General features: G+C 40.7%; 3 protein-coding genes across 15 annotated transcripts in view; 1 reads left to right on the top strand and 2 right to left on the bottom strand.

Moving 5' to 3' along the window:
* The window catches only part of PCM1 (pericentriolar material 1), an 84657-nt gene extending 71345 nt beyond the window's left edge, over positions 1 to 13312 (top strand). For all 13 annotated transcript variants that reach the window (XM_034772868.1, XM_034772878.1, XM_034772876.1 and 10 more), the window contains 7 exons: positions 2768 to 2906; positions 4240 to 4397; positions 7690 to 7765; positions 9707 to 9963; positions 10192 to 10284; positions 10409 to 10532; positions 13002 to 13312. In XM_034772868.1, coding sequence (XP_034628759.1) covers positions 2768 to 2906; positions 4240 to 4397; positions 7690 to 7765; positions 9707 to 9963; positions 10192 to 10284; positions 10409 to 10532; positions 13002 to 13027 — 873 coding nt within the window. In that variant the 3' untranslated portion in view covers positions 13028 to 13312. The remainder of the gene's footprint in view (positions 1 to 2767; positions 2907 to 4239; positions 4398 to 7689; positions 7766 to 9706; positions 9964 to 10191; positions 10285 to 10408; positions 10533 to 13001) is intronic.
* Positions 13313 to 19102: 5790 nt separating this feature from the next.
* Positions 19103 to 25873, bottom strand: LOC117877547 (general transcription factor IIE subunit 1-like). Its single transcript, XM_034770653.1, has 4 exons — positions 25324 to 25873; positions 23672 to 23873; positions 21388 to 21617; positions 19103 to 19886 (listed from the first exon to the last, which is right to left on the bottom strand). The coding sequence occupies exons 1-4, from the start codon at positions 25769 to 25771 to the stop codon at positions 19498 to 19500; spliced, it is 1269 nt and encodes a 422-aa protein (XP_034626544.1). The 5' UTR covers positions 25772 to 25873; the 3' UTR covers positions 19103 to 19497.
* A 12499-nt stretch (positions 25874 to 38372) lies between these two features.
* Positions 38373 to 69916, bottom strand: ASAH1 (N-acylsphingosine amidohydrolase 1). Its single transcript, XM_034771310.1, has 14 exons — positions 69762 to 69916; positions 61606 to 61652; positions 61309 to 61399; positions 59956 to 60042; positions 57920 to 57998; positions 56666 to 56740; positions 55236 to 55281; positions 52302 to 52446; positions 51377 to 51431; positions 51035 to 51116; positions 44357 to 44488; positions 43908 to 44031; positions 43203 to 43259; positions 38373 to 41534 (listed from the first exon to the last, which is right to left on the bottom strand). The coding sequence occupies exons 1-14, from the start codon at positions 69831 to 69833 to the stop codon at positions 41445 to 41447; spliced, it is 1182 nt and encodes a 393-aa protein (XP_034627201.1). The 5' UTR covers positions 69834 to 69916; the 3' UTR covers positions 38373 to 41444.
* Positions 69917 to 71694: the final 1778 nt, after the last annotated feature.

Here is a 71694-nt window from a genome sequence, read left to right as displayed (position 1 = left end):
ATGTAGACGAAAGTGAACTTCCTTAATCAGTAGATTCCCTTCTGCATGTATTTAATAATGGCAGTATACTTCAGTGACCAAGATCTACTCATTTTCATTCTGTTAGCACAGCAGAGCCAGCACAGCTTGCAGACACTGAGTTTGATTCTGTTTCTTATACATTAAATTATTGTCGCAGAGCCAGATTCTGCCCTCAGTTATCTTTGTGCATCCTCATTAAAGATATTCACAGTTGTGAAATCTCTTTGAACACAAACGTTACATTAGGTTTAACTAAAAGCATAATGAGACCTGCAGGATCTCTGTTAATGGTGTTGCAGGTGTGAAAGAGCAAGATTGACTTTGAGACCCCAGTAATAGTTTGCAGGGCTGGCAATTTAAAACGAACAAAAATAGCAGCTTATAAACTTAGCAGAATTGATGTAGAAATAGACAAAATAAACATGGAATTCCTCAATATCTTTTTTTAGTATCTCTCTTCAGAGTAGAACCACATCATTATTCCTTTTCAGTACTTGTTCTCAAAAACTGCCTCTGTACAGCCTCATTGTGATATGTATGCCCTCAGTGCTGTGAATGCAGAATCATCTTGAAAAGCAGAGCAAAGTGGCCACTTTGCAGATCCAAACAAAGAGGTTATAAAGAGGACTTGTGGCTCCAGCCACTTTCAGCTCCTTCTTGATGATGGCTAGCTGTGAGCATAGGAACCTTTTTCTGCACCCTTCATGATTAGCATAGTTTTTGTGTGGATTATTTGACTAATCACCATTGTATGATGTTCAACTCCTACTTCTTTTGACTCCAAGTGAACACCCAGCTCTGTTAGCTACCTTCTTTCCTTCTCTCTTACTCAGGGTTGTCGTCTTGGTAGGCTCTATGGCAGATCTCTGCAAACAAGCAAGATTGAACTGTGCTTGGTGTGTCACTCATTTGATGTTGATAAAGAGTCACATACCTGGTCTATCTGTGCCTTCCACATGAATATTCTTTGAGGTTGCTTTGTGTGCACAGGGTTTACTACTTGCAGGTGGGAGGATAGTGAACAATGCTGCACTATCTTACTGTAGGAGCCTGAAGACTAGACCCTTGGAATCCTTTGGTTCCTGGTCTAAGTATCCCCCTCCTTTGGCATGAAAGAAGTCTTCGAAACTTCTAAATGTCCTGGTGTCTATTCTGAGGTCTCCTTGAGATCTGAAGTCGCCTGGTTCCCACCAAGCCTCCATAAAGTAGTCTAAGGCCACTGAGTGTGTGTTGGATTTGATTTGTCTTTTCAAAAACATCTGGGCATACAGGCCGAGTTTATGCTTTTATAGCCATTCTTTTTCCCAGTTCTTTTTCTGTCTTTAAGAAAGAAAAGGCACACTCCTGAGGACTGGTCTAAGCAATTGTGAATGTGTTTTCTATGAGAAAAAACAAGGGTATTATTGTTCTGAGCAGGGAGGACCCTGTGGGTGAGAGACTCAGATCCAAAGACAACTTATATGAAGTTGCCTTTATACATTAGTGTCTAGGGTCAGATTCTTCCGGCCTTTCATGATATTTCCGTGGCTTTCAAAGTGGATTTGATTTTTACATACAATCTTATTATTGTGTGGGAGGGGCTATCAAAGAAAAAAATATGGCAGTGGTATCAGCCAGAGAGCTGAACATATTTCAAAATAATTAGGTGGCCACAATCAGTACTTTAGAGGCCCTGTTTGTGCTGCTCCCTTTGCACTATTCAGATGGAGCAAAGGGAGTGAAAACCACCTGCTGGGAATTCTCCCAGCAGCAGAGGTCCTCCAAAAAACCTAGAGCCTTATATAACTAGCTCCTGAGCCTCTCTGCTCAGCCCCTGGGGTAGGGAAGGCAGAGTAGCTTTATCATGCCGCACACTGGCTATTCCCAGTTGGCATATGGTCTCTAGGGAGTAGTCCTGCTCTCCTTGGTTTCCATAGACCAGATGGAAAACAAGCAATGGAGCAACCAGAACTACTTTCTCATACTTCCCCTGAGATGCAGTAGGCATCAGTGCGGGAGCTGCTGATCAGCTATAGCAAGGAAGGGACCAAAAGCAATTTGGAGTGTTCCTAACTATCACTAGAGCTGGTCCTGTAGCTGCAAGGTATGCAGTGAGTGGCATTTGAGGAGGTAGTGTCCCTAAAGCTTCCCCGTAGTAAAAAGGTTGATTCGACACTACTCAGATAATATGTTTAAGTCATTATCATATATTTCCTTCACACAATTGTGCTTGGGGGCCCCATCCGAGCCATAGTTACATACGTGGGTCTCTCTTGACCTGGTGTCTTGTAGTGACATTTTATTTTGAGAGCAGTTTTCAGTCCTTGTTCAATGACATTCTGTCATCCTCATTGGTTATTGGTGGTTATATTAATTTCCCAAGCATGAAGATCTAAAGGAGACTATTCTGTAAGGAGAAAAAGACCAGTGAGGTGTCCTGTCAGTGTATTGCTTTTGGAGATTCAAACTGTACTCCCACTTCCTCACTCTTTCAAAACTTTCTGTGAATTCTTAAAATTAGTAGAAAGAATGGAGGGCAATTGGAGGTGTGGGTCCTTCTCATAATCTCTCTCAGAATGTTTGGATTGTTGAAGGAGGTACTTACTCTGTTCCATTGGGTGCTTTTTCTCCTGATACTTCTAAATGTTTAGTATAGCAGAGGCAATGCACTTAATTGTTACAATGAGTAAAAACTGTTACAATAATCTTCTTGTCCAGAATAAGGGAAAAATCTATTCAATAGAGGTTTAATTTTACTTATGACTAGGACAAGGATGAGACTGAAACAGTTAAACACACACAAGAGTCAGAAATATACAATGATGGTGAAGTTCCTCAAAGTATGAGATCTGATGCTTCTGATCAGGAGGAAGATGAGGAGAGTGAAGGTTGTCCAGTGTCTATAAGTAAGTGGTTTTTTTTAATTGTTTTGATAGGTTGTTATTCAGGTTTTTACTGTAACTTCATGGAACTAATTTTATGATAATTTTTAATGATATACTCTTTGTGTGTGCTATAGATGCATAAGGTTAATAGGTCTTATCTCAGTTTTCTATTAACTCATATAGTTTCTCTTCTCTGTGCACCATTGTTTCCAGTACTACATTTTCTAGTATCTTGTCCAGTCTAGGTTTAAATGCCAAAAGCAGTGGAGCTTCCACTGCTTAGAAGATTTATTCCATGAATTTGTGTCTTATAGGAATTCCCATCCCATCAAATCCATGGGCCATATAGTCTAGTAACCTGTGTCTCAGTGGCCAGCCAGCTTCAGAGGATGGGTCAAGAAACTCCAAATTAGGCAAATGTGGGATAAATCCCCTTCCTCATCTCCAGTGAAGGCCTTGTCATGCATGATCCCTCCTAGTTAGATTGTCTTAAACATAGAAGCATGTGGTTTACACCCCTTCTGATTTTTTTCTTACCATTAAGAACTATCTTTGTTATCCACATACATGTCCAATCACTTTTTGAATCTTGCTATGCTCTTAGTTTCTGTGATATCCTCTGACAATCGTTTGAAGAAAGTATTTCCTTTAAATTTCAGTGAATATTCATATGTTGAGATCCAGGGAAACGGAAAGTTTATAATCTACCTTCTCTGTACCATTTGTTGTTTTATATATATTTATCATTTCCCTCTTTTTCCTCTCCTTTCTATGGCAGATAATTCCAGTCTTTTCAGTCTCTCGTCATATGAATCTTTTCAAGCCCTAATGGCTTTCATTCTCCTTTTATTATTCTGATTCTGTAGTTTAGCTCCAATTGCTATCCGTACATTTTTCCTGGGTATCTCACCTAAATGTTTTCTCTTCTCATTGCATTATTCCTAATTATGTCCCCTTGTTCCACCCTTGAATATCTCTGCTTCCATCATGGTTGCACTCTTCAAGTAGACTTACATTAAATAAAAGTACTTAGTTACATTACAGCACAGCAGTGGTGTTTGGTGGTACTTCCAGTGAGGTTTCTGTAGAGTATTTTCATTCCAGGAAAAGGTCTCACAAGAGAATTACAGGTCATAACCATTCTCACAGACAGTATAATTTATCATGTTTATATTGAGGTTCTAGGTATCTAATGTTGCCTTATCTCCTATTCCAGAATATAAAGAGAACTTAGTTAAACAAAGTCTGAATTTTATTTTTTTGAAATACTGAGGACAAGAGTGTTAATGAAGAACCAGTATAACTTATATCAGTGACTAAGCTATTTTGAAACTCTTGCATTGACTGACTTCAGGTTTGTCTAAAGCGGAAACACAAGCTCTAACTAATTATGGAAGTGGGGAAGATGAGAATGAAGATGAAGAAATAGAAGAGTTTGAAGAAGGACCTGTGGATGTCCAGACTTCACTGCAAGCCAGCAATGAAACTACAGCTGAAAATGAACAAAGACAGGTATTTTCAGAGTTCTACAAACCTTAGCTAACCTAGTTGATACTCAAAAAAATATTTTAATGAAGGGAAGTTATCCACGCATTGTATTCTTGAACTGCCAGTCCTTTCTTCTATTACTTACTAGGGTTGCTTTAAAGAAATATTATACATGGATACCCTTTTTCCTGTCATACATTCTTCTTGAGTTCTTGTTGGTAAGGATATTTGCATGATCAGTTTTTGATCCTATGCTATTTAATGTTTTTATCCATGATCTAGAAGGAAACAAAAATCATTACTGATAAAGTTTGCAGATGGGACAAAGATTGGGGGAGTGCTAAATAAAGGAAGAGGGAAGATCACTGATTGCTTGCTTGCTTCCCAAGTAATCTATGTGTTTTAATATGGCCAAAATATAAAGTCATGCATTTGGGAGCAAAGAATGTAGGCCATACTTAAAGAATGGGAGACTCTTTCCACCATAACTCCCAGGTCTTTTTCAGAATCACTGCTTCCCAGGTTAATCAGCTGAACATGAGCACCCAGTGTGACCCTGTGGTCAATAGGGGCTAATGCAATCCTTGGATATGTAACTCGGGCAATCTTGAGTACGAGTAGGGAGGCTATATTACTTCTATATTGGGCATTAGTGCAACCTCACTGGAATACTGTGTCCAATTCTGCTGTGCACAGTTCAGTAAGGTAGTTGATAAAATAAAGATGATTCAGAGATGAGCTGTGACAGTGATAAATGAATTGGAAAACATGCCTTTTAGTGATAGACTCAAGGAGCTCAGTCTGTTTAATTTAATGAAGATAAGGCCAAGGGGTGACTTGATCACAGTCTATAAGTACCTATATGGGGAACAGAAATTTGATAAGAGGACTCTTCAATATAGGAGACCAAGGTATAATAAGATCCAATGATTAGTAGTTGAAGATGGACAAATTCAGACTGGAAATAAGATGTAATTTTTTAATAGTGAGGATAACTAACCATTAGAACATCTTATCAAGGGTTATGGTGGATTCTCCATTAATATTGGATGTTTTTCAAAAAGATATATACTCTTGTTCAAACAGAAATTAATTATGGCCTGTGTTATATGCGGGAGGTCAGGCTAGATGATCGGTTGTATCTTCTGGCTTTACAATTAAGACTAGAATTTGGCGTGCCAATATTCAATATATTTTACAGCAGGTGTGCGTAAAAACCACAATATATCCATGACTGGGAGAGGGCAGGCAGCCTGTGGGGAGGAGGGAGGGTTTAGAGAGAGAGTGCAATGGTTCCTGTCCCATAGGACAGGGCCAGGTTCCCCACTTCAGGTGTTGTGACCTGGCCTGTGTGGTTGCACCGATACTCGGGTTTGGTGGATTCGCTCCTCCATAAGTGGAGACAGAGAGGTGGTCGCGCCGAACATGAGTTGCATGGTGACCCCACTCAGTTTGGGTGCATCTCATGCTTTATTTAAATTCACGGTTTCCAGCTTTAATATTTCGGCTGTTCATTTCCCACCTTCAGTGAATAATGTTAGTTCAGTTTAGAATGCCTACTTGCTCAGTAGCCATTTGTGATGCCCAACTATTGTTACTTTGTTAGGCTTTATCAAGTCATTACTTCTTTCTTTCTCCCCCACCCTCCACCACCAAATTGGAAAGAGAGAAAATTTGAGAAGAGAGTTGACTTTGACTAGGATGATTTTTCAGAGAAGTTTGCAGGTTTCATACATTGTGAGCATTTAAAATTTCAAATTCATCTAGTCCCATCACTATCTTCATAGATTATGAAGATCAGAAGTAGAACCGATACAGTCATCTAGTCTGACCTCCATAATACAGGCCATCAAAATTTACACAGTGATTCCTGGCATCTGGCCCAACAACTTATGGTTGAATTAAAGAATATATTGTAGAGATATCCAGTCTGGATTTCAAGACACCAAGTGAGAGAAAATGTACCACATCCTTCACTGTTAAAATATATATATCTTTTTAAATTTCCAGTTTGAATTTTGCTGGGTTAAAGTTCATGATTTCTTTATAACAGATATTTGGCTAGGGTAGTCTTCAGGTACAGTCTGGTTTTGTGCATCAGTTTAAAACCTTGCTCTCACATTGGCATTTTAAAAAGCAGCTTTGGTATGAGAGTGGTTTCCTTTCACAGGTCACGTGAACTGTCCCTACATATCCCAGTTACAATCTCTAGGTATTAAATATCCTCTATAAAAGCTGCTGTTCCAACACTTGTATTTTTATAACATCACCCCCCATGGTGATCTCTTTTCATTCTGTTTTTGAAACCAGATTTGACTCTTGAAATCTGCATTTAAAAAAAAAACACTCTTGCCCCCTTTCAAAGTGCAAGATAACTGTTTGTAGATATGGACATGAATGTAACTTCAGTTTATACTGCAGGATTTGACAGAAAAACCTATTCTCATTGTAATATGATAGCTTACAGTAAAAGAAGTTTGGTCATATCCTCAATTTTCTAAAAGAAAACGGCAACTGTTTCCATCTTTTCTGTGGTAGCATTTATGACAAGGACATAGACATATTAAGACAGGTATCAAAGACTTCTTGAAAGTCTAGATACATTGTCAGGTGATGGTTCTTTCTTCGTTCTTGTTGATAGGCCCTCTAAACTTGTAGTAGATAACTAAAACTTAGTTTGCCTTTGCAGAAGCCATTCCATCATCCCATGTACCAATACTTGCTTTATAATTCTATTCTAAATTTTTTCAATACAGTTTAACTGTACTGAAGTAAATTTAGTAGGCTGTAATTTCAAGGATCACTTCTAGAGCTTTTTTTTAAAGATAGGTACAACTACTGTCTTCTCTCCAGCCTTCTAGAATGGTAGCAGATTTCAAAATAAAATTTCAGTATTTTATTAGCTGTTGAACCACTTCATTGTTCATACTCCTTCAAGAGTTTCTAATGATTTGGTTCTAGAGACTTGTTCCTTAATTTGCCAATGAGTGAAGGGTTGGAAGGACTGACCTATGAAGACCTTTATAAAACATGTTCATTTTGCTAAAATGTCTAAGAGGTAGGCAAGTATAACTGCCTAAAAGTACTGAATGATATAAATGCTGATAGAGGAGATTTTCAGTTTGATGTATGGATTTATGAGGAGGACATCTTAACAGTGAGATCTTTTAATCTATGGAAGAGCAACTACCAAGTAAACAGTAGAACTTGCTGAGTATTTAAACTAATATAGACAAAATGTTGGTGGTTATACTGTAAGCTACTAAACTCTCCCTAATAGAAGTTATCTTGTGTAAACATGATTTTTCCCATATAGATTCCAACAGATGAATCTGATAAACCAAATGAATATGAGATTTTATCAACTAAGCAGAAATCTCTTAGTGCTAAAGGTAAGATCTGAGTAAAACTTTAAATTATGTACATAACAAAAATAAAAAAATCATACTATCACTTTCATGTAAATTTGCCTTCTACAAGAAGGAAGAAGTTGACATCTTGTAAGAATGTATTCCTTTTTTTTAATTAGATTGTTTTACTTATCTTGCATGTGCTGAGATCTAATTGTATTAAACGAGAAAAAACAAGCATTTTAAAAGAGAAACCTCAATATAATTGAGTGTATATGATAGGGTTGCATTTTGACATTTGTCCATGTATAACTTTATGGACTGTTTCGATATCATGGTTCACACACAAATTTAATTGAATATTCTTGTATCAAGAAAAAAAAACATGCTATTGAATAATAGCTGATGAGGATAATGCTTTAGTAAACTGGAACGTAAAGCTTGAATTTCATAATCAACAGATAATTGCTGCTGTCTACTTCTCACTCCCTGCCATTTTCATCCTTCATTGTCAATAAATATAAGGCTTTAAAAATATTTGATCGTTCCTGTGTGAGAAATCTTATATTAGATGGGGACTAAATCAAATCCATATCTACTGGAGAAGTGATGGGAAAATGTGTCAAACCTCTTATAACTGTTTCAAAAATAAACTGCCCTTCTGTTCTTGGCTACTTATTGGCAAAAGATGGCCAGTCTACCGCATGTCACGATGGTTGCGTCCTATCTCACCTAAGATTTATTTTCTATTACAGACAATTAGCAGTAGTCTGTGTTTTCTGCACTGACACATGCTCCTCTCATAGATTGACAGCTCTGTATCTCTGTAAATTCTGTAGTGCTTCAGCAGTCATGCAAAACATTAAGAAATCCTGCACATTGTACTGTTTAAAATTTTTATATAAGAAGAGCATACACAGACTAAAAAAAAAAAAAAAAAGGCAGACAGTTATGTGCACCTCACATTGTACATTTGCCCTTTAAGTTCCCATCAGTCATAATAATAATTGTGTTTTAACTTCAACATTCATGTCAGATCCTTTCTACATGCACCAGTCTGTTCTAAAGTTGTACCCGCTACCGGGAATAGTGTCACAAGTCTCTCTCAATATCTTCAGTGTAGGGAAGAAAACTAACTTAATCACAATATGCTGATTCATCATAAAAAATACTAACCTTGCCTTCAAAAGATTGTATTTTACATTTTGTTTTGATATAAAGTTTGTGGATAATTTAAAAAGCTAATTTAAACATCAGAATTTTAAATTAACAAGCTTAACAAATCTGTGGTTTAACAACTGCAGATTGATTAACTTTCCAAAACACTGCTAAGGATTACTCTGTTTTAGTACCAAACAACGTAAAATGAGTGTATTTTTGCACTTTAGCAATTTACCAGTAAATAAGTGCGCTAATTTCTAAACTTAAAATATTTCTGATTTTGATGTCACTGTTTATACATAGACAACATTTTAAAATGACCTACTGGAATAAATGAGGTTCTTGTAAATTATGGCTTTATAGTATCCCTTTTATACATTCTTTGAAATAACTTTTTTTTGGGGGGGAGGGAGCCTGAAATATTGAACAACTTACTATGAACCTGATCTATAAACTAGGCAGATTTGTCAAGTTTTTTACCATGATTGATCTCTGTATTTACAAAATGACGCTTGACTTTAAGGTTAGCCTATAAACTTCAGGAAGATATTTAATATGTGGTATCTGTAATTTGATATATTGGCTTTTAATTAGGTTCATTTTAGTTTGCAATGAGAGTTTACAAGGCTGTTGCCCTCTCAAATATTTCAGAATTAATTTCTGTTCCGTTCATGTCAAAGACAAATTGACTAATGTCTGCTGGAAACTTGCTTTGGTTGTTCATTTGAAGGTTTTGTGTTTTTTTTTTTTTTAAATAAAATATTAAGAAGCCATTTACTTTGTCAAAATCTGTGTCTGGTTTAAAATGCTTTGTGTTTTTAGATGAACAAGATGTGCCTGCTATTTTGCCTCATTATCGCAATATGCTGGAGAATAAGCAACTTCTAACAGTCAGTGCACCTGAGTCTGTTACTGTTACCGAGGTGTCAGCAACAGAAGAGCCAAGCCCTTCATTACTAGTAAATGAAATTCAGATATCCGAAACAATGTGCATAGAAACCAAATCCTTGACAGGAAGCCCAGAAAGCTCCATGGCTGGCAGCCCTGATACAGAGTCACCTGTGTTAGTGAATGAATATGTACGTATAGCTTGAGTTTCCATATTGTCTGTCTTGAATATAAAATTTGTCATTTCAAAGTTAAGCCTTCTTTCCAGACTCAATCAGTTTGTAGGTTAAATTGAGCATACAGGCACTTCTTTTATTTTTAGTTATATTTTAAGAGAGTTATCAGATATCTGTATTTAGAACAGAATCATGCACCTCTCTATTTTCTTCTTAAAATGTCATAAATTCTGTCATCAACAGGAAGCTGGGTCCGGAAACATAAGTCAAAAGTCTGATGAAGATGACTTTGTGAAAGTTGAAGACTTGCCCCTTAAACTCACAATATATTCAGAGGTATTTTGCTTGGAGGTTTTCTGTACTTAGAAGTGGCCATCACAGAAATGAGTCTTGTTTTTTAAATTAGGGAGGGAAGAAATAATATGACTCTGGAAACTAATTTGTTTTATCCACTCCCAAGGCAGATCTAATGAAGAAAATGGTGGCGGAGGCCCAGACTAACACTTTGTCTGATGCAATACTAGATGGTGATGGAATGCAAGGTGAAGAATTAGCTGGAGACTCTCAAACACTGAAAGAACCTGGTGAGAGATTCTTTAAATTCCTAACTCATGAATCTCCTCTTGGGAGAGTTAAGCTTTATTAGGGTCTAAAACCTTCAGGATTATTGCTGAGTAAAGCAAGAAAACTCAATCTTCCGATTGTCAGTGTATCAGTTTTCATTATGACATACTGGAAAATTTGTATTGACATAAATGTTCTTTTTTCTGCTGCTGCTTCCAGTAATTTTTATCCATCAAGATATTCTTGACTGTGACTAAAGAAGCAATCCTTTTTCTAATTGAAGTTAAGGGTAAGGAAGGATCTGATATTGTAAGTTATACATCAGCTACTCCTGGGAGAATTCTGCACCAAAAAATTAAATTCTACATATTTTATTTATCAAAATACTGCAATATAATCATGCTGGTTTCAATTATTTTGGTCATTTATTTAAACTACAATACAATGTTTGGAGAATGGGAGTGAGGAGCATTTGAGGAAATCCACCAAAACATTGCCTAATAGTAATGTAGCTAGGTTTGACCTTTTCTTTCTAGTTATTAGTCAACAATTATATGCAGCCATATGCTCAGTGTTACATCAGAGGCAACTGAAGAGCCAGTGAGGGCTGGGGAATCAGACTCACAATTTATATTGGCTACTGACCGTCTCCCGAAAGTTCAGTAGCAAATAGTTCATGGAGTACATTTTGATAAGAAATTTTTTCAGTCCAAACATTTAGACCAGTTCTAATCATTTAAATATTTATAAGGCCATGCTGTCCTTTACACCACTCTGGCCATATAAAGGAGCCCTAAAACTTTTACACCTGTTTTATGCTCCTGGGGAATTCACAAAGACACACCTACCTCCTCAGACCACCTTGAAGCCCTTCTCCTCCATGCCAAGCATGCTGCAATAGTGAGCGAGAGGGACAGGGGGTGTGTGTCTCTGTCTCTGTCTCTCTCTCTCTCTCTCTCTCTCTCTCTCTCACACACACACACACACACACACACACACACTCTCTCTCTCTCTCTCTCTCTNCTCTCTCTCTCTCTCTCTCACACACACACACACACACACACACACACACACACACACACACACACACACACACACACACACACACTCTCTCTCTCTCTCTCTCTCTTGATTTACATTTCTCTTGGCTGCTCCAGGTCCCCAAACCAACCTGTCTGTGCTGCTGGGGAACGCCATGTAACTGCTCTTGTGGCTTTCCTTTGCTCTCCTATCAGAAATCACTTTTCTGCAGGGAAGCAAAGAAATCTGTGGAGGACATGAATTCTGCACCTGCATAGTGATGCAGAATTCCCCCAGGAGTAGCCTAATAGTGTTAAATACACTTTTGTTATGTGATTCAAAACTCCTTAATTCATAGGTTACTGGGTCAGATCTGTGCATAAAGTCTTAAAATCTGCATTGACTGCTGCAGTGAGGTGAGATGCAGGTGCTAAACTTTAGTTACACTTTGAATAGGGGAAAGAACAGGTGAAGGATGACAGGGGAAAAAACCAAGTGTAGTAGATTTAAAAAAAAAAAAAGTCACCTAAGTCTGATGTAACCAGAAATCTCTTGATGGCATTTTTAGACCTGTAATTCAGATGCCTAAGAGAGGAATACTTAAAGAGCAAGGAAAGGAGATAGGATTCAATCTCTTTTGTTCTAGATATGAAGATGCAAGTCACAAAAACAAAAGTGGTATTTTAAAAGCCTGGGTATACCTTGCTGATTATGGGTCTTAATTATTTACAAACTGATATTTTCTGGTTTACTTTCTGATAGAAATTGGAATGTAATATGAAATATTTTGAAGTGTAAAAAATTACACTACAATAGACTGTTAAGCTAACTGACATACAAATTCATTCTTTTAATTCTGTCCTGAATGTAAAGAGACTTTTAAAACTAACTTTAAGGGAAAAAATAGAAATTAAAATTTGTCTTAAATCCAGTACTAAAACCTTTAATCTGTTGTAAACAAACTAAGGATATTGATTCAAGGGTGCTAGTACAATGGCAACAGTCACTGCCTGAAACAGTGACTGGTATTTCAACAGTTATAAAAGCTTGGTATTGGAACAAGACATGGTAATTTTCCTCCTAAATGTTAGATTCACATTTAGTGGCACTAAGGGCTGGTCTCCACACAAGTTGTACTTAATTGATTGGTTTCTAAACCAATCTAGTTAAATTGATGAATCTCGCTTCTGTGGACACTTAGTGTGAGTTGAGTACCCTCTTTCAATTTTGCTTAAGTTGGTAACTGCATTAGGGTGCTTTTTATCTGAAATCAGAGTGCCCACATGATGGGTTGCACCTATTCAACTAACACAATGTGCAAACTGTGTATAGACCAACAATGAGGAGGGACTTGTTTTATCAAGATGTTCTCAGCAATACAGTACTTTTAAACATATACCTGGTAAGATGTATATCTGAGATTCAGTAATTGTTCCTGGACATTAATGAGTAAAATTTTTATTTTGCAGAAACTGCTGGAGCTCAAAGTGCATGAAAAATATTCCAGAAACTACTACTTAGCCCCTCTCTACATATACCATTGCATATAGAAAATTGGCACAAACTTCACTGAATTTGAATCTGTATAAAAATGTAAATTAGTTTGACACACTACTGCCTTTAGGATAGATATGCTAACTTCTGCCCAGGACAGTTTAAACAGCTGTAACTGAATCCTCTACTGCACTGTTCTTTTTCTGTCTTAATCTTTTTTATTCATTGTGATTTGTTTAGTAATTTTAAAATGTAGTTTTAAATAAAGGTTGGACTTGTCTGTAAAGTCTTTGAGCCATTATTTTACAGTTTCTGGAAAAGTTCTGATGATGCTGTGTGAAGGCATCCAGCTCTCCTGCACAACATGAAGTGCTTTGTATTGAATGCTTATTTGTAGAGAGTACAGTATGCCATTCAAAGGGATGCTATCAGTTTTCCTGGCCTAGGAAAACTAGTCCTATCAATCTATGTGGTGGGGGAGTGTAGCTTTCAAAAACAAAAAAAAAATTCCCCTTCACCTGCTATGTAGGTGTAGCTGTCCTGTTAATTGCCCAAGCAGATGATCGATGTCTGTAAGGAAAACAGGAGTGTTTGTCATCTTGGACTATGTTGCTAGTATGACGTAGGGCTGTGAGTCCCAGCTCACATATCAACCTAGTGTGAGTGTGTATAAGAGCTAGCAAGAGTATAAGTAGTATAGCTGTGGTGGCAGGGACACCAGTATGACTTAGCTGTACTGAATACACGATCCCTGGATCCTGTGGGTATGTGCTAAGCTGTACTGCTGCTGTCTGTGCTACTGCAGCTCCACTGCTAATTATACTCAAGCTAGCTCTCCTTGAGCTAGTGAGTGAGTATCTGTAGAGGAGCTGGGCATCATACCCCTAGCTTGTAGAGTAGATGTAGCCTTAGAGTAATATGAATGCTTACATTTAACTTAAATATGTCTGGTTGTGGGAGGCAGAATTCAGAGAAGTTAAGTGAACTCTCAAAAATTAAGTAAATTAACTTTTTGGAGAGGAAGATAGAAATCATTACTATTTCCTACATGTGACGGATGCTGGATTTTAAAAAAAACTGACAATTTAAATGAGGGTGGGCCCAACATTGCTATAAACACTACAAACAATTTAAATTGCTCTGAAAATGTGTTTACCTACAATTGTCTGATACAGTAATTTGAGAAGTTTCTTTGATCTGCATTGTTCCCAAGGATGATCTCAAAGACTTGCCTATTGTCCCCTCCTCTCCCAAGGTAATACGATCCCCTATAAATCAGAAGTTCGAAACTATTAATGCAGTTCCTCAAACAAAACAAAAACCCACACACACCACAGGGCTCTAAGTTCAAGACATGTAGCCTGTTCCTTGCCTCTGTACCCCAATATTAATTGTGTAGTTGCTTCTTCCACATCCACCTGCTAGCCATTTAAAAACTAAATCTTTCCTTGTTCCAGCTCTGTCCAGTTCACTCACTTTTGAACTTTGGCATTTCTAGACTGTTTGAATTTTGTAACCTTAATGTAAACTGAATACACTTAACACTTCAGATATTAGCATACAGTCAAGATTTTAGAAACTAACACCATTACACATTCAGTAAGCAAGACTAACGTTTCTTAACTAACACTTATTTACAAAATGCCAATTTGAAACCTAGAGTTAACACTTGACAGTACAAATCAATATTTGAACTAAACAGATTTCCCTAGCTATCAACATAGCAATCTTTCAATTGCTAACTTCTTAGTGCAGGTATATTGAGCACTGTTATTTTTATTTAACCAAATCCTTAAAGTGAATATGCATGTTTAAGGTATCAGCTCATTTAAAATTAATAGCAGTACATTAGGCAAACATAAAAATAGCTTGTATTTTATCACCATCAGGGCCTTTTGGTACCAACTATGAACTGTAACTTTTGAAATACCTGACTTAAATGTTTATCACCCTTTATCCTAATTCTGTCTTATTTTGGCTGTTTCCCTACCTGGTGCAGAAAGCATCCCTGACTTTGGGGCTCCAGTAATTGCATCTGTTGAGTAATTCCTTTCCTTATTGCTTGCTGATCATTAGACAGTGGAAGTCATTCTCTCCAATTGGGGGAACAAGTTGTTCAGCAACTGCAATGCTACTTGAGTCCAGAACAGAGGAGTAATACAGACCCACTAATAACTGCTCAACTTCTGTACAATTTGGGGAGGGAGACAGGGAGAGACATGAACAGAGGGGGCAAAACTCTCTAATCTCTACATAGATTAAACTGATAAGGATTGTTTGCTTTTTGCTATAAGCCAAAAAGACACCCCTAAGCTATGTGGTACTCTTGAAGCCTGCAGATATTTGAACATATGGTTCAAACAAGGGTTTGGGAATCCGCCAGATGGTTTTGCCATTTTAGCCATTGAACTAAAGATTGGTTGCAGTATTTATTGGTCAGAACAATCTTCCTTGCTGCAGTTACAGCAGCTAGAGTAGGAGAAATCACTACTGTTTCATAGTGATAAGTGCTTTAAGATGTTCTTTAGAATTTCAAAGTTCCTTGAACAAGGCATTCTCTGAATTTGCACACGTCAGCAGTGAACCACCAAGGGGAAGATGAATAGAAAGAGCTACATCCGCTGTTTCTTAAGCTGACTTAAGTCTGTCTGCTTTGGTAGACAGAAGTTTTTCCTAAAGTACTACAGTCAGTGCTTGGGGTGTACATGTGAGTAGGCACTTGGCACAAGGCCTCAGGCATCTTGTATGTCTGGACTTCTAACTTCAGCTGTTTAATAAAGAACTGAACAGACAAACTAGCTCTCAGAAAGAATGTCTCCAGGACTCACTTTCACATCAGTTACACTAAGGGCTCCTAACATTTCATTCTCCAAGGAAATGGATTTGAGGCCAAATGTTGTAGTATGTTCTCTGTGGGCTGATCCAGATATCACTTCTATATCTTTGCAGTCCCCCATTTTGATAAGTGTTCAGAACACTTGAAATGGCAAAAAGACCCCTGCCTTAGAGCTATTGCCTTTTGTAAGAGGTATCTTAGCTAGCAGATGTAACTATGGAGGAATAGAGCTGCTTCTGTGTTCTCCACCAAGCTAAAATAGTTCTCATGACAATGCCTCACTTCCTTTCCAACTGTAGTTCTAGTCCATAGATCCTGTGAACTCATCCTCCCTCCTCTGCCTAATCATCCTATTATTAAAGTTGCATAACTTAGATTACATTTACATAATACCAGAAGGGAGTATAGTACTTTCAACAGGATTTCAGGAGAAAGTGGATTTAAGCCAGTGTTCTGGTGGCTTTATCATCAAAAATGATAAAAGGGCAAAAAGGTACTCAAGAACTTTATATACCTATAAAAGGTAACTATTGCTTAGAGGAAATCAAATACTACATCAAAAAGGAATTGGCCAGGAATCCTTTAGGGACCAAAGGCATATTACAATACCTGCCACTACTGCTTGAAGCATAAACTAGTTCCAAAACAGAAGTAACATGGTAAATCTGTGTACACTTACTTTCAGAGAACAATGTAAGCTCTACCTCAGATTCACCATTGCAGCCTGAAGCTTCATGAATACAAAAAGCACAACATTGATTAAAAAACTAGAATTCTATTAAATGGGTTTAACTTAACTGATATGTCTTGAATTGTAGACTTCCACTTTTTTAAAGATGCCTTTTTATCCCTCACTGCTTCTTTTACATGGTGGTTAAGCCACAGTGGCTCTTTTTTAGTTTTTACTGTGTTTCTTAATTTGGGTTATACATTTAAGTTAGGCCTCTATTATGGTGTCTTTAAAAAGCACCCATGCAGCTTGCAGGGATTTCACTCTAGTCACTGTACCTTTTAACTTCTGTTAACTAACCCCCTCATTTTTGCATAGTTCCCCTTTTTGAAATTAAATGCCACAGTGTTGGGTTGTTGAAATGTTCTTCCCACCACAGGGATGTTCAATGTTATATTATGGTCACTACTTCCAAGCGGTCCTGTTATAATAGTTATCTCTTGGATCAGCTCCTGCGCTCCCCTCAGGACTAAATCGAGAGTTGCCTCTCCCCCTTGTGGGTTCCCGGACCAGCTGCTCCGAGAAGCAGTCATTTAAAGTATCAAGAAATTGTGTCTGCATTTCGTCCTGAGGTGACATGTTCCCAGTCAATATGGGGATAACTGAAATCCCCCACTATTATTGAGTTCTTAATTTTGATAGCATTTCATCATCACTATCACTGTCCTGGTCAGGTGGTAGATTAGGGATCTATTATTAGAGCATGAAATTTCTATCCATAGAGATTCTATGGAACATGTAGATTCACTTAAGATTTTTACTTCATTTGATTCTACATTTTCTTTCACATAGTTCCCCTCCCTCCCCCCACCCCAATTACCTGTTCTGTTCTTCCGATATATTTTGTACCATTGATTATCCTCACTCCACCAGGTTTCTGTGATGCTTATTATATCAATATCCTCCTTTATCACGAGGCACTCTAGTTCATCCATCTTATTATTTAGACTTTAGCTTTTGTGTACAAGCACTTTAAAAACTTGTCACTGTTTATTTGTCTGCCCTTTTCTGATGTGTCTAATTCTTTGGGAATGTTTCTCATCTGATCTGGCCCTCACATTATCCTCTTCCATCCTCTGCTCCTGACTATAACCTAGAGAACCTAAGAAGTCTCTGTCCGATCCACGTGCTCCTCTGCAACAGGTGGCTTCTCCATCAACCCCCCCACCCCCATCTCCTAGTTTAAAAACTGCATGTAAAATGTAAACACATACATCTAGGAACCAACAACAGACCATAGAAACCGACTAGATGGGGGACTCTACTCTGGGAAACTGACTCTGAAAAAGAGTTGGGGGGCATGGTGGATAATCAACTGACCATGAGCTCCCAGTGTGACACTGATCAAAAGAACAAACTCTATCCTGGGATGCATAAAGAGGGGAATCTTCAGTAGAAGTTATTTTTTCTCTGTATCTGGCACTGGTGCAACCTCTGCTGGAATAGTATGTCCTGTTCTGGTGCTCACAATTCAAAAAAAAGATGTTGATAAATTGAAAAGGGTTCAGAGAAGAAACTGCTAAAGGATTAGAAAACATGCCTTATTGTGGTAGATTCAAAGAGCTCACTATTGAGCTTAAAGAGAAGGCTAATGGGTGACTTGATTACAGTCTATAAATATTTACAGGGGAATAACTATTTAATAATGGGCTCTTCAGTCTAGCAGACAAAGGCTAACATGCTGCAGGGGTTGGAAGTTGAAGCTAGAGCACTCCAGACTGGAACTAAGAAGTTGTTAATAGGAGTAATTAATCATTGGAACAGTTTACCAGGGGTCATGGTGGAGTCTCCATCCCTGGCAATTTTTAAATCCGGTTGGATTTTTTTTCTAACATATGCTCTAGGAATTATTGTGGGTAAATTCTCTGGCCTGTGTTGTACAGGAGGTCAGACTAGATGATTGCAATAGTCCCTTCTGGCCTCGGACTCTATGAATGAGGTAATTTCCTATGGAGGAACCCACCTCTTCTCTGGGACTTTGCTCACACTTTACCCTGAGGTTTTTTTTTTTTTTTTTTTTTTTTTTTAAATTCTGATCCATCCCAAAAGGGATCAGTTACAGAGCACTTAGTAATCTTTTTTCAGCTGTGTGGTTTTTTTTGGGGGGGAGGGGCGGAGAGAATAGACAGTTTTTGCTAATCCAGATAATTCTCTTTAAATTAGCCATCAAACTGTTATGACTGTTATTGCTTTGATTTCAAGTATTAGTATTAACTCTAGAGAGAGAAATCTGGGTGCAGGGATTTGTTGCAGGGACATTCCTTTCTGATTGCTCTGCCTGTAATACTCCACCACAGTAAGAGCATCCACTCCAGAAGAATCGTTGGACACGTTGGAGTGAAGGTTACAGTAGCGATGAGTTTTAACGCACTTATCGAGAAACGGAAATTAATCTAACAACACCTTGGCAGGAAGATGGATTACATGGCCTGTTAAATCCTTTTAGGTTCTGACTGTCACTTGGTTTTAGGCATTTATTTTAGCACTCAGACAATTGTGTCCTGTTGAGATTTATTTATTGATCAGACAGGATGATTCCTGCTTCTAAAGTAATTAAAGCATTACATTTTGTTTTTTTGTTACAATACTTAACATATTAAACAAAATTTAGGACTGTTTCACAAACAGGAACTATATGGAAACAATTTAAATTCTCTAGCTTGAAACCAACCAAGGTTATTTGCAACATCTTCACTTTGTTGCTTTGGAGAAGCAACACAAGTACAAATTAAATAGCAAGCTCTCCCAGGAGCAGATTTAGACTATACCACCACCTTCACAAAAAATATCCTGAACTTTACATTTGTTTCACCCAGCAACAACTGTAGGTTAAGCTACAACAGGAACTTCATACAGCACTTCTAAAACTTACATGTGCAGTACAATTGCTTTTTAATTCATTCATTCACTCAAAGACAGACTGGAACATTTCTTGTCCCACCTTGATGTAAACTTCTCTCTCTTTGTCTGTCATAAGTGACACTAGCTCTGGATTGTCACTAACTTCACTGTACAAGTGGGCCTGTCCAGCAACCATTACTGTAGGATCCAGTGTTTCCTGTTCCTCTTGTTCCAAGTCACTCCCTGCTGCTTTAACTACCACAGGTTTTGCATGTTTGGCCTCCTCCTCTGATTCACTGGTGTCACTTTCTGACTCATGCAGTTTGTTTCTGGCAAGCGGAGGGGGATGCCCTGTGCCAGAGGAAGACTTAGATTCATGGATGAGAAGAGTCCTTATTACTTCATTATCAGTAACAACTTCCTTAACATAGTCATCGGTTTCTTTGGACATTTCTGTTCCCAAAAACAAAAGAGCACCAAATAAGCCATACGCGATTAACATGTAAATAAACCAGTAATTTTCCCCTTGAACAATCCTATTTAAGTTTGACAATTGCAATCAAAGGATAAGACATCTTTCACAAGCGAATGGAATGAATGTTTTCCTGTTCATTTATAAGCAGGGTATATGAAGTATATTAAAATGGGATGGAGAGATATGGACAGTAAATGCACCTCCACCCCTCCTTTAAAATAGAGAGCGCGCCATCTCAGCTGTAATTTTGATATCTGATATTGAGCATACCTGTTTCAATGGTTTTCTAAACATGGCACCCTGGCTGCTTCTGTAATTCAGCACCAGATGTATCAGGAAATAAAATTAGATTTGTGTTTGAAATATAGCTTCTTATTTACGTTATCTTAGAAGCATTGAGCCACTGAAGATATTTTTTTGTAGTTGCATCTAGCACTTTGTAAGTTACTCCTCTACTGAAAAATTCTGAACAAGATCATTTTTGATTAAACTGACCTACTTTAATGGTTTGTTCTGTGGTTAATACTTGTTTCCTGCTTATCAGTAGATTTGCCCCCGAGCCTTATGTACAGAATATTCCTTTAAACCTTCAGATTTTTGTTCATAAATCTAATCCAAACCTCATGTTCAGCTATTGGAGTCTGAGGCCAGCGTTTTCGTAAGTGATCAGTGAATAAGGTGTCTCTCAAACTTGGTGCCCAAAAAGGGCCCAATTTTCAAAAAGGAGTGCCCAGCATTTTTTGAAAGTTAGTACACTTTAAAGTGTCTCTAGGCTAGGTGAACATGCTGAATCACTACTAGCATTTGAAAAACCTTGTCCTGTATAGATTTATATTTCTAAAGGCCAGAAGGAACTAGTATCAACTAATCTTATCTCCTATATATCAAAGGTCATACATTCTAGCTCAGACATTATCTTTTATATAGATACCAAACCTTGATTTAAAGGATTCAAGGGATGAAAAAAATCCACCTCTTTCCTTGGCAAGATTTTCAAATGGTTAGTTACCCTCTTAATACACCTCATTTCCAGCTTGAATTTATCTAGCTTCAGCTTCCAGCCATGGAATCTTGTTAAGCTTTTGTCTGCTTGCTTAAAGAGCCCTCTACTAGCAGAAGTCTCTCAGGTAGGTACTTGTACAGATATAAATATCCCAAAGAAGCATTCAGTTTCCTGCTATTCCCAGATTTAGAAGAGCTTTACCAAGATTTGTTGTTACATAGAATACATCGTTCAAGAAGATATTTTAAAATAGAAGGCTACTAAAAGACTGGGATTTTTCAGAACTTGGTGCCTAAAGCAAGGTTCTTAAGTCCGTATTTAGGACTTACATGAGGACAGTTTTCAAAAGTGCTGAGAATCCACCAGCTACTAATGTGGTGGTGAGGAGATAATTAATTACAGTACATTCCTAACTCCATGGACATATCAAAACATGACCATACTTTCAAATGTTAGGTTCTCAAATTTTGTCTTACCAGTATTGGAGTCAGTTGCATATGAAGATGCTCCTTGTACAGTACTTTGTGACATCCATATAGGATGTTCTTTAGTCACTTTTTCCTTCCCTTTCATCTTTGGTTCAGAATCTTGGACATCAATGACCAAGTTTTGAACATACATATTACTGACAGATGAATTCTTGTTGGCCCATTTCTCAGGATGGCTACTGGAGTCCAGGATGCTTGAACATACCTTCTGTTCAAAGCTGAAGGAAAAAAGTTTAATTCTTGCTTGCAGGGTGTCACTCTCCCAAACCCCAGGGTATTTAAAAGCCCCCTCAGTCCCCCCCTCCCCCGCCCAAAACACAACACCACCACCTCATCTCTCAAATCAAGAAAACTGACCAGATTAATTTCAGTTTGGCCAGCTACACTGTATCTTGAGATAAAAATAATCTCCTCCCCAATCCATGATTAACGTGTGTGGTTCTGAGCCCTTAATAGCTGCATACTCTTTTCTAGAACACATTTTTGGATCAAGTGTATTGTTAGGATTAATGTAATGGTTTCACAGTAGAGAGTAAAGAGAACAAGAGAAGCTAAAATTAGTATTGAGAGAAATATAACAAACTTAAGAAGAAAAACTCTCCCCAATGTGAAAAAAAAAATATTTGAGTTTGAGGGGTAAATACACACATTTAATAATTGGGAGTTTTTAGAGTGCCATATGCTACAGATATGCCAAACTAACACAGGTCTGTATGTTAAGCAGTTCTGGAAAAGACAAAAACACAAACCACTCAGGCACAATACAAGACAAATAGAGTAGAAAGAACAGTGAACCTAGAATGTTGCACAGAAAAGGATTTTAGGTTTCTTTATTTATTATTTTCTATGCATGGAACTTGGTACATATTAAGCAAGAACTTGTTTCAGTGCAGCATTAAAGAGACTCCATTCTAGACTTTGTGAAAGGATGACAAAGTTTAGAGGAGACAAAGGAGTTGTTGGGCAGGTGTGCAAGAAGATACAAATAGGGATGGAGACAGAACGCTGAAAGTGAGTAAAAAGTAAATAGCAGTAGTCAAGGAGGAAGTGTTAGGAAAGCCTGCCAATGAGTAGTTTTGGGGGGCTGGAACTTTGGAAATGTAAAGGAAGAAGCAGTAAGATGTGCTTGAGGGTCTGGGAGTGCAGGAAAGGAGGCAGAGGAGAATCAAAAGTGACATCAAGGCCGTGAGCTCGGGTAATAGGAAGGATTAAGAAAAGAGGAGAGGACAGGGCTTAAGTGGGAAAGTTAAAAAACAAAAGAAAAATAACCTGTCAACTAGGCAGATCTGGGAGTCAAATAGTAATGGTATCAATGATGAGGAACAAATCAGTCATGGAACATAGATGGGAAAAAAGATGTAGAAGACCATGGGAATCCACACAAAGACTTCAGAAATGCAGAAAGGTGTGTGTGTGTGTGGAGGGGGGGGGGACAAAATTGAGATGGGAATAATGACATACCATGTCAGAGGGAGTAGAGAAATCAGAAACATTGCCGGGGCGGGGGGGGGGGGGGGGGGGGGGGAGTGGAAGAGGGCTTAACTTGATCAAGCAACAGTTATTGGGGACTTTCCTGAGAGGAATTTCTGTGAAGGAAAGTTGGAGAAAGCCACATGGCAAAAAGTTGAAGAGGGAAATATTAGAAACTATTTAGTGCAGAGTAGTAGGAACAGAGGCCGAAGGAGAGCAGGAGGAGGAGGGTTCTGCGAGAGTGAATCCAATGGAGTTTTAAAAAGAGAGGAAAACAAGGGCATGTTTGAATGTGGAAAGGAAATTGAGACAGGCGGGTGACTGAAAGGGATTAAGGTTAGGAGTGGAAAGAGTCAGGAGCAAGAGAGCAGATAACTGGCTTGGAGATATAGGAGAAGGAAGAGATTGGCATGAAAAATAAGATGGAGGGAAAGAAGTGAAGGAGAGCCTAGCAAAAAATCTAATTTTTTAAGTAGTTATCAGGATCTTAGGCAGATACAGAGAAGGAGTCGGCTGGTAGTTTTAAGGAAGGCACAGTGACGAAAAGCTGCCAAATGTTTATATGCACAGGAGTCAGAACTAAAATTATGTAAAAATAGGCCTTAGTGGCCTTTTGAAAGACAATTCATGATTCTAGTCAGCACGATTTCACCTCACCATCTTGGGCCACTTTCTGTCCTCCACTTACATGGGACGAAAGGTTTACAAGTTTAGCTTAAATTATGCTCTAGAAGAAGTGAGCCAGAAAAGATTTGGTTTCCATAAGTTATAACTTGTATTGAGAAGAGATTTCTCTTCATACCTTTCTGATAGCTCTGGAATTTCCGTTGGCTGAGGCTCAAGCAAATCATGTGGTAGAACAACCTCTTCAGTTTCCCGCAGCAGTGCAAAGATGGGTTCGATCTGTTCGTTAAATTTTGCTAGCAAGGTTCGAGCATCTCGTTTGGGAAGTGCAGAGGCATCCTCCTCAACTTCAGCATTGCAGTAGGTGCAGCGGAAAGTCTCTGCAACATCACCCCCATTTGAAATTCACAGGTTAGTAAAAGATACAAAAATTTAGCAGTGAGCTTTGCCAAGGAATTTGCTCCTCCAATGAATAAGACTTTTGAAGAACAACTCAGTTCCATGCTACAACCGTTTATTGAAGGGACACAATCAACTTGAAATCTGTTAATTTCAAAACATTTTTGTTAAAAAGCAGTTGCTGATACTATTCCTGCCTCTGAATCCTGGGGAATAATGAAAGTTTTACAATCACATTTGCCTCTGATTTTGACACACTTGTGTAAAAGATCCACACAAACAGACTACCATAGGAAAGAGAAATTGTGCATTTGGCAACATCTTCTGTATAGTCAATTTCTTCTCTCTAATATCTTATACTTGTTCATTCATCTTAGATGTAACATGGAACAAGAGGTAAAATATTTTCTGGCAGATTTGATGTTTAAATTGACAGTATCCTTTTAAACACAATGGTGCTATTTCTAGCTGAATCCAGCAGTGAAAACTAGTACCTCTACCTCAAGGAACCTGTTTGAAGCGTATAGTTCTACTCTGAAAAGCTACTCTGTAAAAGTGTCACCATCAGCTGCTTCCATATTTATTGTTTCAATGATTACAGATCAAATTTGCTCAGTTTACAAGCCAAGGATTTTGCCAGCACACAGCCCTTTAAATTCCCTTTACAATATCAAAATCAAGCTTTGTTAATTCTTTCTGGTTCATTCATCCTTACTAGCTCCCCAGCTGTTTATAGTGTTGGTAGGTGTCAGATTGCCATTGCATCACACCTCCCCATGCCTTGTCCAGTGAATTTGAAATGCAACTTCTGGTTCAGTTGGCTTGAAGAGGAGGCAGAAACTCTTGAGTTCTTATGTCAGCTCAGCTCCTGACTTGCTATGTGGCTTTGGGAAGACCCTGAACCTCTATGTCTCAGTTGCCCTATCTGTAGAATGGGGATGCTTATACCTCCCACTCTGGTGTTAGGAGAATTAGTTAATGTTTGTTAAAATATAGTATTTCAAATTGTTTTATTAGTACTTTATGGCATCTTGCCTCAGGATCTTCATGCATTTATAATCATTAAATTAATTTAACCTCACAACACCCAGATGAAATGGACAACTTACTTGCATTTTAAAAGGTGAGGCAATTAAAGACACATAAAACTTGGTTAAACTACTTGGCCAAAGTCAAACAGCAAGTCCATAGCAGAGCTGAGACTAATCTGAATCCCAGGGCTGCATCTTAGCTACAAGAATATCCTTCCTCTTCACCACAGCTCATTCTACAAGCCCAATTATTTCCTTGTACTTTTTTTTAGGGCAACTGTCCAAAAACAAAACCCAACCAACCTGGTTCTATTACGAAACGTGCACAGGTGCAGACACATTTAATGCTGTCAACAATTTCCTGAAGGATGAGAGTGGATGAGCAGTCTAGCTGGCATACCTGTGAATATGTCAAACAGCTGATTTACTTCCAGGTCTGTGTAAGTGCTAAAGCAAGACGGACACTTGAAGGAGGACCTGGTAGTTGAATCCCGCTCATCTGCTTCTATCTTCCGGCGCACATGATCCAGTTTGTACTTAACCACATCCACCAGCACCTTGTAGTTGATGTAGTAGTAATTATGCCTTGTACTCTTCCCATTGGGCCCTGTTTCAACCCGCATGCGCAGCTTGACAAATTTATCTGCCTTGAGCGTGTTGAGGACAGTGCGCAACTGTTTGCGTTCATACTTGAGCAGTAGCAGCAAGTCATCCTCCTTCACACAGGGGTATCGGATCAATACATCAAGGACCAGTGAGTACTCTACCCCATAGAAGCCACGCACCATGTATTTGGCCAACCGTTTCAGTGCTGCTGGGACTTCCGTAATAACATCTTGATCTCCCATCAGTAACTAAACTGTGTCAGAAAGAGGAGTGTTAGTATATGTAACACCGACAGACCCCAGTTATCAGTGGGCAGGATCGAACCTGGGGCCTCTGGAGCTTAGTGCATGAGCCTCTACAGCATGAACTAAAAGCCATATGGCTATTAGCTAAGGCTGTAGAGCAAACTCAATATCTTTCTCTAAGTGTTCTCAGCACCACTGTATGGGACAGAGCACCACACGCAGGAGGTGTGTGTGTTACATATACAGCCTCATTATTAAGGCTGTACGCAATATTAAGTGTTTTGTGAACCTTTGGATAGCTCAGATTGGTTCTAAAGCAGGTCATCTGCAATGCTGCTCTTTCAATAGGAGTCTGAGTCTGTGTCTCCATTCTGTAGAATCATCATTAGGTTCTGATCAACCCCATCACATCTGGATATTAAAGCTTATTGAATGCTTTTGGGCCTAGCTGTGTATTAGTGAGTATCTATACAACAGATGCCCCCTGCTGGGTAAGGGAGAAGGTGTTAGAAAAACTCCACAAGCTTCCTCTGACAGAATTTTCCCTTGAACTATCTCCTCTGAGGGTGGACATGGAGGTAGGATGACGACGGGATTTTGGTTTCTAAAGGTCACCCACCCCACCTTTAAGACTACTGTTTTCTTTCAACTTGGCTTGTAGATCACACCAATTGGAATTCAGGTCTGAAGTGAACATTGCGTGTCCTGTGCTGGAACTTACTGTGTACAAGGTTAGCGAGAAGTCTCTACAAGTGTCATATGATCGCTTACGGTTGCCAATTCTCCCAGTTTTGCCGTGAGTCTCCCAGAATTGGGCTTAATCTCCTGGAGAAAACTGAAGCCAATCCAGGAGATTTTAAACTGCTAGAAGTCTGAAAGCACAGCAGGGCTAAGGCAGGCTCCGTAACTGCCCTGGCTCTGCACCACTCCCGGGAGCAGCCGGCATGTCCGGTCCCTAGGCAAGCGGGGGAGGGGTCTCTGCACACTGCCCCTGCCTGCAGATGTCACCCCTGCAGCTTCCATTGGCCCCGGTTCCTGGCCAACGGAAGCTGCTGAATCAGCACTGGGGGCAGGGGCAGCACACAGAGCCACCTGCCTCCCCTCCACCTAGGGGATGGACATGCTTCCAGGAGTGGCGTGGAGCAAGGGCAGACAGGGAGCCTGCTTAGCCCTGCTGCGCTGCTGACCGGGAGCCACCTGAGGTAAGCACTGCCTGGCTGGAGCCTGCCCCCCCTCATCCCCTCCTGCACCCCAACCCCCTGCCCTGAGCCCCCTCCTGGAGCCAGTACCCCACACCCCAACCCTCTGCCCCAGGTTAGAATCCCCTCCCATAGCTAAACTCTCTCCTAGAGCCTGCACCCCAATCCTCTGCCCCAGCCCATAGTCCCCCCCTGCACCCAAAGTCCCTCCCAGAGCCCACATCCCCTCCTGCATCCCAGCCTCCTTCCCCAGGCTCAGCCCAGAGACCCCCTCCCACACTCCAAACCCCTTGGCCCCAGCCCAGAGCCCACATCCCAACTCCTTGCCCCATCCCAATGAAAGTGAGTGAGGATTGGGGAGAGCAAATAAAGGAGGGAGGGGTGATGGAGCGAGCAGGGGCAGGGCCAAGGGTGTTTGTGTGATTAGACAGTTGGCAACCTTAGATATCTTGTATTAATTAATAAAATAGTTTAACATACCTCATGACACCATTCCAAGGGATAAACACAAGAAGGGAGCATTGAGATTGAACTATAAGACTTAATGTGGCATTTTCTATCTTCTAAATGCTCGACTGCTGTCCAGATTGCAATGGTCCCCAAGGGAATGAATGTTCAGCAACCCAGAAGAGTCAGAACACAGAGGGGTTAGGCCTATTCCAGCCTTCCCCCAACATACCCGTGTAGACAGGGTGCAGCGTAAGACTGTTCCACTTGCCCATAGCAACCAAGAAATACTCCCTGTGACAGGGATGTTCCCTGGTGGGATGATCTGACTGGTTTCTAGCCCTTTGTGGGGCCTTTGTCACAAAATCAGTCCTGTTCGTTAGAATTTATCCTCATACTCTCTAATTCAGCTATTTTAACCATTAACGGTAACGATGGTTATCAGGGGAAAAGAAATCTGTTGCCTGGATATGTCCCAAAGAAAGCATCTTGATTCAGTAGGTCCAGGCTGAGTAGTATCCTGTAACATTATACACAGCACTTTTTATCGAGAACACTCTCCAAAGTATATACATAAAGCACCACTGGAATAGAAGGCCATGTCCTCTGGGGTGGCGGACACCTGCCAACTGCAGCACAAGATGGGCGAGTGAGTGGGAGGATGTTCTGTGTAATGACACTGAGAAAACCTCCTCTTGCAAGATGCATCATATACTCTCCAATGTCCACATTGAGCTCCAATTTTTAAGGCTGGCCAGAATACTTCCCACAGCAAACTGCATGGAGCTAAGTTTATCTATCTTGAAGATGTATAGCTGATCTAATCCTGTCTAGGTTTGAACTGGTGTCTAAATATCTCAAAGTTTTGTGCTTAAACCACTCTGCCACCCCTTCAGCATGGCTAGAAGACCCACTGCTGTTTCTCTTTCATTGTCTTTATAAATCAGATTCTCTTTCCACAGCAAATGCTTCTGCTAAACCTTCTCCTCTTCAAACCCCTTCTAGTAATTCTCATTTTACATATATTCTGATAACCTCCCGGTCTTAAAACTCTGTGAAAGGCAGCATAGTTAGGCTACTGACAGGCAGGGCTGCCCAGAGGGGGGGCAAGTGGGGCAATTTGCCCCAGGCCCCGGGCGGGCCCCCACGAGAATGTCGGAGGCTCCCCCCTGCCTCCGACTTCGTTTTCCCCCATCCCCTGGCGCCTCAGTGCGCCGCGTCCAGGAGTGGTCCTGGACAGAGAGGCAGTGGCGTGGCTCGGGTGGGGCCTGAGGTCCTCCAACTCGGAGCTGCGTGGTAAGGGGGTGGGGCTGCGACCTCCAGCAGGCCGAGCGGCAGAAGCTCCTGGACGCGGCTCGCTGAGGCTCTGGGAGAGGGGGGTAAGCGGCATGGTAAGCCCCTCTGAGCCGGGCACCCCCCCAGCCCTGATCTCCAGCTCTGAGCCAAGCCAACCCCCCCTGAGCCGGGCACCCCCGACCCCATCCAGCCCCAGCCGAGACCCCCAGCTCCAAGCCCAGCCCCTCTGAGCCGGGCACCCCCCAACCCAGAGCCCACCTCCCCACCCAGCCCTGGGCAACAGTAGCGCCACCCCCAGGCAGTGACAGCCCATTGGCACCAACCATCACCATCACCCAGCGACAGCCCATTATGTAATTGCAAATGTATACATACCATTAAAGCATTTAATGTTTTTAAATAATGTATTTCATGTATTTTCAAATTATTAAAAAATGTTTAAATGTATTTCACTGGTTATTGTTTACATTTCCAAATACATGTTACTATAGTATTGCAACTTTTTTTTATGGACTGGGCCCCCAAAATTGCTTTGCCCCAGGCCCCCTGAATCCTCTGGGCGGCCCTGCTGACAGGGGCAGTCTACCTGGAGTACTGCTACCCCAGCTGCAGCAGGCACCAACTAATAGACTTCGCACTATAATAAACTAATTAATAAAATTAATAAAATAATTAAAATGTAGACAATGCGTTGTCCCCCTGTGAGGTAATTCACTAACGTTACCTCCATTTTATAGATGGGGAGTCAGAAAAGTTAAGAGACTTGCCCACGGTCACCCAGGAATTTAGTGGCAGAACCAGGAGTAGAACCCTGGAGCCCTATTCTCCTGCTGCAGGACACAAGTCGCTGTTAGTATGCCACATGGGAGAGGTGTGTAATTGAGGGTGGTGGAAGGTAAAGTCCCATGTCTCGTGACTGCCATTGTCCTTGCAAAGAGCTTCCTCCCACCCTTCCTAGTAAGTTGTTGAGATGTCAGTTTTTGTCACCTCATGACTATCCCTCTCCATGTCGGCCCCACTGACTGAGTCCATAAAGTCAGGGGCGAGAGAGGAATGGCTGAGCCACTCCTCTGTTCCCATCCTTAGCTTGTTCAATGCTGCTTTGACACCACACATCATGGCATCTTGCTGGACAGTGTAGTACCAACAGCCCCTTTCTCCTCATCTAAGTTTCCTTCCCTTGAAGCTGCCTCTCATAACATACTCCTGCATAAAATATTTTCACTGGTCTGACAGTTAGACCCCATATTTGTTAGGTGGTGAACTGTTTTTCCCACACACCTCACCAGTTTTAATTTATAAAACTGTTTAGGAACAAGTATTTAAAAAAAAACCTGATTTACTTCAGCCTTAGTCCTAACCATTGTTAAATCAGATTTGGTTTCAGCAGAATGGGAGCTTTCTCGCTCTCTCGAATGCATTATTTAAGATGGTCTAGTAGACACTGCACAGAACTTTCAATTTCTAAACAAGTGCAAAACCAATTTAATTTCTATTAAAGCAAGATGCTTTGCACCTGGAAAGCAGCTCCATCCCACAGCTCTAAAGCCTCCTTATAGACAGGAGTGGGAGCAAACACTCCCACCCTGTACTGAGACATCACTTGCCAGTGTTGGTAAGAAATATAGACATTAGATCATAGGCAATTTAATCAAGTTGCAAGAATGATAACTAGCTTCACTTCCCAGGGAAAAGCCTAAAATAAAGAATGTAGAAACTATCCTCAGAGCTTTTGTGCTTACGGAATGCTTACATAAGGTTACTTATCAAATTGATAGACAATTATCAAAGCAGAATTCAAGTTAACAGACATCATACACAGTATATGCAGCAGGATTTTCAAAAGCCAGTTGCTTAAAGTTAATTTCTTACCACAGCTATTAAGAAAAAGTAAAAACTGCCCCACAATCATTTTATCAGTGATAGTTTGATCAATTTATGCATTTTAGAAATACTAAAATGCTGGGATTTATTATATCAAAATCTTTAATAAGTCTTATACAATCAAACCCCTTGCAGTTGAATTAAACCGCTCATTATTACCTCTCTGGGAGCATACAGGACCAACTTTCCCTAGAAAGTTTCTGATTTAATTTTGCAGCAGATATAACCCTTTTCCAAGGACTCAGAGCCAACCCTCACCCAAGCTTAACTCTTTGCCACCCTCTTCCTGGGCCTATCAATGATGAGTCCAAGCTGATAGCCATCTGGAAGGAGAGACACTCAAAGTGATTCTCTAGCACCAGAATGAAATCAACATTTAAATTATACCATGCAAATATTATTGCTAAATAAACACACTCAGAGCAGACAAGGGATTGAAATGATTATGTTAGTTGTTGCAATCAAAAAGTAGCCTTTTTAATTAGTGTTCTGTAGACGATTAAAGCTATCAGCATAATTAATTCAGCAATCTGGAAAAGAACTAATGGGTAAGTGGAATTACTAAACTGATTTCTATTCACTATTGCCTCAAGATGATAGTAAATCTCTTAGTGTGAATAAACTAAACCCAAGCCCTTTTACTTGGTTGCACAACAGATCCTTAGCCTTACCTGTTTTAACTTGCATTTAGAAGATTTCATAACCACAGCAGCTTGCAAATATATATGCAGTTTGAGTATATTTTGCAGAAGAGAGAATGGAACTCCTGTGTGTCAACAATCTATTTATGTATACTAGTATTTTTCATCTTTGGAGCCCTTCACAAATATTAAGGAGTTAATCCTCACAACATCTCCATGACATAGGGAAGCAAGTGGGTAATATTATCTCCCATTTATAGATGAGGAAACTGAGGTAGAAAAATTAAGAGAAGGCCAGAGAGGGTGTCAGAGCCAGGATTAGAACACTGGAGAGCCTAACTTCAAAGTTCCATGCTTTGGTCATCAGCCAACACATCTCCTACACATATGTGCTCATATCTGTTCCTGTGAATCTAGATCTGGTGAATACACCAGTACAACAGGAATGTAACAGATAAGAATGACTCCAGTATTTCAACCCCAATATTCCAAAAATAAAAATGGAATTTAGATTTCTAAAATATTTGTACAAGTAAACGCAGTGGATTTACCCCTCAAAAATCATTATAGGACATGGAATATAATACACTCAGTTGACTGTGTTTTGGTTAAATTAGAACAAACCAAATAACAAGAATGTTATTGCCATGGGCATCAGCACTTTGCAGATACAAACAACCATACAGATCAAGTTTAACCTGAGCCTTGGGAATTTTTACAATTAATAATACCTAGCACTTATATGGCACTTTCCAACTTCAAAGCATTTTAACCAATCTTATCCTCAAATAGTCCTCAGTCAATGGTGAGAAGGGGGCTAGATCACAAGAAAACATTAAATGGCTTTCTAAAATAAGTAGTATTGTGACCTGGCTTATAACATTTTCATCATCAAATAAAATTGTTCAGGAGCATAAAATCTGAGCAAGTTGTGAGTAATAAAACTAGTGTTCAGAGGTGGATGCAATTGATCTCCACAGCACTGACAAAGATGGTTGCTCAGTCAGGCAATTTCACTGGCAATGAGGTTAGCAGAGAATTTGATATGACATTATTTTGTTTACCGATCACCCTTTTCATTGGCTTTATGCTGTGCAGTTTGAGAGAGTAAAAGTGAGACCTGTAATCAGAGTAAAATAAGGTGTGGATTGCACTGGATTTCCCAATACACATAGCCAAGACACAGCCTCTAGAGGGCTCTGTTTTCATGCTAACGTGCTATCATAATGCTCTGTAATATAACCCTCACTGAAAAATAGGAGTTAGAGACCAGGATAGACAAATGCATTTTGCCTCATTTCAAACCCACTTGAACATGGTTTGAAAGTTCATCTGAAAATTATGCATTTGCATTGCACTTAGAAAACACTTGATAGAAGAAGCAGTGAAAGGACAGAAGAAACATACCCAATGAAAAAAATAGAATGGAAAATGGAGCAGACAGAGTGAAAAACAAATAAAGGGAGACTGAAGAATGGAGCAGAGAGTAAAAGAGAAACAAACAATAAGTACACTGGGTCACATTCTGGTCACTGGTCTGGTGGCTGTAGAAGACCCACAAGAAGCTGGGCAAATACAGTACGTTGATCACCAGAACAGGTGCAGCAAAAGGCCAGTGTAAGTGGTCCTGGGGCTGCTCTAACTTACACTAGTGTCCACAGTGTCGCCTGGTCTGGGAAGAAGACTCTTGGTAGCACAGATGTGGTTTAAAGTAAATTTTGCCCCTACCCTACCTCCCCCTGGGCATCAACTTCTTTACGGAATCTCTCAGAAAGCACAGCACAGAAGCGGCTCTACTCTGTATATTACATATAAAAAACGATGTTAAAGGAATGCTTGCAAAGTCAAGCACTTGAAAGTTAGAAAATGCCAGAATTAAGTTTCCTGTGCAACCATAATTTGGCCCACTTGTACATGTGCATTAAGATAGTCTTTGATTACATGGTCACATATTATTTTTTCCACAGGCACCTGACCTCATTTAGTGCACAGCACAGGCCTGTGCTGGGGATGAATACAGTTGTGTAGTGAAGGAAAGTGTGTGTAGGATCTGTGACTCATTTGCAGAAATTGGAAGGTGTGTAGTGGATCAGCCAAGGAATTGCAGGAAGAGAAAGGAAGGTCTCAGGTTTTGCAGTTGAATTCTGCCCTTGTGAATCTGATTCTACCCCTGCCTGTATCAGAGTTCCTATATGATTCTGGGTAGATTCACAGGTGGCCACTAAAATTGTGTGTTCCTCATTTTCTGGGTGTCCAACTTGATATTTTGGGTTTTGAGTTGAAGCAGCACTGAGCCCTGACAGCTGCAAGGGGAGCTGTGCTTTGAGTGTATAAAGTGCTACATAATGCTAAGTACTCTGAAAAATCAGGTCCTAAGTGTCTCCAATTGGACACCCCAAAATTAGTGGATATTTTTTACCTTAATCAGTGTACCTTGGTTCCCCATCTGTAAAACAGGGATATTCCCTACTCATCTCACAGGGGTGCTGTGAAAATAAGTTAGTGTTTGTGAAGACCTCAGATACCAAAGGAAAAAAGCCCATGAAGACATTAATAATCTTATCTGCAGAATAGCATGCAGTAAATAAAGCCTGGGGCTACATATTAAACAATGAGGAGAAAATATAATATTGAATAGCTGCTCACCATCCAGCCTGTGCACTGAATGAGGCACAAGTCTGGTGGAAAAAATAGTATATGCTCATGTAATTAAAGACTATATCATAATGGATATATGCTGTGGATTTAAAGACCGCAATCCTGATGATGCTCCATATCAAGGGTCAATATGAAAACACAAAAATGTCATCACGTGGAACAAATTTTTACTTTTTTTTAATTTAGGAAATTACATAGAAAACTAAATTAGATGAACATTAAGGTTGCAAAGTCAAACACTCAAATGTTAGGAAATGCCAAAATTAAGGTTGCCTGTGCAACCTTAATTAGATCCTTTGTCCACATGTATTATGACAGTCTTCAATTATATCATCACACACTATTTTTCCCACTGGATCCCTGCTTTATTGACTTATTTCTTTTATGCAGCATAACAAAAAGGCCACCTATCCATAGACTTTGACCACCCTGCCAGTTGTTTAAAATTACAAAACCAAAAATGCAATTCAGGCAGCTTGCCCCTTGCAAGAAATAGCAGCTTGGAATTAAATACAAAATTCAAATCATACCTCAGCCTATAGCTCAATTCTCCTGGCTCTCTTTGAAAGGCAAGTGAAACAAATGAGTCCTGCAGTATACCTTGAAAGTCAACAAATCCAGGTTATTTTGCATGAGAGGCAGCCAAAGTTCTTATTACTTATTAAGGAGACATGTGATAAAACTAAGAGAGCTGCTAGAGTATTTAGAGCACACGCAAAGAAGTACTGTCATACTTTATGCAGAATATTGTAAATCAATTGCATTCACTACTGATGTTGATAGGATGGTAAGTTGTTTTTTTGGTTTTTTTTGAAGGACAGGCTAATTTAGGGACAGATTTTTGCCTCCCTCTTTCACATTGATTACTACCTTACTCCACAAGTAGTCCTAATTACCTTAATGGTACCAACTCTTGAATTAGGGTGTGGATTATGGAGTAGTAAAAAATCTGTTTTTTAATGCCATGAAATATAACATTTGATTACTCTTGTTTGTTTAGGTAAAGTGGTTCATGTCAGCCATAGCACTGCACCATTAGTCAGGTATGTTGTGGGTCATGTATACATGTTTATGTCCATGTGGGAATAAAGACACCTTATTCCACTATGCCCAAGTCTTAGTAAAAATAGGTTAAAGTTTAAACTCAAATCAAACTTGTTTACAATCAGATTAAAGAAAGAACTGAAAAATAGTGAATTACAAAAACCCCACATACTGAATGATGTGTTGCTGGAGGCTCACTTGTTAACATTTTTTGATTAGGTACAGAATTAAAGAAACTCTCTCACTGCTTTTGTTCAGGTCAATTGAGTTAAGTACTTGGACGCTTATTTTACCCTAGGCTCAAGCGAGGACTACCAGTGTAGTGAGAGATTTTTGCCATGAATGTTCTGAATAAAGGCTTGAAGAAAAATCTTCAAGGGGGTTTAAATTTGTAATTTTTTTCTCAGTTGGACATAAAAAGAGTGGTGACAGCATCAGGATACTTTAGTCTGCATAAAATAGTAATTAGTTTTAAAATTAAGGCTTTAAATACGTAAAAATTAAAAATAGTTTAAATTTAGAAAATCCAAATACAGATACAGTGAAAGATCACCTAGAACTTTCTAGGAACTCCTAGAACCCAAGATGGTGTCAGGGAGGAGCAGTCACATGTAGGTACACATGAGTTAGAAAGCAGGTAGCTGATTGGCTAAGAGAATATCATCCCACTGAAAGAGCAACCAATCAGAGATGGAGAAAATATCATGCCACTGAAAGGCGACCAATCAGAGATGAGCAGCGTAGGCTGGAAAGTGTATATAAGGCTGACATCGTAGCAGTTTGGGACCTTCAAGAAAAACAAAAGCTGCCAGACTCCTATCTGGGAAGAGGGTTCCTAGGCAGCTTTGGGTAGACTCTTGTGAGGCTTTGGGTGGGGGTTGCTGTGGGGTTCCGAAGAGCTGCCACTTACAAGATGCAGCAAGCAAAACTAGCTAGATTTTGGGTGGAGTCTTGTGAGGCTTTGGCAGGGGGTTGCTTTGGGGTTCCAGAAAGACACTGCCTGCGAGAAGCCTCAAGAAGCAAGAGTTGCAGCAGCAAGAGAACCCTGAGATTGCCCTGGCAACAATTGCTGTAGCAACCAAGCCAATAGCCTCCACCAGTAGCAGCTCTGTAACTGCTGTTGGAGGGCCACTATCGCTTCCTCAGCTGCTTGCCATAATTGGTGTTAGCATCGTGTACCATCTGAGGGGAACAGCACTGAGACAGAGCAGAAGGACCTTGAGGGTTCAAGAGATACTGAGGGGCTAATAGAAGTAAGTGCATTTCCCCATCTATTAGTAAGGAACATATGGGTGCATCTGTCAGTAAAGCTGGATGCCTGTGTTTGAATGAGATTTCCACTACCCACCCTGAAGGCTGAGGGAGGACATAACAGTTTTCAAATATGTAAAAGGTTGTTACAAGGAGGGAGAAAAATTGTTCTTCTGAACCTCTGAGAACAGGACAAGAAGCAATGGGCTTAAATTGCAGCAAGGGTAGTTTAGGTTGGAGATTAGGAAAAACTTCCTGTCAGGGTGGCTAAGCACTAGAATAAATCACCTAAGGAAGTTGTGGAATCTCCATCATTAGAGATTTATAAGAGCAGGTTTGACAAACACTTGTCAGGAATGGTCTAGATAATACTTAGTCCTGCCATGAGTGCAGGGGACTGGACTAGATGACCTCTCGAAGTCCCTTCCAGTCCTATGATTCTCTGATCAGCCCTCAGAATGATAATGTAAATATTAATGTAGTTATTAAATAATTGTTAGTGTTACATGTTAAATGAATGATTACATTGTTATATAGTCTGCCTCTTTGTGTGCTGTGCTGTGTTTTTTAATGTAATTCTATTGTTCTATTTCTATGCACTTTCTTCCTTTTCTAAATTTCCTGTAACTTCTTAGGGTTTTTTTAATATTTGTTTTTGAAGAATTTCTGCTTGTGTGTTAATCCTTGAGCAGAAGGTGGTATGTGTAGGGTGACCAGATGTCCCGATTTTATAGGCACAGTCCTGATTTTTGGGTCTTTTTCTTGTATAGGCTCCTATTACTCCCCACCCCGTCCTGATTTTTCACATTTGCTGTTCCTAGGTATGGGTGTCCTTTCAGGGGTCAACAAGACTAGCTTGCTCTGGGGAGCCCTCTGCAGGTCAGAGACAAGCCCCCTGGGGAAAACCCTAACAATTCTTTTAGGGCCACAACCTTGCTTACCCTTTGTTAGAGAAATTTGTAGGTAATTTAATTGGTGTCTAAACTCCTAGGGTAACACCCATGTTAGGCTCAGGGACCAGGGCTTAGGAGTCTTGAGTCCTGTTCTCATTCCAGTTCTGCCCTCCCCCATCTCAGTAACTTACCTAGGCTCCTCTAAATGTGCATGTCACACTTTGCCTAACTGTAAATTGGGTATGAGACTTACTTCATTCTGGGCTGAGGTTTAAGCTTATAAAGTGCTTCAGTATCTTCAGGTGAATGTTATGTATTGTAAAATGTAAGATTCATTATTAAAATCTATGCAATGGCAAAATGTAAACTAATTTGTCCCCCACAGTGCTGTTGGACATTTAACTCAATGGACACTCCATTAAGTTCTGCACTGATGTTTGTAATTAGTGTTAACTTTATTTTCCAACATACATAAGATCTTCCCTCTTGCTTTCCCAGATTACTAAATGGAACAAAATGACTAGATTTATATTTATTACTATGAAGGGAGGGGTGTGCTTGCTGTTTTATGTAGCGATTTTTTTTCATAGATTCTGATTCCAAGGCCAGAAGGGATCATTTTGATCATCTAGTCTGACCTCCGAAACAAAACAGGCCCTAGAACTTCTTCAATATAATTCCTAGAACATATATTTTAGTAAAACATCTGATCTTGATTTAAAAAATGGTCAGGGCTGGAGAATTGACCATGACCCTTGGTAAATTGCGCCAATGGATAATTACTCTGAAAAATTTATGCTTAATTTCTTTCATTTGAGGAAAATCTGAAAAAGAAAATTACATAGGTGTCAAGTATTCAGCATCATTGCTGACTTAACTAATTTAAAATGGTTAATGTAGCGACTTTAGTTTCAGTCTGTTAATGTAACTATACTTTATTTTAATGCCTCAGGCAAAACAGCGATTTTGTGACTGCCTAAAAGCTGGTAGGGCACCTGAACTAGCTGCTTCCCCATTGATTTATCCAGATATGGATAGTAGGAGAAAAATAATTGTTTACACCATCTGGAAGGGACAGATGAATGCCACTTTGCTCATATGCTAGGCATGAACGGCTCAGCTTTGTGGCTGCTCAGCTGTTTACCATAAAACACTATCTACAACATAAATTTAAGAGGCTGTGGGTAGAAAAAACAAAAACAAACAAAAAAAACGTAGTCCTACATGCTTAATGCACAGAGCTGGAGGCTAGGCACTAATGCCAGGTATAATCAATGACAAATACTCCAGACATCAGAAAGTTTTATTAATTCACTTTGGAATCCTGCAAAGCAAGTAACCATTACAGTTGTGTAAAATTTTCCAGTGCCAGCCATGCAGGATAACTATGGATGTAAACTGATGCTTGGTCATACATGTATATTGCATGTTTAAGCATTAGAGTGAGGCAAAGTTTTTCAACACATAATACATTTGCCAAAAATGCATTTTAAGGGAGCACTGAAATGATTGGCAAAGCTGGATTGAATGTGACCAGTGGTTTTGGCTGATATTCTCACACACACACACACTTAAATAAAGGCTTGGGCACATCCCTTTGCAGTTTAGGGAAGGATGAATACTTTTATTTAAACTTCAGTAAATAAAATAAAAATCCACCTGTGACTTTATTTTAGTAAAGGGGCTGGCTGCTTAAGAGGTCCCCGTGACAGAGTGCTAAGGCAGGTTCCAGCCTCCTGTAGGAGCATATGGGGGAGGGAGAGTGGTCTAGGAAAGAGAGGGGGGGGGGGGGCGAGGAAGGGAGGAAGAAATCAAAGCTTTAATCATTTTAAGAAGGTATGGCTTTAGCAAACTGATTAGGACTGATATTTTCCTAACATTTGATTAGTTTTTTTTTTAAAAAGTGGTGGAATTAATAGAAAAGAGTTTCTTCCCTTTTCTAAATGCATTAAAATTGCTGGAGACACTTAGTCCATCCTTTCCAAAGGAATGTTCCTTAAAGCACACAACAAACAGCAGTTCAAATTCCAAAAGGTGGATGTTTTAGAAATTTGAGTTTGTGGAAAAAATTCTAACAGGAATAGTTTGCAACTGTATATATAAGAGGTAATATCTGCCCACTATAATCACATGCATCAAATGAGACTTTCATAACTGTTGCATTGTAGGTTTATGGCTTCTGTACACTAAGCTCATGACCTATTTAACATCCAGTGTTGAGGTACTGATTTTTCATCTTTACAGCACTTTGCAAATGAATGGAGTTAGGATAAGTTGCATGTAGCTGTCTGAGTCCAGTTAATATTTCAAAGTGGGGTGTGAATTTAGCATCTGTATGATCACCATATTCTCAGTATTTAATCACATTTAGTTCTGTTGTCTGCTTTAAATTAATAAGCACTACAGTGAAGACAAACTTAAATCTCACTTTTTAGGAATTTTTTGGCTATTGAATACAAAACATTGGTCTTCCCACACCATTGGAATACGGTCTAGTCTCTTTCCCACATATTTGTATACATATTCCCCTTTCACACTATTATGTATGTTTAAATAGGACACTGGTTTTAAAAAAAAAACCAAAACTCTGAAATGACAGTTGGTGCTTTGTAAGTTAACCGAACATTGCCTTTGTTTGGATGCAATTAAAACCTACTGAGCAGTCCCCTAAACCATTTTAATGATATGTTCTACCACCTGCTGAAAAACTGCTGAACCTAATTTGTTTTATAGTTTGAGACTAGAAGCCAGAAAGTTAAGGGATTACTGCTATTATAACTGTTGAAATATCAATATCCCTGTCAAAATTAAAATCAACATTCAGAACTTCCATTTGTGTGTGAGATTTCAGTTCTCTGAAACATCTCAGATAGTATCAGAGGGGTGGGGGGAAAAGCCTCCAATGTGACCCAAGTATATACAGCACAAGTTAATGTGTCTGTATAACTTTGGCTTTTTTTTTTTTTTTTTTTTTTAAAAGGTGAAACTGTTCATGTTGCCATTTTGAAATGAAATATTTTTGCTTTTCATTTTAAAATTGTTTTATTCAGAAGTAGTTATTTACTTAGAGGGTGAAACACCTAAAACCATTCTGATACAAAAAAGAAAAAACCCACCCAAAACAATTTGTTTCAGTTTAAGTAGAGAAACAAGAACAAAAACAGTTTCACTTAGAAACAGTGTTTTTTTGGGATTTTTCAGTTCTGCCCAGGAACAACAACAACAACAACAACAAAAATAATCATTCACTCAGCTCTAGTAGGCATCTTAAACTTCTCCTTACAGTTTGAATATCATCCCAATTTACTAGTTCTGGTTTCTATATTTCCTTTGTCCTTTGTAAGGATCTTTAACAACTGAGAAATAGAACCAACATTACTGGTCTTTCAAATACTTTCTATTGTAGTACACCCTCTTTCTCCATACAGCTTTATGGATTTAGCTGCTAATTTAATAATTGATTGTTCCTCACAGGATAATTTCTCTACTTTATGCAAGTTGTTTGCAATGTCCTATTTTCATTGCAAGTGACAGACTAAGTTATATTAAATGTGTACATAGGTGTCTTGTGCATAAGTGACTCATACATAGGCACTTTGGATGTCAAAAAGTAGATGGATATTCTCTAGGAATATTTAGTATTAATACATGTTTTGAAACATTCGCTTTTTTTTGTTAGAGTGCAAATGTCATGCCAAGGAAATAACGTGGGTAAAAATCTCCCAAACACCAAAGGCCACTTCTGTCCCAGATGTAACACAAGACATTCCCCAACAGCTTGTTTATTGTAATAGGAGCTATTTTATGGCTAGGTCATTTTACACAGACATTTTAGAAATACATCCTTAATACTGGACTAGCAGCATTAAACTTTCTTCCAAACAACTATATAAAACTCTTAATTTGTTATTGTGAAAAGGAAGAGTAGCAGAACTCATTTAATCAACTGCCTTTACACCATTTCTAGTTTTCTCATACTGGGAGAGGGTGCCACGCTAATGCAATTTTGTAGTTTAAAAGTATCTTTAATCTAAAAAAGGAATTTTCTGATAGTGAACAATTGCAGTAACAAATTAGCAGGGACCAATAGGCGATTGTTGTATTACACTTACAGAAATATACTTGGAAGTAGAAACAAAATGCTAGTACACAGTTGTCTGAACTGTCAAGAAAGCAGATAACCGACCTGTGCTACGTTAGATCTATTCTTAGAAGCTTGTTAATAGCTATATGCAAATAGCTATAAAGTTTTGATGAAACATTTGGAGGCTGAAGAGCCCCTTTCCAGAGGTACAGTTCTTTTTAGTGAAGGGCATCCAATTCCAACAGGCAGAGCTCATCCCAGATGGGTGAAGGATCACCATGGACTACAGGAACCTATGCACTCCCGCAGATAACTTTCTGAACGGCCTTCTGAAACCTCCATCAGTGTTGTGCACACAGTCAGCTAGCAAGAAAAAGGAAACTCATTTTATCCCTCCTGTGATTCACATTTTACTCATTTCAGATAGTTGCTGAGGAACAGAGGATGGAGAACTATCTGGCTCTTCTAACTTAGAATATTTCTAGTTGTGTATATTATGAGGTTTGTTTTTAGTAAAACATTACATGTATGCTGTAAGAGCAAGAATAAGATTATGTTCTTGCCATCCACACAAAGGTAAAAAAAAACTAGTTAACCACTATGATCAATTATAACTAAAACTTAATCCTAATCCCACTGAAGAACCATTAAGTGTCCATTCTATATGTTAAGAGAGAAACTTTAGGCATGCTGAGAAGTAGCATCTTGAGCTGCAACCCAAAAATTTTAGAAGAATTAAGTCTAAGTTATGCGGATCGCTGATTAACCAGTTTTGGACTGATCCTTAATGAAGACCCAGAACCTCTGAAGTGTTCTTGAATCCGTGTATTTATAAAAGAGGAAACATTATCCTAAAATTTACATCATCATCTCTACAAAAGATAATCACTTTTCATCCTTTGATCTATGCTCCTTGACATTAGATTGATATGTCTCCTTGATATGATAGAGGTATATAAAATCATGAGTGATGTGGAGAAAGTGGATAAGGAAAAGTTATTTACTTATTCCCATAATACAAGAACTAGGGGTCACCAAATGAAATTAATAGGAAGCAGGTTTAAAACAAATACAAGGAAGTTCTTCTTCACGCAGTGCACCGTCAACTTGTGGAACTCCTTAACTGAGGAGGTTGTGAAGGCTAGGACTATAACAGCGTTTAAAAGAACTGGATAAATTCATGGTGGTTAAGTCCATTAATGGCTATTAGCCAGGATCGGTAAGGAATGGTGTCCCTAGCCTCTGTTTGTCAGAGGATGGAGATGGATGGCAGGAGAGAGATCACTTGATCATTGCCTGCTAGCTCCACTCCCTCTGGGGCACCTGGCATTGGCCACTGTTGGTAGACAGGATGCTGGGCTAGATGGACCTTTGGTCTGACCCGGTACGGCCGTTCTTATGTAGATTCCTTGCTCCTGGCACTAAGGAAGATAAGGTGTGTGTGATATGAGTCACAATTTGTAAGCAGACTGGACCAGATTTTTCCTTTGGATATTTAACCTCTAAATTCATGGGTAACGGTAAATCTGACCTCATCCAAATCTGATGCTAAGTGTTTTTGCCTCTATTTACAGATATAAGTTTAAATGATTTCATATACATTTTGTGAAGTGCCAGAGAATTTTGACTCCAACATATTTTGAAGGAAGTTTTACTTGGGAATCTCATGTCAGTGCTTTCCCCTGCTTGTGTAATTTGACTGCTATTAGAAATGATGAGGTATTCATCCTTTTCTGAACAAGTTGGATTTGCTGCACATCCTCTTACAAACTATTATAAGCACTGCATTTTCACTGATGTTTCAGTAGATGTCTTGCTGGTTATTCTTTTACATTTTCAAGACCAATAATAATTTTTTGTTTTTGTTTTTTATTTTTGTTTCAAGTTTCTGCCAAAATATACCGAGATCAACCATCGTCAAATTTAGCCCTAGCTATAAGTAGGTGAAACTCCACTGAATCTGGTCTAAAGTGATATGCCCATCTTGTGGAAACACACCTCCATTGCAAGAAATGTGGAAAAAATGGTTACCTTATTTAAAATAGGCTTTGTGGAGAGAACATCATAGATGGTTGGTAGGGAGATGTTCTGAAAGACAAGTAGATCACAATTGGCTACGTTTATATTAGCTCATGTTTACATACAAAATTACATAGCAAGATCATGCTGAGAACAGAATGCTGAGTACAATGATTATCCTCTTTGCTGACTACTTCAGCTGTAAAGTTAAAGCAGACTAAAAAAAATACATAACTCCCCAACCATCCTCTGGTCAGAAGATACGTGGGCACTAGAGATTGGCAGGCCAGGCTTTGCTGCAGGTAGGGCAGTTTTGTAGCGTTTGGCACCTGTTAAGTCAGCTGTAGTATTTCGCTCATGGATGAAGCAATCCCTATATGTAGTTTAGGACGTGTTTTTATATTAGCAGTTGTACCCCAACCTACTTGTATTGCATAAGAAGAAAAAAATTCAGAAATTTGTGTTTAAAAATGCGAAGTAGTGAGAGCCTCAGGCTAGACCAGGAAGAAGCCTCCCCATTAAACCTAGCAGCAGCCAGCTGAGCTTTATTATACATAAATCATGTAGGCAAATTCACATCACAAAGCCTTAGTTGTTCCTGTTACCAAGCTAATGCCCTGAACTGCCATGGCTAGTGCAGACCCTCGCTATGGAGGTGGCTTGAGTTCAGATCATTTCAAAATACTAAATTACATAAGTTATGTAAAAAATATTTACCTCTTGCTTTGTCTGGTTCATGCACTTCATTGCAGGTGTTCTACGGTCGTCCAAGACAAGGGGAGCCTTCCAACGATCATAGTTTGTTTCCACCACATACCATGTGCCCCCATTTGCATCAAGGCTTGAAAAGAGATGTAAATTTGTGTTCATTTTCGATTAAATACTCCACAGATACAGATATGGTTAGCATAGGGGAAAAAGTGTATTTCCCCGACAACACTAGTTAAAGAATTTGAGATTCCTGAGCAGATTAGTGAAATAGGATTATAAAAGCACTTTTTCCTGAGTAAACCAGTTACTATATCAAAACACTGCTTTTTGGATTAAAAGCAAGCAATAAAATACTAGAGAGTCAGCTTGCTCTCTTTTAAGGGAAAAAAACCAAAAACACACAGACGTAGCACACCTATGTCAATGGAATTTGTCTTGCTCTTAAATGTACTTACTCCCAGATATCCAAGGCAGCTTGTCTGCTACGAGTGATCACACAGCCCTCTCCAGATTTGTTTCCTCCCAGTATGAAGTAAGCTGGAGCCAGTAGTCTTGTTTTAACCAGCTGGTCTTTTGCTTCTTGATAACTAAGTAATGCATCAGAGAAGAGTCTTGTTGAACTACATTTGTGTGTGTGCTTTAAACCCTACGGCTACCCAAATATCAATCCGCAAGAAAGTATTTTCCGTTATATCAGACTCTTATTATATTCAATAAGTAAACTTTAATAGAACTACATAAAGTAACAATATTCTGAGTTTGTATAAGTAAAAATTCCCAATAGCAAGCTGCTCATGTTTACAATTTGATTCACTATTTAAAAAGCCTATAGTTTGCTGGAAGAAGTCTCCTGGATAGTCTTCTTTTAACTATTGTCAAGACAAATAGGAACTTCTTTATAACTCATTTGAAGTGTTTTGCACTCCCCCTCGTGCATTGCAGTGAAACAAAGCATTCTTTCCAATATCACGACAACAGCCTAACTTGTGCTAGTGTCTGAAGAGGTTTTGTCATTTAAGGAAAAAAGGGCTCACCAAGGACCCACATGCATGCATGCCAGGAAAAGGTTCCTGTTCCAGTTTCTAAAAAGATTTACCACACATTTTGAAAATAGGCAGAGATCAGTTTAATTTTCAAGCTTCTAATAGGAGATTAAAAAAAGAGGAGGTTACTCACCCTGTGCAGTAACTGACGTTCTTTGAGATGAGTGTCCCTGTGGGTGCTCCACTGTAGGTGCTGGTGCGTCCCTGCGCCTTCGCCCGGAGATTTTTACAGCAGTACTCATACCGGCCACGCATGCTCAGAAGCTGCCCCACGCTGTGACTCTAGGTTAATAGTACGCATGCGTGGCCGGTCTCCTCAGTTCCTTCTCTACCACGGAGGCCCCCAACTCCGAAGTAGAGGGGAGGAGGGTGGGTAGTGGAGCACCCACAGGGACACTCATCTCGAAGAACGTCAGTTACTGCACAGGGTGAGTAACCTCCTCTTCTTCTTCGAGAGATGTCCCTGTGGGTGCTCCACTGTAGGTGACTTAAAAGCTGTGTATCTTAAGGAGGTAGGGACTTCGGATCTGGCAGGAACGCCGTTGAGAGTACCGCTCTGCCCAAGCGTATGTCAGAGAGAGGGCCTTGAGTAAGGGCATAATGTTTAACAAAAGTATGGTCCGAGGACCAGGTGGCTGCTTTACAAATGTCAGCCAAGGGAACTTTGCGTAAGAACGCGACTGAGGCAGCCAGAGATCTAGTGGAGTGTGTTCTAATGCCGTCTGGAGGTGTAACCTCCTTCAAGTGATAACACAGTCGGATACACTGGGAGATCCAGTTCGAGAGTCCCTGGGTGGAAATAGGCGTGCCTTTAGAGCGGTCGGCGATAGAGACAAAAAGTCTGGAGGAAGCTCTAAAAGGTTTGGTTCTATCCAAATAGAATGACAAGGCTCTGCGTACATCTAGTGTATGCATTGAGGTTTCGAAGGAGTTCGCATGTGGTTTCGGAAAAAAAGTCGGCAGGCGTATGGGTTCATTAATATGGAATGACGAGTGGACCTTCGGAAGAAATTTGGGATGTAATCTGAGGGTAACCTTGTCTTTAAAAAATATCGTATATGGTGGATGTGCCATGAGAGCTGCTATTTCTCCTGCCCGTCTGGCAGAAGAAATTGCCACTAGAAACGCTGTTTTCATCGAGAGGTGTAAGAGGGAGCACGTGGCTAGGGGTTCAAAGGGTTGTTGAGTTAGGGCAGATAGTACCAGATGAAGGTCCCACGGGGTGGTCGGTGGTTTAATGTCTGGATATAAGGTTTGTAGACCCTTGAGGAAACGCTTCGTAGTAGCGTGAGCAAAGACAGACGTATCATCAATTCTGTCGTGGAAAGTCGTAATAGCAGCTAAATGGACCCTGATGGAGCTGAAGGAAAGGCCAGATTGCTTAAGGCCCAAGAGATAGTCCAATATAAATGAAAGAGGTACCGAGGTAGGACAAAGATGTTGAGCAGAACACCAATGTGTGAACCGTTTCCACTTTTGAAGATAGCAGAACGCTATCTACTCGCAAGACCTATGTAGGAGTACCTCCTGAACTTGTTTGGAGCAATCTAATTCGCGTTGGGAGAACCACGTAGGAACCAGGCCTTGAGGTGAAGCATGGACAGGTTGGGGTGGAGAAAACGGCCGTGCTATTGAGATAGAAGGTTCGGAATAAGCGGCAGGGAGATTGGTGGTTGGATTGACATTCTGGTGAGGAAGGGAAACCATGGTTGTCTGGGCCACGATGGGGCAATGAGGATCACCTTGGCTCGATCCGTTCATATTTTTATCAGGACCCTGTTGAGAACTGGTATCGGGGGAAACGCATAAAATAGGTTTTGGTGCCATGAGATCATGAATGCGTCCCCCAGGGAATGTTTGCCCAGTCCTGCTCTGGAGCAGAAATTGAGACATTTCTTGTTGTTTGCAACTGCAAACAAGTCTATGGTTGGGTAACCCCAGGTGCTGAATACATCGTGAATGGTTCTCTCGTCTATCTCCCACTCGTGGTCCCATGGGAAGCGTCTGCTCAGTTCGTCCGCTGTGGTGTTCATGATTCCGGGAAGATAGGCTGCTGATACCCGGATGTTGTTCGCAATACACCAATTCCAGAGCTTCATAGCCTCTGTGCACAGCGAATGGGAACGAGCTCCGCCCTGCCTGTTTACGTAAAACATGCATGCAATGTTGTCCGTCATTATGCGTACGTGATGATGTTTGATTAGTGGCAGGAAGTGACGGCACGCGTTGCGAATGGCTCGAAGTTCTAGAACATTTATGTGCAGGGAGGTCTCGGTTGGTGACCATAGTCCCTGTACTGTGTGATGAGACATATGTGCACCCCACCCTGTCATAGATGCATCGGTGGTCAGAATGCGTGATGGAGCCTGTTGAAGAAACGGGACTCCAGAACAGAGGTTGGAGTGGACGGTCCACCAATGTAGCGAATCTTTGACTGGAGTAGGCAGGGAGAGAGTCTTGTTTAAAGAATGCATATTCGGTTTGTAAACTGTTGCCAGCTACGTTTGGAAGCACCTCATGTGTAGGCGTGCATTCCGGACGACAAAAGTGCACGAGGCCATGTGACCTAGTAGTTGCAGGCAGTCTCGGGCAGTTACCTGAGGGCTGTTGCGAATAATTGTGGCCAGTTGGTGTATGGAATTGAAGCGATCGGGTGGGAGCGATGCTAGCCCCGTCCGAGAGTCGAGGTCTGCGCCTATGAACTGCAGGTGCTGGGTGGGGCGTAATGTGGATTTGTCTCTGTTTATTTGTAGGCCGAGAGAAAGAAAGCACTCGACTGTGAGCCGTGTGAACCGGAGCGCCTCGTCGAATGTTGAAGCTTTGAGGAGGCAATCGTCGAGGTAAGGGAATATTACTACCCCTTGTCTCCTGAGGTGAGCAGTGACTACAGCTAGAAGTTTGGAAAAAGCACGGGGGGCTGTAGATAGTCCGAAGGGGAGTACCCTGTATTGGAAATGTGTGGAACCAAGGGTAAATCGGAGGAAACGTCTGTGGGCCGGATGTATAGTGACATGAAAATAGGCATCTTGTAGGTCGAGGGCAGAAAACCAGTCGCCCTGCTCCAGCGCTGGGATTATGGTAGTGAGGGTCACCATCTTGAACTTTTGCTTTTTGATGAATGTGTTGAGCCGCCTGAGATCGAGGATTGGTCGCCATCCCCCATTTTTCTTCTCCGTTAAGAAATAATGGGAGTAAAAACCCTTCCCTCTGTGTCGCTCTGGCACGATTTCTACTGCTCCCAGATGAAGGAGATGTTGCACTTCTTGGAGGAGTAGTTGCTCGTGAGAAGGGTCCCTGAAGAGGGACGGGGAGGGTGGGTGGGTGGGAGGTAAGGAGAGGAAGGGGATGACGTATCCAATTGTAACTACCTCTAAGACCCACTTGTCGGAGGTAATCTTCCTCCATTGATGGAAAAAAGGTCGTAGGCGGTGTCCAAAGATTGGTGTGCCGGCTGAAGTGAGGGCGTTGCTTTCTAAACCCTCGACCAAGTCTTCAAATCTGCCTATTAGCTGGTGGGGGTTGAGGCGCCCCTGCAGAGTTTGGGCGACGTCGCTGGAATCTTGGTCGTGGACGTTGCGGCTGTTGCTGTTCCTGCGGTCTATGGGAAGGTTGTGTAAATGCGGGATAACGTGGCCGGTGGTATGGTTGGTATCGATATTGTCGTCTTCTTGCCATAGGTGCCTGGAGACCTAGAGACCGGAGGGTTGTTCTGGAGTCTTTCATTGAATGAAGCACTTCATTCGTGTTAGAAGCAAAGAGTTTGTCACCGTCGAAGGGAAGATCTTCAATTGTGTTCTGAACTTCGCGAGGAAAAAAGGAAGAGGAGAGCCATGAGCCCCGTCGCATGACTATCGCTGTAGCGGTAGATCTTGCCGCTGTGTTGGCTACATCGAGGGCTGCTTGGAGAGCGGTGCGTGAAATGGCTTGGCCCTCAGAAACCATAGCTCTGAACTGTTTTCTTTGTTCTGGAATGTCATCAATAAAGTCCATTAACTTATTATAGTTTTTATGGTCGTATTTTGCCAGGACTGCAGTATAATTAGCTATACGAAATTGGAGGGTGGAGGATGCATAGACCTTGCGACCAAACAGGTCCAGTCGTTTGCTATCCTTGTTAGGTGGGGCAGAACGAGAATACTGTTGTCTAGCCCTCTGGTTCGCAGCGTCTACTACCAATGAGTTTGGTGCTGGGTGGGTAAAAAGGAATTCAGAGTCCTTTGGAGAAATAAAATACTTCTTGTCCGCTTGCTTGCAGGTAGGTAGGCTTGTCGCTGGCGTCTGCCAGATGGACTTAGCGGGTTCTAAAAGGGCTGCGTTAATTGGGAGTGCCACTCTGGAGGAAGAAGGGGGCTGTAGGATGTTCGTTAGCTCATGCTGTTGTTCGGGAACCACGTCCAGGTTAATGTTCAGGTCACTAGCAACTCTCTTAAAGAGGTCCTGGAATTTTGTATATTCATCAGAGGGAGTGGGAGGAAGGGGAAGTAATGCTTCCTCAGGTGCTAACTCCGGATCTGTTGGACCAGGAGAAGGGCTAGGTTTATCCTGGGAGCGTGGCTGTGTTGCCAGGCGTCTCGTGTCACTGGCATATGCATTAGGAGACGGCGCTGGATCAGTGTTGCGCCTGGTCGAGTGGCCACGGGGCATGTGTTCCCGAGGGTATGATGCCCATGGTGCCCAGTATTGCCATGGTGGCGGGTAGGGCATAGGTGGTGCCATCCAGGGGTTCATCCCCCAAGGGGCAGGGTCCTGAGAGTGGGAGGAGGTAGTATTTCCATAACCCTTATTGCTCTGGGTCCGGGGCTGGGAGTCATGATATGGAGAAAAAACTCCCTGTGGATCTGCTTCCTCCTCACTGGAGGAAAACTGCTCAGATCCTGACTCAGGCATTGAAAAAGAATATGCATTCATGAGCGGAAACTGCAAGGTAGGTGATACTAGAAGATCAGCTGTCTGGGTAAAATGAGTGAATGCAGCTCCTGCGGGAGATGAAAGCTGAGCCGATAGAGGCTGCCGCACAGGAGCATTCCCGCGATCGGGGCTTCTGGCTGTGATCTGTGTGTCAGAATGCCCCGCAGGCGTCGGTGCCGCGGTCGGTGCCGGGCGAGAAATGTCAGGCTGCCTCGGGTGAGGCATGCTGTGGAATGTCGGCACCGTCTCATTCGCGGTGCCGAACGGTGCCGTAACTGAGGCAGGCAACTGGAAGCCTGATGCCTTGGCACCGGAGCTTCTCGGCGGCGCTGAAGCCTCAGGCGGCTTTTGCGCTGTTCCGGAGGAGCCTGGCTCATAGAAATTGCTGAGGCGAGGGAGCACAGGCAGAGAGATCGTTGATCTGCCTGGAGAAACTTTATGCCTCATAGTCTTGTTCGGTGAGGAAAGGTGCCCCTTCTTCGTAGACTTCTTGAGCTTTTTTGAGGGGGGGGGCTGTGTCGGGTAGCGGAGCCGGCTTCAATGCCTGGGTCTGAAACTGACCCGATAGATTTTTGAAGCAGGAGCAGTTTGAGTTTAAGCTCCCTGTCTTTCCGTGCCCTGGAGCTGAGTTTACAGCAGTGGGCACATTTTTGGGGAATGTGAGCTTCCCCCAAACATTTTATGCACTTTGAGTGTCCGTCCGACAACGGGATAGCTTCCTTGCAGGTAGCGCAGCGTTTGAAACCTGTGGAGCCCGGCATAGCCGCGGCTGACAGAGAAAATTTTTTTTTTTTTTTTTAAACAGATGAACTGGGTAAGTAACTATACTAACAGAAAAAAACTGACAAGAACTGGTTACTAAAAGGTAAGAGTGAAGGATTTGCTAATGAGTCTGCTGAGCTCCGTCTCAGGCCGGGGACGGTTGAGAAGGAACTGAGGAGACCGGCCACGCATGCGTACTATTAACCTAGAGTCACAGCAGGGGGCAGCTTCTGAGCATGCGTGGCCGGTATGAGTACTGCTGTAAAAATCTCCGGGCGAAGGTGCAGGGACGCACCAGCACCTACAGTGGAGCACCCACAGGGACATCTCTCGAAGAAGAAAAAGTAGTTAGGGAGTTCTAAATGTTAATATCCACAGCACTACCACTATAAACAAAGATCAGCAGAAAAAACATGTTACCTTGTACCATTCTCTAGCACAGTTCTGGTGAGGAAGCCCATCCACATACCATCTCTCCTCCCAAGAATCCACTCAAAGATTCCTGAAAGAAGTCACCAGTTATAACAATTTTTCTTCCCAGACACACACAACCTTATTTCCTCCTGATTTTTATAGTTTCTACATACCTGGTATAATTCCTAACCTTGGTTTCTGTTCCCCCCTCTCCCCCCCGGGTCTTGTGCATCTGACACTGACGTCAGCTTTTTTTTTGGGGGGGGGGAGGGAAGAAAGAAGTCAGCAGGCACCCCTAAATTTTGAAAACTTTGCTATATATTCAAGCAACAAGTCTCAGTTACTCACCAATGTAACCACCGTCAAGACTGAAGCGCTCATTCATTGTAAGAGTGAAAATTCCCTGGGAAATAGTAAACAAAATAAGTTAAAGTATCTTTCACTTCATTATGAAAGTTAACTAGTTACTGACACTGCAATGAGTAACACTGTACTTTAAGGTGGACATATAGCTGGATTCTATAATCTGTTCATGTGAATATTCTCAGAAGACACCAGTGGAACTACTCCATTGAGAAAGGGATTACAAAATTAGACACCCGTGCAGCAGAACCATACTAATCTAGATGTGGGTAAGACGAGGCTGAACTGGAGATGGATCCTGGGGTTTGTAGTCTACTGTAGATTTTGCTGTTGTGTTAATCCAATGCTGGGGGTCATTCTCCCATCAGACCACTACAGGAGCATCACATCAGTTGCCCGCCAATAACGTACCCGACCTCCAAGTTCACTGCTTCTCCTCTTTTTGGCAATCACAAGTGATCTCATTTTTTGCTTGTTCACAAAGCTGCTCATCTAATTTTTCGTTTTTTAAAGCCAAATCTGTGTTGGATACAAGACTGCACGATTCTGAATTTTGAGAGAGTGAAATTTTCCTTTAGCTACACAACCTAGCTTCAAAGTTCAAGTATTTTATGTGGGCAATTTCCTTTTATAATGAAACTGTGCAAATCAATGGCATTTTCCAACAAGTCTCCTTTCTTCTTCCATTCTTTGGAAGCGTACATTTCCATCTCAACTATGAGTAAACTTGGAGGCTACTAACTTGTGTAAAGGGCTCATAGTTACAAAAGATGAAGGACAGTCTCTGAAGGTGACTAATGAACAAGTTTCAAACCTGTTCCTAACTGATCCTTGGAAGGAAGGTGAATTGTGCTCTTAAAGAAAATCTGTGCCAGAAAGTTTTGTAGCATTGCAAACAAAGAATACTTACTGGTTTGATTCCAGACACCATGCCCACATATCCTGCAAAGTTTGTAGACTTAAATACTGTTTTGTTGTTTCTCTGGAAGTCCAGAGTCACCACTAAGGGCTTCAATTCCTGAGTTATAATCCAGGAACTATTTTTTATGTCCCACCTACAGGAGGAAAGTGTGCATTAAGAAAAAACTCTAACCCATCTTATTACACAGACTGTAACATTTAACTATGCATTAATGTACACATGCACCCAATGCAACAGTGTTCTTAATTCCACATTTAGCATTACTTTTAATTCCTTACTTCTAGCTAATCTATGCATGAAGAAAGTGTAAAGCGAATTTATAAAATGCAGTTTATGGGTGAATATATGGTTTTAAAGACCCAATATCGGCCCATACTCAATTGTTCAGTGCCAAATTGGAACTCTACACAATACTTACCCAGACACCTTAACCCTATTATTAAGAGGTCTTGAAATAATCTCAACTGTCATAACAACTGTACCACTTTTGGCAGAGATATTACCTAGAATTCCAGGAGCTACTGAGACTTTTAAAGCACGCCAAAGATGTATACCTCTTGGACGAAGGGTGATCATATCTCATTGGGGAGACCACCATCTTTAGTTTTAAGTCTCATCCATGCCCCTATCTTATACAGACATTGAGAAAGCAAAGACACAATACTATCAGGATTCATTAAAGAGACATAGGAGTTCTCTGTGAGAGCCAAAAGAATCAGAGTTGAAGTTCTTTGTGGGGAGGTTATTGATATTAATCAGGGGGAATTTGAAAGATGCTGAGGAGCACTGATCAATGAAGCTCACACAAAACAGCAGAAGTTCTAGTAAAAATATGGAGAAGACAGTAGTTATGGTTAATTTGTGGAGGTATTAGAAAAACCTAGATAAAATTGACATTTCAGAAATGTAATAGGAGAATAAATTAATGGAATTCTGAAATTCTTGGCTATTAAGACAGTTGGGAGGAAAACTACTGCCAAACAATGGAGCTCAGACTATTCAAACAAAGTGAGTGGAAGGGAACATGATATAGAACAGGGGTGGGCAAACTACAGCCTGCGGGACTGTCCTGCCCGGCCCCCAAACTCCTGGCCTGGGAGACTGTCCCTCCTCCCCCACAGCCTCAGCTTGCCCCGCTCTGGGTGGCGGGGCTGTGAGCTCCTGGGGCAGCGCAGCTGCAGAGCCCGGCCTGACCGGTACTCTGTGCTGTGTGATGGCAGCGTGGCCTGGCTCCAGCTGGATGGCGCAGCTGTAGCACTGCCAGCCACCAGTGCTCCAGGCAGCACGGTAAGGGGGCGGCGGGGGAAAGGGCAGAGGGCAGGTGAGTTCCGGGGTGGTGGTCAGGGGTGTGGATGGTGGTTGGGGAGGGAACAGGGGGTTGAATGGGGGCAGGAGTCCCAGGGGACAGGGAGTGGGGTGCGTGGATGGGGCAGGGATCCCAGAGGGACCGTCAGGGAACAGGGAGGGTTGGACAGGGCAGGAGTCCCCAGGGAGGGGGGGCAGATAGGAGGTGGGGGCTGGGCCACGTCCCCCTCCCCTAACCAGCCCTCCATACAATTTACGAAGCCTGATGCGGCCCTCAGGCCAAAAAGTTTGCCCACCCCCCGATATAGAATCTATATGGATACAAACACGAGATCATTAGAAGATATATAATAGTGAGTAGACTACCAGCTTCTGGACAGAACAGAGATTGTGAATGCTGAGAGAGGTCAAGAAAACAAATGACTTGTACGGTAATATCGGTTACCCAAATATAAACTGAACTGTTTAGAGAGACATTTCTCAGAATATTACAGTTGAATCTTTAGTCCATCTGTCTATAAGCAGCAAGGTGGACAGTAGGCCTACTAGGGACATATAACTTCATGAATTATAGTTAAAGAATAAAAACTGAAAACAACCTGAAAGTACAGCGATAGCCAGGTTAAATGTATACACATTTAAAAAACAAAGCACACTAAGCAGCACCATAGATAGTTTTAAGAGTGGTAAAATCTCACCCTTGTTCCATACTCAGTTTACTTTTCACTATTTATGTTTTACATTCTCTGAGTTAAGAAAAATATAAACTGGTCAGCTTTGTTTACTGGACTCATGCACTAGCAAGTGGCAATATTTTGGATGCAAACTCTCCAAGAGAATTTAAAAGAAGATTCCATGGAAACATTTCTACTGATCTTAGGAGATGTAAAAGCTAAAGTCTATGTTTGACCCAAGCTATCCTTTTAAGGAAACTAAATTCCAGAGTTCACACTGATGGTGCTGTAGCGTGTGTGTGTGTGTATACATACATAGGACCATAAAAAAAGCAGCAGGAATAATCCAGATGGCATGGTACAAGTGCTTCTTCAGTTCACATGATGCTGCTAGAAGAATTAGATATTGACCAAAAAAAAAAAAAAAAAAGCTTGGTGACCCCAGAGATCCACTACTTTTCTTTTCTTATTGTTTCCTTTGTGTTTTGTGCCACAGCAGACTCTTTGCCAGAGTGAGTTCCATCTGCTGGGACAGAGCAGAGCACACGTGTTTTCAGCAACCATTCATGCCCATTCCCGGGGGGGGGGAGAGAAGAAGTCACTTGTACCATCTATGAGGTTCTTCCATGCTAGCAGGACAAGATGATTTTTTTTTTAAAATGGAATGACAGCCATTTCTGCTAAGTATGGAATAAGGGTAATTTTACTGCTTGAGGTTAGGAGAGCTGTACTCTTAGCCTGTACTAGTCTTTTTCATTATACCAGAAATATACAGTGAAAAGTTACAGTAACTAGTTGCAACAGTCAGACAATGTGTAAATGTTAAATTAGTAGCTTGTACTGAAAAACAGCAAACAGAGTAACATTCAAGCCTAAGTTGCTTTTAGGACTCAGAAATCATAGAATTATTCCAAATAAAGGACAGACAGAAACAAGTACTTACCCAAGAAATAGTCCAAAATCTAAATTTCTAGCATGGTACAGCTTTCCTGGATTTAGAAGAGAAGTTATTTTAATATATTTTTTAAACAGACATGTCTAGGGGGTTACGGCTCTATCGGACTAAAGAAAAACAGGCAAGCTGAACTCATAGATATAAGATTTTATAATTGGATGCTGTTGTGGGTGTTGCTATACCAATATGGATGCTAAGGAAGACCATTCTATATTAAGAATGATTGGGGAGACCAAAAACTATTTTTGCCAAAAAGATATTTGGAACAAGCCTGCTTCTAAAGCTTTTCCTTTCTAAAATTTAATGTTTTCTAACCTTAGCTTTTTTTAATCTGATGAAATATCACTTGTCCCATTGTTTTCCATTTCAAACTGGACTCCAATCCCCAACATTATTTGGGCATTAAAATACAATTATCCCAGGTTTCCCATTAATGTTTTTTTAAATAAAATGGAATGTTATCAAATTAACATGATAGAACACCTGAATGAATACATAATCGGGTAACTTTAAAAGTGCTGTGTCTTCCTGGAGACTTGGAAAGGCATTTCAACTACCCTAGTAAATCTGAAACATAGGGAAAGTTATAGTAGTTTACAGATTGGGCTAGTGTTTGAGTCCATGGAATGATGACTACAAAGCAGTTCCAGTTTACTGCTTCAATCCACAGCTATTTGAGGGTTTTGTTTTAAATGAGTAGATGGTCTACTGTTTGTTTGTAAAGGTGTTTTATGCACTGTAAAAACTCTGAATGTTTATGGGAAGAGTGACCATGCAATATCAGAACTCATTTATAAGAAGGAAAAAAGCAGCAAATGAAATCCTCATGCCATTTGTTCACTGAATTCACTCTTACCCTCAAAGCTATCACCCATTTGGCTGAGAAATGGAAGACTCCTTTTGAGACAACTCATATTAGTGCCTGTGCAGTTTAGGAAGGGGAAAGAATGGACCAAGAAAACAAAACCTGAAACCCAGTCCTCTCACCTAGCAACTGAGAACACTGTGACCATGGAGTGATTTTTTTTTTTTTTTAATTCAGTAGGTATGAATCAGCCACTTAAAACTATTTGGTTTAGAGTTATATAAATGCTGCCCATCACTACAGTATCTGAGCACCTACCACATAAAGTACCTAACTTGTACATAGTGCTCTTCATCTATAGATCACAAGGTGCTTTATAGAGTTCAATATCATCATCATCACTACTTTCCAGAAGGGGAAACGGAGGCAGGGAGCAGTGACCTTGAGCAAATCACTTCATCCAGCTGGACAGCAACAGAGCAAGGAACAGAAGCCAGCAATAGCAAAGTTCATAGTGGACTATTATCAAAGCTCAACCAAAAAGTATTTACACAGGACAAAAGCCATTGCTCCCATAAGATTCACAATAAAAGTTGTTAGGAACAGACTTTACCTGATTTGTCTTCTGCTACTATTGAAGTACATACTGTAAAGATTTCATAGAAGATATTAAACAGAACAATTTCTCCTAGGAAAAAAAAAGGAGGTGCATTCAATCAAAGTGCCAGACTGTCAATAAAAAGAGTAGCTATTAGAAAAGACGTCTATTGGAGAAAGGAGAATCCTACAGCACTACCTCTCCCCAAAATTTCAATTTGACTTTCTTGGGGTTTGAGTCAAGTCAGTTCACTTAAAGGCAAGAGCCTCACGAGGTATAAGGAGCTTCAATATCTTAAGAACTAAACTAACATGGGGCTAGATTCTCTTGCACCTATGTGCCCACCCAAATCTGACACTGAAGATGCAAGTTGCTGAACAAGGAAAGCTGTATCACACAAAATCTTCAACATAGCACTGCTCATGCTGCTTGCATACTGCAAGGATTGTTGGGGGGGAAAGCACAGATCAGTGGTTCTCCTGATCTGCCTGAGAAAATGGAGTACCCAGAGATCCATTGTGGGTGTCTGCACACACCTTACATCAGCATGTAGAGTACATACGCTGCATGCTCCCCAGCATGGGTATAAACAGCAGTGTAGATGGTGAGGTACTGCTTAGGCAAGTAAAGTCACATCTGAACCCTGTGGGTATGTAACCTACATGGCTCTCTACATGTCTAAGCAGCACCTCCCCCGTCTACAAGGCTATTTTTTAGCAGTGTGGCTCTGGCAGTGGGATGCCTTTCATTTGCACATGTAGCTACACATTGCAGCGTGGATGCGGCCTGCTTTTCACTATGGCATGTAGCTATACACAGCTTTTCTGGGGAGAAAAGTCCTACAAGCAATCCTACCCTGCTCCTTTTGGCATGTTGGGAGTGGGTGTAGGGAAAGGCAAAGAACTCTCACCAAAGGAATGCTACAACTTCTAGCAGTCCTAGGTTGAGAGCTTCCATATCTCCCAGCAGAAGATCTGCTTCACAAGGCCATCAGGGAGAGGGCATGGCTGGACAGAAGGGTTACAAGTCACAATCTTTCAAGTGTCATTTGCGGTCATCATGTTCCTACAGATAATGTTTTAATTTAAAGCATCACAAAGTGTTTCACTAAATTACCAATTATATACTCAATAATTAGGGAGTGTAGGCTAATGTGACCGATAAATGCACTGTAATTTTAAAGAAGGGGGGCAAAGACAAAAAACAAACAAAAAAAACCAACCAACCAGTGATTCAGACATTACAGAACTGAAATGTTGAAATTATTACCCAAAGGAATGCCCGAAGCATTTGCAATCCCTTTGAGCTCTTCATTGAAAGGGTAGGGAAGGGTGGAAATCAGTCGAACCTGGGGGACAAAAAAAGACTTGTTTAAATTGTAACTGAAGATGAATAATATCTTGGTCTCTAAACAGAGGGGCTTTCCTCCTTATAGTCACATCTTTCTAGGTGGACATTGTAAAACTGGACATTGAATATCTCTGCAAATATTTGAGGGGTTTGTAGAAGAAATTGAAAGGCAAGGAAGCACCTGAATAATAAAAATTAAGTTTTATTAAAATTTCTACACTCAAACAATGGAGATGGGCACAATGTCCAGTTAATTTGAGACCACAGACAGTAATGAGGAGATAAGTATAGTCTTGTCACCATTAAGACCAAGACAAATCTCAGGCACTATTCACAGTAATGCTGATTAGGGGAAATCACTACCTACACCACCCATTCTCCCCCACAGAGGGGAATTGGAATGGGAGGAAGTAGGATGGGGTGTAGCTACAGTGCCTTCTAATCCAGTGACATGAGACTGTTGTAAATTATGTAGGTACAGATTTGGCCTCCTGTGGCTTTCAGGATGAGGCAAGCAGAGTTGTCTAATGTTATGTCTACACTGCAACTAGCAGTGCGCTTCCCAGTCCAGAAAGACTGGCACACTAGCTCTGCTTAAGCTAACATGGCAAAGATAGCAATGTGGTCATTGCAGCCCGGGCTATGGCATGAATTAGCTGACCAAGTACAAGCCTGCCTGACCCCCTGGGTGGCTAGCCCATGCTGCAACATCCACAGTGCTATTTTTAGCACATTAGCTTGAGCACAGCTAGCATATGTGGCCATGTCATCTTGCTCCCTGCTCAGGTCCTGTACCAAGCCTGGATCAACCAGGCTTGAAGGTTTGACCCAAAGAATCTAACTTCTAAAAGCAAGACATAAAAGGCATTTCTGAATCACTAGGACTGTTTCATGTGGGTCTCCTTATCTTAAGAGTTTAAAAAAAAAAAATCATTTCAGTCAGTCTAGCAGCTGAGGTCTAAAAATGTACAAAGGATAAAAAGGAAATTGCAGTGTACACAGACATGTCTCTTACAATATAGATCAGCCGGTTTATCAGCCATCACCACAGCCACAATTTCTCTTGCTATTGTCCCTTTTACCCTTTAAAAAAGTGCACATAGTAAAATAGTATTTTTAACTCCAGATATTACTGCTGCTGCTCAAAACTTTACTGTTTCAATTCAGTTTTGCCACACTTGTGAATTACTCACAAATACTTCATATATCTGCTAGTCGTTAAAGGGGGAGGGGCCACAGTTTTGCTGTTAGTCCAAAACAATGGACTCTGATCAAGACCGTTTGGTAAATTCACTAGTGCTGTTGTGGTCAGACACTTATGCCCCATTCAATGAACTAAAGGAACTGACTAAGAAGGAGTACAGCACAGCAGAAAAAACAGCACTGCAATATGTTTGTTTTGTTAAAGAGACCAAGTCATTGTCAATCGCGTATGAATTTTCCTACTGGATAGGAAGACTAAGTTCAAACTTTCTTGAATTCATAAGAATTCCCCCAAACAGAACACTTGTGATAATTTTTTCCTCAGTTTAGCATTTGGCTTCAGATAGAATTTAACTCACAAAAATAAGTTTTCTAAACTAAGAGTAAGTAAGTAAGTATCATAGCTGAAGTCTCAGTCTCTGGAGAAGTAATAGACTTAATCTACAGCCAGGGAAAAACTTTCTAACCATAAGGGTAGTTAATCTCTGGAATAGGCTTCCAAGGGAGGTTATGGAATCCCCATCACTGGAGGTTTTTAACAGGTTGGACAAACCTGTCAGGGATGGTCTACGTGTATGTGATCCTGTTTCTATGCAGGGGGCTGGACCTGATGACCTCTCAAGGTCCCTTCCTGCCCTACATTTCGATGGATTCTAGGACTGCATTCTGGGGGCTAGTGCATACAATTTGATGTGTTTACACAAACAAACAAAAAAAACCACACACCCCCCCCAGACACTGAAGATACTTACCAACTTAGTATCCACTATTTCAACAGCTTTGCCACTAGGAACGAATGCATTTGCTATATTTTTAATACTCTGAATTACAGTCTTCAACTAGAAAGGCAAAAATTAAGTTAGAGTTCAAGATTGTGGTAACTTTTGCATTTTAATATAGGAAATGATAAAAGCAAAAATTATCATCTGATGCTAGTGATGAGACACAAACATTGCCAATTTCTGCAGCCATTTAAGAGCCTAATTCTGGCTCTTACTATCTTATTCACACAAAACAATAAGGGCCCTATTCTAAGAAACTTAACTTATCTCACTAGAAAAGCTTCAAATTTGCTCCACTTGAGTGCACATAACAAATGCAGTCCTGTTGTAAATGGTGAAACTCCACTGATTTGGTTTACATGGTTCAAGAGGGAGTACATGGTCTAAAATATTGGTAAAAAATATAGACCAATGTTTTCAAGTCTAGCTAAAAACAGGTTCCTAAAACCTATATTTGGGCAAAAGCAGAACTAGCTTAGTTTTAAGAGGTGATGAACAGCTCCAGCTGACATTGGGCATCTGCTTCTCATTGACTTCAACACATCTGGGGGAAAAAGCTACTTCTAATTAGAGGCCTAAATATGAATTTTAAGCCTAACTTTAGAGACAGGCTGATTTGAAAATCTGAAACAGTTCCTTTTCTCTTTAGGTTCAAACCAAACACACTTGAATAGTGTTCAAGAGCTATTTCTACCCAATGGCTTATTAGATAGCTTGAATGAACCAAATTTAGTGACCTCTTTCCATACCATAAAAAGCTCCACCACAGTCGGTGCCCTAACTTACAGTGTTAGGAGGGCCAAAAACAGTATGGTGATGAGGAATGGACTATCCATTCAGCACCAGAGTCAGTTTCTCCAAATTAGGAAGGAGGCATACTGACTGGATCGTATGGGAAAGTTAAGACTACTGCTGCTGTATCCTGTGTTTGTGGATAGAATACTTCAGCCCCCAGAAGGCTGTCTGGCACAATTCCCTCATAATAAATGTGTTTAGATTTAAGGAGAAAACATTGATAAGAAAAATGAAGTCCACCTCAGGAAACACCACTCTTCAAAGTGTTCTAATTACTAGTTAACTTACCTTCTATTATGTCAGATCCAGTTTGAGAATAAACATTTTGTAGGAAGAAAGTGTTTACTTAAGCCACCCCCCCCCTCAAGTCAAGACCTTAAGTCAGACTAGTTTAAGTACAGAAAACTGGAATTAGAAACATTAGTCATTAAATATTTCAAAGGTAAATTCTTCCCACTCACTCTTTCCTGTGAGTCTCCATGAAAAAAAGTTAAAGCTAAACTTAAGAGCAAAAGCTTTATTTCATACCTCTATTTTTTTGTCACTCAGCAACTTATCCCATCTTCTGCTGGGAGGTAAATCAAGATTTATGATGTATGTTGGAACCGTCCCTTTGAATCTGAAAAACAGATACCAAAGTTCATATTTATACAAGTTTATAAAACTGTGCTATACCAAGTACAAGGCCAAAACTATGAAAGATGTTTTTGTTTGATTCTGTTATGCGAGCAAGCCAGAAGCTTAAACTGCCTTCTCCCCCCCACCCCCCATTCACTGTTTTCCTGTAATGTGGTAGAAAGTGTACCAGTAATTTGAGTTACTCACGTTGGTCCTGCAGGAGGATATGTTTTACTTCTGCAGTCTTCTCCAAACTGTAAAGAGAGAAACAGTACTGTTTAAGAATGTAAAGGTTTTTTTTTTTTTTTTCCAAACCAACTTCTTGGTTACCTTTTTTTGTTTGTTTGTTTTTAATATGCTATGTAGTCTTAGGTTTTTGGTCCTTTTAAATGAAGCATGTCCAGCTCCCCTGTGCCAGTACAGGGGCTTCCAGTTAAGCCAATTAGGGGGACCAGGCAGCACATGCAGCTATGAAGGATCAGGGAGAAACACATAGGGAAGGCAGTCTCTGGGGAAAAGCTGCAGAAATGTTCACTGCTGACCTCCCCAAGCTGGAGAGGGAGTTACCTACTGACTTCCAAGCTGGAGAGCTGAAACGAAGGACCAGAGAAGACTGAAGGCAAGGGTGCAACAGAGGGGTTTACCCAATGAGAGCTACATGCTGGAGAGCTGAAAGAAGTTAACAGGAGAGGAGTGAGGTATGTTCCCTGACATGGATGAACTCCCAGCAGAGAGGGGTTCCTGCTGGGAATAGTGAGGTTGTACTCCAGGCAGAAGGCTGGGTGGCTGTCCTGGCAGAAGGCCAGGAGAGGACCAAAGAGGCGCTGGGAGCATGGTATGTGTTATGTCAAGGGATTAGATGCACTGCTGGTGATAGATGGACGATGCTTTGGGACTTTTGTTCTGGATTATTTGCATGATGTTTTTGTAATAAATGGGCCCCAAGAAGGGGTGTTGAAACAGGACAGTCTGCTGTAGAGTCCTTAAAGGGCCTGACAGAGGAAGTGGGACAGTAACCCTGGCCTTAAGACGCTCAGACACAAGCAGGTGCTTGGGGATGATAAGGAATCATTCATACTTTTATCATAAAGAATAATCTAACCAGTTGGTTAGCTGAGCAATCACAACAGGCTAGGAAAAAATCCCATATTTTGGTAGTCCAAGCTGAACAAGTGAATTTAAGATTATTTATTGTTTAGTGGACAAGCTAATGGCTTGCACTTAATCCTATATATTAACTGATTGCTCCTATTGTGATCAGAGGTGCCAGTGATAGCACTTAGCATTTACAAAGCATTCTGTTAAGAGGTCAGAATAATTCAGAAGCATTAAGTAAATCACCACACACGTGCAAGATAGGCATGTTTGATATTATCTTGTCTTACAGATGGGTGGCAAAGGCACATACAAATTTAGCAAACCACTTAAGTCACGAGAGCTTGCTATATGGTACAGACATTACCTACTGCTGACATGTGCAGCTAAACTGTTGCTGAATATGGCTTAAATAAAATGTAGCCAAGGGGAAATTACATTTGGCACCATTTAATTTTACATTCAGCACCAATACAGAAACTGATTAACTGCCAGCATAATCCCAAGCATAACAGCTGCACCCAATGTGAGCAATAAATACTTTTTGTACTATAGCGAAGTCTAGGAGTCAGCATCAGGGTCAGAACCCAAGTCTCCCTGCTCCCAATCCTGTGCTGCACCAGCTATTCCACTCTGGCAACTCACCTCATTTGACTTGTAAGTGTAGCCAGCTAACAGAAGTAATGGAAAAAATTACCAGCCTGCCTCTGAGTTTTGTTCATCCAAGCACACCTCCACTTTGCCCTACAGAACAAGTGCACCCCAAAGTGTTTTATGGGCACAAATGCCATTTACAAGTTAACAGGCAGACTGTCAATTATTTGCAGTTTGTTTGGTTGCACCAGTAAGAAAGATTAAGTTTGTCCTTGACAAAAGGGCATACAACTCATTCAGACTAAACAACTGCCAGCCAATATATCCATGTTCAACAATCTGGAAGGAGACACAAGTTGTCCTTGGGCAACTCATCTTAAGTTTCCTAGATTCATAAATTCAAACAGCCTGTGACACTGTGCAAGGTACCTTCTATCTTAGAAGTTATTCCATGGTATCAATCACAGAGGAAGACAGGGCATTTAAAAATGTTAAAGTTAATTAATACTTGTGCAATATAATTGGGGTGGATTTTTGATCTGTAACAAGTTAATCTAGCAAAGAGATTTTTATACCTATCATAGAGGTTACTCTTTGGCAGGCAGCTGCTTCTTATTTACCCTGTTGTCCTAGTCACTATATAGTCACAGCTAAGAACAGCAATCAGCAGAGCACTGAATAATGTAATACATTTGTATTCTCTCTGTTTGGGATGATTGGGAAGAAACTTTATGAGGGGAATCACAGCTCATGCTAGATGTGACTATAGGAAGTATGCAGGTTCATGGGCATGAACACATTGTGGTGCAGTTGTTATATCCTCTTCCTAATTAAGACAAAGGTAAAACAAATTTCAAACTTACAGAGGCTAACTACCAAATTAAGGAATCTAAAATAAGGAAGCTAGCTGGAGACATCAGGTGACAGAGAAGGCTATAAAGAGTCTGAATTCTGAACAGCCAAACTATATCTTGTGAAACTTTAACATTTTGCAATACTAAAAAAGGAAACATTCCATCACATGCATCTCTGTTTAACAGATAAAGCAAAATCAGAACTAGGTCAGGCAATTAGTATAGTGCCACATCCAAAATAGATATCTGGCTGAAAAACACTGCTAAGCAGACAAATATTCAAGTATCTCAAAATGATCCATGGTTTTGTTGCCAGCATGGTTTAAAAACTCATTATCCCTTCATAACGAAATTATAAAAGAAAACTAGGTAAACATTGTAAGTTTGCAGACTTCCAGGCAATGCACCCAACTGCTTCTTAGTGATCTACTGTTAAGGCAAAATGGCAAATTTCAGTTTGGAAATTTGGCTTCTTGGGGAATTTTTTTTTTTTTTTGGTAAAGTGATAGCTGGATACTCCAGAATCCTTTTGTTGATAAGCAGCTCAATATGGTAACCTAGGCCATGTCTATACTAATTGAGGAAACATTATTGCCTCTAGCAATTTGAACATAATAGGACATTAGCTTGAAATCCAACTTTAAAAAAAAAAGTTTGGTGTTTCAGGTCCTACATATGCTGCTATTACATATGCCCCAAGCTAATTTTGGCTGTTCCATAATCATTCTTAAAAGGCTTCCCCTTTCTCTAGTTGTGTAAAATAACCTACATAATCAAAGGGGGTGTGGGGTGGGTGGGATGTGAAACTGTCCTTTGTGGGTACTCAAAAGGAAATAAACTTAAAAACCAGAAGTGATTTTTCTATAGTCTTTCAGTTATAGTCATTGTGTGTGTGTTCTGTAACATTTTAAGTGTTTTTTTTTTTTAAACATTAAGTGTGGTGTTTTGATTGGAAAGTTAAGTTCAAGAAAACAGACAAGTTTCTAGATGGAGAGTTACAGAGAGCCTTCCATTCCTGAACCAACATACACTGCTCTTCCCAGATCTTCAGACAGTTCCAGAGCATCTACTATTCACAGCTTTCCTGAGCAAAAGCATGAAATTGACAAGACTGATTAGTTTCATTGATACTGTTCAGAAGCTCCTCTGGAGCAGCAGTGAAATTGACACACATGTCCCAGCAACAGAATGAAATTAGGAGCACAGGTCTGGAGCTATTAGTGTGGTAAGGGAGACCCCTTCCTTCACAACTATTATGAAACTGGAGGAAGGATAGAGGAGATACACCCTCTCCTCTTAACAGTCAGGCTGCTCTTAGTAGACAGAAAGATCTTCTTCCCTTTCAGAAGCCATGAAAGTGGGCTTCAGGTATGTCAGACACTTAATCAGAGGCTGCTACAAAAAGTGGAGCCTTGGAAGCAGGGACCTGAAGCAGCATCTTGGTAAAAATTCCTATACTTTCCTCTTTCTCAATAGCTAGGAAGTTTTGGTTGGAGATAGGATAGCTTCTTGCTTGTACATTGGCCCAAACAGGCTGCTTCTTTCTTACCAACCTTTTGCTACCAGGTTTTGTTTTGACTGTTAGATGTTGGGTAAAGTTTTTCCAAATCTCATGTGTACATGAATGTATGTGAGAGGGTGAGAAACACAATAGATTGTGGGGGTGAAGTGGAAGGAAAAAATATAATGGAGAAAGATAATGCAATGCAGGGAAAAAGGTAAGATGAAAGACACTGAAGACAACATAGAAAAGATATGCCGTGATCAAAGTGAGTGAAGCCAAGTTATGAAGAAAGTGAGTCCAAAAAAGTCAGCCATCCATTTACTGAGTTTATTAAATAGAAAGCTGACAGTTACATTTTAAATGTAGAACATAGCCGTTTTAGTTCTTGTAAACTGCAGGAGCCATGGTGCCACAAATTTGTCACTGTAGAGGGTAGCATTAGTGCCCAGATTAGTAACGGTTGGGTAAACTTTTCAAGCCTAGCCTATTTACATTTATAAAGTTCATTCTGGACATTTAAATTGTCCATTCCAAGCAACAGCGTTTTCATCATTGCCTTGGAAGAATATTCTGTACTCCAGAATTTCTGGAAATTTTCCTCGCTACTCAGTGTAAGATTTCCCTTACCTAACCCTATTATTTCTAGTAATCTCCCTTTGCACTACTATAACATTGAATAGTATTTTATAGATTAAAGATAGCTTTTAATTTGATTATCGGACTAATTGATATTCAGCATCCTTTTTGTAACTAAAGACAGCTTAGAATTCTACATTCCATAAAACAACAGTTTCTTTACCTCTCCCATTACAGGGCAGTATTCTGCCATGCTGTAATAATCCTACTGATGTTTTTCATCCTTCAGAATAATAGTAACAAGTAATACAAAAAAATTAACAGCATTGCAGAACCAATGTAGATATGACAAGTGAGCCCAATTTTCTTTTGCTTTCAGTTCTATCTAAGCTGAAATTGCAAGACCAAGTTTTGCCCTCAGTTACGTGTACAACCCACTGAAGGCATTCAGTTACAACCTGTGCAATTCTCAATACAATGGGGTTACACAGCTGTAACTGAAAGCATGTCCCCTATAGGATATTTATTACTAGTGATGAGAAACCAGCTTGATTACCAGTGGTATGAAGTATACTTTAACCTAATGCATCTGCATCAAATCAAAGAGAAACCTGAAGTTCTTTATAAGAAACTGAATCACACAAATTCAAAGATGACAGTCATATAGTTATCCACTTCACCACCAACTCACCTGCCACACCTCTAAATAGCCTACCCAAACACATTTTCACACAAGTGCCTCTAAGCCACTACAGCAGCATGCTCCATGTCAACATGGAGCCCCAAGGATACACCTGTGTGCAGTCAACTGCAAGATCCAGATCTAAGAATCTGGCTGGATTTTAAGATCCCCTTTGCTTCCCTTCAATTACCTCTGCAATACTTTCATTATAAACTTATTACAAATATTTGTTGCACTGGTGAAGGCCACATTTCATATTTTAAAAAGATATGATCAGTTGCATCAAAAAGTCATGTATAAATTAGAATTTGGAGTATGTCAGCTCATTCATATGCAATGTTCTAACAGCATGCTTGATACAGACTACTTAGCGGAAAACAATCAAAATGATGAACTCTGCTTACACAGCATGTCTTCAATACATTTTATGTCCTGACACAAAAGTAAGAGTGTCACTTCAGTGTTTTGAAAAAGGATACTGTAATAGAATTAAGGTTCACTTATGAAACAAGACAACTGTTACCTAGACCACAGAAAGTCATAAAAGGAAGCAATTATTCAATTGTACATTGCTGTGGAGTAGGGAGAAGATAAATTCAAAGTGGACTCTTCTAAAACAAAGAACTTGCCCTAACTATATTGGCAGAGATTTTCAAGATATCCTATTAAAGTCAATGGGACTTCTCCTCCTGAATTCCTTATTCTCAGTAGTACAGATTTTCAGGAATCCTTAGGATTGTTTATTGTTTGATATATTTTTCCTTCTAAAATACAGTACAAATTATTTATGCTACGAAACAATTGTTTAAAAATTGGAAACCATTTTATATAAATTATCTAGTTCAAATAAAATCAATTTGGTATTTACTCCCTCTAAAAATAAAAATTTGTAACCATACTTAATGGTTTAAAAGTAAATGATCTTAAATTCTCTATTTATATAACACTACAAATACACACGGCATGCAGTCCTCTTGAGATTCTTTCCCCCCCTTCACATTTTAAAAACTGTATTGGTACGTTTGAGTGCAGTACTGCAGTATTTCATCAAGAAGTCTTTGCCAACTTAATCTTTCATACAAGAAAGAAAACTAAGTCAGAAGTGTATATTAAGTAAATATAAGATGCAAAATAATCATTGCAAGCACAAGGAAAACAACTTCCAGGACAATAGCTTATTAATCAAGTAATTTACTGAAATTTGTTAAATTTAAAAACAGAATATTTTTAAAGTGGTTACATATGATCTAAAATTAACATATCCAGGACTTAAACATCCTGCACTGCACAGTTGAACAGCAGCTGCTGTGATTCATAAGGCATCCACTTGTTGCATCTTGTCTTTAATTAGGCCAAAGTCCTGCAAATACTTATTACACAGGTATATTGCCTTACATTAGTAGTCTTGCCTTCAGGCTACTCACATATGCAAAGTTAAGTTACTCACATACAAACACTTTGAAGAGGGGGGCTTCAGGATCAAGTTCTTCAGGACAGGGGTTTAAGTTATTACTGTTTGCACAGCTCCTAGTACAAGGAGATCCCAATGCTGAATGAGGTCTCTAGAAACTACTATAATCCAAACATAGAACACTTTTTATCTCAAAGTATCTCAGAGTGCTTCACAAGTGTATACACACAGCTCACTTCATCTACTCCTGAAATGAAGTGATAGGTATGGAGAGGATTAGTTCAGAGGTATATGAAGGTTGCAAAAGTTACAGGGCAGCTGCACAGGGCTACCACAAAAGTCAATTTGTGTAAATTTATCAGCTAGGAGTTTAACTAGCTTGGTTAGATTTCTGCTATTCTGACTATTGCCCAAACCTTCAAGTGTTTTCTTTTCCCACTGAAGAAAATCCAAGCTTCAGTTCAGAAAAGTTCCCTGGGACACTAACCTGACTGGAGTTTTTAGGGAAAGTTGGGTCTTACAAATGTTCTCCCATAGGTCACAATAATTTCTCTGTGTATTATTGTGTCTGTACTTTTCCTAACCCAGGGAAGGTGTTAACTGTATGTTTTGTCGTAGGAAGCAGACTAATAAATACTTCTAGTTACTCCTAGAAGATCTCATTTGAATACTGGTTTTCTGCCTATACCTTTTACAGAGAATTATCAAGTTTTCCCAGTAAAGTTCTGCACATTTAAATCCTGCTGCTTAACCAACACAACTACTAGTTAACTGTTTCAGGGCATCACCAAACAGCATGAACAGCCTTAACCACCTCTTGCTTTACAGAATATAGCTGTACTTTACAACTAACCCACACAAAGAGTGGTTTGGGGCAAATAGTTAAGAGGAGAGGAACCTGTAACTTCAGCCGCACACAACAGGATGAAAAGCAGTTGATCTTACTGTAGATTGGACAGTACCACTTTCTGCACAGCAAAACACCAAGCATCTACATCATTAACAAGGGCTACAGTTTGAGCTTGGCACCTAGTTAAGTGGTTTAACTTTCAGAAGGGTTGAGCACCCCCAGCCTCCACTGAAGCCAAAGAGGATAGGATACAAGCCGCCAGGGACACTACAGCTGTGCAATGCTAAGTGCTTAACCGAGGTGCCTAGCTTCGGGAACCCCACTCTGAAAGTTTAGACCAATACCAATTACAAGAGCAAATAAAACCAGCTTGACTCCCAGGCTCCTAAACCTCCCACCTGCCTGCTACTAACCCAGGCGTGGCAGCCCATTGTCTCCTCTATCAGCCTGGGGTGGTGCCTTGAATAGCGAGATGTGGCCCGTGCACACAACTACTCCGGACAAGGCTCCGTGTCCGCCCCCGGGGACCCAGAGGCAGCATCAGGCGAGGGCCGCCCCTGCCTGAGAGGAGAACGCTGCTGGTGGCACAACCCCAGCGAGCGCCCGAGCCGGTGAGGGCCGCGCTTCCTCCCGCAAGCAGGGGCAGCCCTCGCCCGGCCGGGACAGCTGCAGTCCGCCCGCCGGCGCTGCGGGCGAGCCTCGGAGGGACCTGCCCGCCGGGGAAGGGGGAAGCCCCGCACCGACAGCTGCAACCCGCGGGGAAATGCCCCCCGTAGCAGCCCCGACGCGCCGCTCACCGGGTCCTCGGCCAGCACCGCGAACGCCGCGGCGGCAGCGACCGCCAGCAGCGGCCAGCGCGAGATACTCATCCTGCTGCTAGGCCCCGCCGCACACAGACTGACAGAGCCGGCACGCGCAGGAACCAGGGAAAAGCGGTGTCATGTGACACAGCCCTGAGCCCGCACCACCCACACCCAGCGTGGGGCGCGCCACGTGACTCATCAGCTCCAGGAAGGTACCGTTCACGGTGGAGGGGGGCAGAGGGTGAGGAATGTTCCACTGGCACCCAGCGAGAAGCAAACAAGGGGTAGTGCAGGAGTCCGGGTGCGGGCCGCTGGGCTAGGCGGCTCTGCAGGGAGCAGCAGGCCTCAGCACACGCCAAAACCGGAATAAGGAAATTTGCTATTTTTGCACCCCCCACGATTGTCCTGTGGAATGTACTGCCTCGGCGATGCAGAGCCGTCATAGCAAAAAATGGAACGGCCGGGCTAGTTATATGGACAGTGAAGTGAGAACACCCAGGCTTGCATTAGTTAAGATTAAAACTGTTTCAGGGCTATAAGCCTTCATGCAGCCACCTGGAATAAACCAGTCATTAACTTCCTGGGGTAAGGAATACGTTTCCCTCATGGGCAGATTATTCCATAATTGTCCATTACAGGATTTGTTGCCCTTTTACTCCTGGGGGAATTCTGCATCACAAAATTAAAAATTCTATGCACAGTATTTTAAAATTCTGCATATTTTATTTGTCAAAATAACACAATATAATCACGCTGGTTTCAATTGTTTTGGTAATTTATTTAAACTGCAATACAATGGATGAAGAATGGTAGTAGGGAGCATTGGAGGAAATCCTCAAATCTCCTCTAACAGTAATTTAGCTAGTATTGATCCTTTCGTCTAGTTGTTAGTCAACAAATATATGCAGCTATATGCTCAGTGTTACATCATAGACAACTGAAGAGCAAGTAAGAGCTAGGGACTCAAATTCACAATTTATATTGGCTACTGACCATCTCCAGAAAAGTCAGTAGCAAACCGTTCATGGAGCACAATTTGATACGAAATTTTTTCAGTCCAAAAATGTAGACAGGTTCTGATCACTAAAGCGCCATATATCGGGGGTAGCCGTGTTAGTCTGTATCTACAAAAACAACAAGGAATCTGGTGGCACCTTAAAGACTAACAGATTTATTTGGGCATAAACTTTCATGGGTAAAAACCTCACTTCTTCAGATGCATAAAGTGCCATAAGCATTTCTAAGGCCACACTATCTTTTACAAGAAGGCTCCTTTACACCACTCTGGCAATGTAAAGGCGCTTTAAAATTTTTACACCTGTTTTATACTCCTGGGAGAATTCACTAAGAACAATGGGAACAATTCACTAAGCAGGCAGAGTCTGCTCCACACCTACCTCCTCAGAAACACCCCAAAGCCCTGCCCCTCCACGCCAAGCATGCCACAATAGTGAGCAAGACGGACATATGACTGCCCAGCCCTCCTGACCCGGCGGTGATTTATGTTTCTACCGGCTGCTCTGGGCCCAAACTGACCTGTCTGCACTGCCAGGAAGGGCACGTGACCACTCTTGCAGCTTCCCTTTGCATCCCCGCATCCCCGTTAGAAATCATTTTTCTGCAGGGAAGCAAAGAAATCTGCAGAGGTCATGAATTTTGCGCATGTGCAGTGATGCTAAATTCCCCCAGGAGTACCCCTTCCTCAGAGGCATCTATTAGCTGCTGCCAGATGCAGAATACTGTCCTTGACTGGATAGTTCACCATTCTGACCTAGTATGGCAAGTCCTATTTTGCAATCTATGTTATATAAAGAATTTTAGCTGTTTAAAGAAAGACTTGAGGCATACAATCTATAGCACATTGGGAATGAGGTTGGATATTGCAACATCTCAAAGCAATGATCATTAGTCAACATTAGGGTTACCA

This window comes from Trachemys scripta, chromosome 5 (genome assembly GCF_013100865.1).
Source record: "Trachemys scripta elegans isolate TJP31775 chromosome 5, CAS_Tse_1.0, whole genome shotgun sequence".
In the NCBI taxonomy this organism is placed as follows: domain Eukaryota; kingdom Metazoa; phylum Chordata; order Testudines; family Emydidae; genus Trachemys; species Trachemys scripta.
Note: the sequence above shows the minus strand (reverse complement) of the source record. Positions and strands in the feature narration are given on the sequence as shown.

Coding starts and splice junctions, on each gene's coding strand:
- ASAH1 (XM_034771310.1), bottom strand. CDS start 69,833: ATGAGTATCTCGCGCTGGCCGCTGCTGGCGGTCGCTGCCGCCGCGGCG. Junction 60,043..61,308: donor TGAGTGACAAAAAAATAGAG/GTATGAAATAAA, acceptor TTGCCTTTCTAG/TTGAAGACTGTAATTCAGAG. Junction 43,260..43,907: donor TGAACCAGACAAAGCAAGAG/GTAAATATTTTT, acceptor CTTGTCTTTCAG/AACATCTCCCTACCAACCAT.
- LOC117877547 (XM_034770653.1), bottom strand. CDS start 25,771: ATGGGAGATCAAGATGTTATTACGGAAGTCCCAGCAGCACTGAAACGG. Junction 23,874..25,323: donor GCTGTTTGACATATTCACAG/GTATGCCAGCTA, acceptor GTGATGTTGCAG/AGACTTTCCGCTGCACCTAC. Junction 21,618..23,671: donor ATTCCAGAGCTATCAGAAAG/GTATGAAGAGAA, acceptor TTTTTCCTTCAG/CTTTGAACAGAAGGTATGTT.